General features: G+C 32.8%; 1 protein-coding gene across 1 annotated transcript; it reads right to left on the minus strand.

Moving 5' to 3' along the window:
• Positions 1–44435: 44435 nt before the first annotated feature.
• Positions 44436–46766, minus strand: LOC139525311 (uncharacterized). Its single transcript, XM_071320512.1, has one exon. It carries the CDS (start codon positions 46323–46325, stop codon positions 44436–44438), a length of 1890 nt encoding a protein of 629 aa, XP_071176613.1. The 5' UTR covers positions 46326–46766.
• Between the last annotated feature and the right edge of the window lie 25323 nt (positions 46767–72089).

Consider the following 72089-nt stretch of genomic DNA (forward strand, 5'->3'; position numbering starts at 1 on the left):
AAGGCATGAAGATGTTATTGTTACAGATCAGCTAAATTATCTATAGTAAAGGATCCTACAAATTAATGTAAGATACAGTCACAGAAAATAATTATATTCATAAGTACGTCTGAGTCAGTGACAACCCTACAACAGATGTATCCATCGGATCGCCATCAATGATGGTGATACATGGATGTGTACATAATGTATATACAACTCGTCTAAACATCAACCCAACAATGTTAGATCTGTAAATTTGCTTTCGCAAATTTTTGGTTCTTCCCTCGCCGGGATTCGAACCCATGCTACTGTGATATCGTGACACCAAATCGCCTGCACTGCAGCCGTCCCGCTAGACCACACGACCACCTGGGCTCTCAAAAAAAGAGCTTTCGGTGGGCATGTGTTACCTTTCCACGTCAGTTTTTATCTAGCGGCGTACTACAGTACATGATATATAAGGCATGAAGATGTTATTGTTACAGATCAGCTAAATTATCTATAGTAAAGGATCCTACAAATTAATGTAAGATACAGTCACAGAAAATAATTATATTCATAAGTACGTCTGAGTCAGTGACAACCCTACAACAGATGTATCCATCGGATCGCCATCAATGATGGTGATACATGGATGTGTACATAATGTATATACAACTCGTCTAAACATCAACCCAACAATGTTAGATCTGTAAAATTGCTTTCGCAAATTTTTGGTTCTTCCCTCGCCGGGATTCGAACCCATGCTACTGTGATATCGTGACACCAAATCGCCTGCACTGCAGCCGTCCCGCTAGACCACACGACCACCTGGGCTCTCAAAAAAAGAGCTTTCGGTGGGCATGTGTTACCTTTCCACGTCAGTTTTTATCTAGCGGCGTACTACAGTACATGATATATAAGGCATGAAGATGTTATTGTTACAGATCAGCTAAATTATCTATAGTAAAGGATCCTACAAATTAATGTAAGATACAGTCACAGAAAATAATTATATTCATAAGTACGTCTGAGTCAGTGACAACCCTACAACAGATGTATCCATCGGATCGCCATCAATGATGGTGATACATGGATGTGTACATAATGTATATACAACTCGTCTAAACATCAACCCAACAATGTTAGATCTGTAAATTTGCTTTCGCAAATTTTTGGTTCTTCCCTCGCCGGGATTCGAACCCATGCTACTGTGATATCGTGACACCAAATCGCCTGCACTGCAGCCGTCCCGCTAGACCACACGACCACCTGGGCTCTCAAAAAAGAGCTTTCGGTGGGCATGTGTTACCTTTCCACGTCAGTTTTTATCTAGCGGCGTACTACAGTACATGATATATAAGGCATGAAGATGTTATTGTTACAGATCAGCTAAATTATCTATAGTAAAGGATCCTACATATATATATTTATATATATATATAGAGAGAGAGAGAGAGAGAGAGAGAGAGAGACAGACAGATGACCAACTTCATTTATCTATTATAAGTGTATTTGTTTATAAGTGTATTTGTTTCCAATAACGTGTTTATTCTATTCCTGACCTGGTACAGGACAAATAAAAAAATAATGGGTTGAACCTTGTTTTTTTTGGGGCCTCCCTCTTATATGGCAATGTTAAAAATACCGCTAAAATGACAACACTACGTAACAGGAATACAGTACAAATTAACGCAAGAACACTCAGAACAGAGAAATACATATAGATACTCGTACACTACAACATGTAACCCACCGAATAACAAAGAGCATCTCCCATGAATTTAAGACATCAAGCCAGGACAAATATAAACTGCGCGCCACATGATTAGATCATCGTCACAAATTAATTTTTGTGACGTTTATATGGTCTTTTTTGCCATGACGTTGTCATCCCATTGTCTATATCTTTCGCCCCTCTTTTCTGTTGTCACAGGTAAATTTTCAAAATAAAATAGATTTGTTTAATCAAATTACACGTACAAATTTGATATAACTTCGTCATTCACATTTGGAATTATCAATGTTTTCTTAGGCAATTCCAGAGTAATAAGGAGAAATCTGACAAGTCCGTTGATACCTAATGGATGGTCATGGGGAGGTGTTGTCAGTGACCATTGTCTGGTTTGGACAGAGCTGTACACAGGGAAAGACTATGACTCAGCAGATCTAAGTGTTATTCCGGATACAAATTTTACTCTTTGATATGAACATTGAAGCATTAAGTGATATGACAGCAGATGAACAGGATCATACGAAAAAGAGTGGTCACTAGATTGCTACGCCCTCGATGTGGAATATGGTAGAAAAAGGATGATCATAAATGAATAATTATCTTATAATCAAATATATATTAAGCATTCTGTAATACATGTTTTATTATTATTAATAGTGTTTTTTACTGGATGACTGAGCAGTTGAAACAATGTCTGCTCTTTGAACGTCTTTCTTAAATTAGAAAGCAAAAGCAATGGTATATATATATATATGTTACAGGCATTTTCTAAATTTAGGCATTTTGTAAAATGACTGAAATTTTTAGGCATTTTCTAAAATGCCTGGATGATTTAGGCATTTTACAAATTGACTAATTTTTTCAGGCATTTTATAAAATGCCTGAAAAAATTGTAAGGCACTTTACAAAATGCCTAAAAGACTAAAACTGAATGGAATGTACTCAAAATTTAACGACTAGAAATATCAAATATATAATTTTGTTCTATCATTAAATATTGCATGAAATTTAAACAGTACAAGTTTTATAATTGTAATTAAATCATTTACATTAACACTGAAGATGGCAATTATTTGTTGCTACATGTAATGTTTGGATGACAGCGACTGTTACACATCTGTCCAGAAACAGACCAGGCATTTTGTGAAATTTTCATTAAAAATTTCAGGCATTTTACAAAATGACTAGGTTTTTTTAGGCATTTTACAAAATGCCTGTCAACTTTAGTCATTTTACAAAATGCCTAAAAATTCAGTCATTTTACAAAATGCCTAAATTTAAAAAATGCCTGTAACATATATATTGCTTAATCAACCATTTAGCATCCGCTAAATAACCATCGATCATTTTGTACAAAAGAAAGGAACTGACCAATTACAAGACACCTTTTAAGAGCAGGACATGATTTTGAAAACGTCACATTTCAAATTATTGAGAGAAATCAAAATTGGGATACACAAGGAAGACAAAAAAGAGAGAGATTTTGGATGCACCAGTTACGAACTCTTGAACCTGATGGACTCAATGAGAGAGACGAAAAAAGATTTAAAAGCAAATCAAAACCATAATTAGTTTAAACAATATTTATTCAGATAATTCATCATAATACGATATTGTATAATTATCTTGAAATCATACAAATTAATTTATAGAAATTCATACAATTAATCGAACAACTATTAATGTGTTAAACTTTTATTCCAACTTCATGTAGTTGTAGCTACAAACATATTTTATGCAACATCAATCAATATGTTAAACTTTTCCTCAACTCTTGTAGAGATGAAGCTACACAAATATTTTTTTCGTCATGCATCCAATTTCACCTTGAGAGATGCACACGCCTGATGAAGCTAATTTGTTTAGCGAAATATTGCGTATTTCTATTTAAAATCTATTAGAAAATTAGCGTGTTTAAGTTATATTCTTAGACATTTATATATTTCTAATTCAGTAACTGTATCAGTTTATTTTTACAAGCTGATCCACGCTTAAATAGATTGAATGTGGATTGTTGCTATTTTTAGACATCATATATATTGCTAAATCTATATATTTATATGACACAAAAGAAACAACATTCTACCTCCAATACAGTTTTAGTCAAAATGCAATTATGTTATATATTATTTAATGACTGTAATTTATCAAATAAATCATTGCAAATTCAGTTCCGACATATGCATTATCTTTAGCGCTCGAAGTGCTCTTTGTAATTCTTCATCATGAAAAACAATCCAAGCAAAGTATTAAGAATTACAAGGAAAGGAAATAAACCTCATCGAATATACAAGACTTATAGTTTGATATACCAAACTCACTTTTTGTCAACGTAAGACTCATTAGTGAAGCTCGAATAAAAAACGTCCTAATCAAATACGAAGATGAAAAGGATCACAATCCAAATTTTTTGAAAAATTGTGCATTAAAACGCTTAGGACAAAGACACATGGTTATTTATAGTAATCTTTGTCTAATATGTTGAAACCTTAGTTAAAATACACATTTAATTAAGAGCTGGAAAACCATTATAGTATAAGTACAAAAACAGCAAGATATAAACTCTAAATAAGTACCAAAACTTATCTGATATTAAAAGTCTGAATGGATACCTGTTTTTTCTAAATTGTAAACGGCAAATATATTACATAGTATATAAAAAGTTAAATAACAAAAATACCGAATCCAAAGACAATTGAAGTAAGAATTTCCCTTATCAAATGGCAAAATCAAAAGCATCATATAACGAAGGGAAACCAACTGTCATATTCCTGACTTGGTACAGACATTTTCATCAAATAAAATTGAGAATGGAAATGGGGAATGTGCCAAAGAGACAAAAACCCGACCATAGAAAAAAACCAGTAGAAGGTCACCAACAGGTCTTCAATATTGCGAGAAATTCACGCACCCGGAGACGTCCTTCAACTGGCCCCTTAACAAATATATACTAGTTCAGTGATAATGAACGCCATACTAATTTCCAAATTGTACACAAGAAACTAAAATTAAAATAATACAGGACTAACAAAGGGGCTCCTGACTCGGGACAGGCGAAAAAATGCGGCGGGGTTAAACATGTTTGAGATCTCAACCCTCCCCTTATACCTCTAGTCAATGTAGAAAAGTAAACGCATAACAATAGGCACATTAAAATTCAGTTCAAGAGAAATCCGAGTCTGATGTCAGAAGATGTAACCAACTGGTTACTGTAAAACTGGTTTTATCCAGTTGATGTCCATTAGTTCAATGGATATGTTTGAGCTTTTGACTTTTCCATTTGCTTTGGAACTTCTTTACGTTTAGAATGTTCTTCAGAGTTTGGTATTTTTGTTATTTTTCTTCAAGATTGACATCAGACTTCAGTAATTAACCAAATTCTGCAATTAAACGGACTCAACATACTCACAACCTATACATTTTTTGTGCCAATTTGTCAGCACCGTTTTTCTGACATAATTGTTCATGGAAACAAATTTCAATTTTGTAAATATGGACTATGCAATTTCTCATAGGAACTCCTTTTACGGCTAAAACTGTACCACTTTGAAAATGATGTTTCTTAAAAATGTATATCCTAGAATGGAAAGCTCATATGCACTTTTATTTTGTTCAAAGGTCAAAATATAGGGCTGTGTGGCATATTTTCAACATTTATATACCCCGAACGTCCTACAGTTTGAACTTATTCTAAATCTCAGTACTAAACCTCCTTTCTCTATGGGTCTTTCAAAAATATTGATTTGGCCGCTACTCATAGATATAGGAAGATGTGGTATGAGTGCCAATAAGACAACTCGCCATCCAAATAACACAAATAGCAAATTAAAAAAGTTACCCATTATAGGTCAATGTACGGCCTTTAACACCGAGCCTTGGCTCACACCGAACAACAAGCTATAAAGGGCCCCAAAATTACAAGTATAAAACGTTTCAAACGAGAAAACCAACGGTCTAATCTACATATAAAAAAAACGAGAAACGAGAAACACTTATAAATTACATAAACAAACGACAACTACTGTACATCAGAATCCTGACTTAGGACAGGTGCAAACATTTAATGTATATTTAAACTGATGATAAATCAAAGTAATGTCTTATATGAAACACAGCGATCATATCTGGGAACCAGTAGGTTATCAAAATCAAAGATCTATGACAATCACATAAATATCTCCCCCCAAAAAAAAGTGTTTTGTAAAAAAGCTGTATTTACACAGAGCAAACATAAACAATATGACATAGTATGGTATGGAATGGTCCTTGTGGACTTATAGCTGCTTGGTTGTCGTATTGGATGGTTCTCAAGTATGTTCTGAAATACAATGACATACTGTGATACTGATTATATAAATAAATAATAAGTCTATTTCGGTATAACTTGAGTATCTGGATACTAACTAGTATGAGAACAATATTATCCATAATTGAGACTTATATAGAACAATAAGTATATACATAATCAAGACTAGAAAATATTCGTCTGTCACCATCACTCTGATAACCTCTATTAGTAATGACCTCAATCAAAACTTATTTTCAAAGGATGCAACGTAACTATCCTTAAACAAAACACTGAAGAGAAGTTAATTGTCAACAAAAAAGAATCAAAGCAACTTGAAGTAGTCTGATGCCAAATGCATAAGGTAAAATAAATAAAAAAATCCATGTAAATTGACTTAAAAAAATCTGTCAGGTAGTCTACATTTGCGCTTAGCAATAACTTTGTTTTTTTTCGAATCGTGTTAAAAATCAATAAAAGAAATATGTTTGATGAACGGGAAATTTGATGTATTGAACAATTAATCCGTTCTCTTTATGCTAAGTGTTGATCTAGAAACTAGAATTATCTTTATTAAATAACTCAAAATAAGTTAAATGTTTATTGACCAATCAAAACACTCATAACAGATAGTTCAATATATATATAAAAAAATGACACGTTCTCGTATTAATCGTTTGAATTATCAACACCAAACTTATCATCATGGAAAAAAGATGTAAAATATTCATTTATATATGTAGTATAATATTGCTAGTGAGTATGAGTATAAAGTTTTAGATATATTACTGATATATATTTCAAAGTGATGAAATTTGATTACAATATAACTTTTGTTTCTGAATTAAGAAAATAAAGGTTTTATCAATTTCGTTAGCGTTTTTGCCAAGTAACATCAAAACTATAATTTAGGGGTAGGCCTAAGAAACCCACAACATACTTATTTCATTTCAAGGGTAGGAATCCATGTTTATCTGCCAAAGGTTTAAATTCAATGCTGCATTCTAGTTTAAGGGAATGTGGAATAAGACATTTTTTGGGGTGAAAAAAAACAATTGTAGGCATATATATATCCGCGCTGTTTTGCACATGTTTTCGTTATACATTTTAAAATGAATAGTAGAAACATGTTTTGAAGTAAATCTGAAATGCTATGGTCAAATATGTAGCCCTAATGTAAATCGATTGATTAAAATTATCAAATTAGTCTAAAATTCATAAAAAAAATCACCTTTTTCAATGCCTTGTAGAAATTGTGTTCAGTTTCATTCCTGCAAACAAAATTGCTGGAGTAATTATTGTTTATAAACTGTGAAAATCCTAATAGTTTATTTTAATTTGACCGTTTAAATTTACAAAATCTTCATACCCTATTCCTTGAAGACATGAAAAAATAATTAATCTACACTTGCACAAATATAATACTTAGATAGCACTAACTTTATTTTTTTTTTCGAATCGTGTAAAAAATCAATAAAAGAAATAGGTTTGATCAACGGGAAGGTTTATGCTAAATGTTGATCTAGAAGCTAGAACTATACATTTTTAAATCTACACAGCGATATAGAAAGTTATATCCATTTATGCCTGCAAGCATAATTTGAATAAATAAATGACGATAAACATTGTTTTCTTTAAAAAACGATTAAATCGTACCGTAAAAATCAGCTTATTGAAACCTCACACGTTGTAATAGAACCATTCTAGTTTTTGTTGGAACTTTTTAAAATTCACCGAAGATAAAAACCGTGTTAAAACTGATAATTTTTTTAAATATATGTTTTATATTTATTTACTTTTTGTGTTAGTTATCTTTTGTTTTATCCCTATGTTGTGTATCTAGCTTCGTCTTCCAAATATTAATATCATTTTCAAGAGATTCGTGTCATTTATTACCTCTCTTTGATCCATATGCTTTCCATTCAAATAAATAATAAACAGCACGATGGAGTTGATGAATTTAATATTATGCGCACAATATATCAGACATATTAAATATAAAGAGTATACATAGAGATTAAATTATTTTTAATATTGCAATAAGTACCTAAATGATGACAGAACCCTTTTTGATTCGTTTTTAGTTGATAGGAGTTGTAACGGTAATCGGTGGGATTTTTCTTATTGCTGGATTCGACCAAATGAATGAGACAATTAGGCCAACATTCAATAGAGCTAAAGACAACATTCGAAACATGATAAAAAGTTAGTGGTTACAATTATTCACGATGTCAAATGTTGGCAAGTAAGATTTTCCACGATTTCTACCATAAACATGGATCGGGACCAAACATGTCAAAAACAAGAGGCTACATTTAGTAGTGAAAGCATGTGGTTCAACACGATAAGTTCTAGGTAAACTTGTCGTACCATTGCTTAAACAAGGTATAGTTTGATTTCCGTGTAGTGTAATTCAAATATCAATTAGCCTGATGCAAAAATCAAGGCAGATTATATTCAGACTATATAGTTTACTTTCAAATGCTTATTTAATATCACAACTAGCTTTATTTTCCATTATATATGCTAGACCCAGATCGACGTCCAGCCTCTAATCGACGTCCGTACCTCAAATCGACGTCCAAATCTTACGTCACATTCACAAATCGACGTCCAATTTTATTTTTTTACGTTTAAGAAAAAAACGACGTTTGACTGGACTTGCACATGTTTTGTAGGGTTCAACATTATGGCAAGTAAATTTTTAAACACTTATAAATACTTTTCATATGATTTTGTTTTCAACCCGAAATAGGTAACATGTACATTAATCTTGATAAAAGTTAGTCAAATCAATCTACATTGTAGTATGTCATTCCTATTCATATCAATAAATGAAATGCTTGTAAGTGTAAGTCAATGAAAAAACAACCCAACGACATCAAGAGGGCATTGGCCAGTCTTCAACAATACACAAAATAAAGAAGTACAACCAATTGTTTTGCGAGTATCATATTTCGAACTCTGTTTACACCTGGAGTGAAACATATACGCAATAAATTGGCATTATGTTTCATGTTGTGCTGTTACACTGCAGTTCTAGATTAGTGGAGGGTAAAGTGCTCACACAAATGTTTAATCCAGCCACATTCTTTGTGTGCCTGTTTTCCAATGGTTTCCGGTGGTTTAGGTATGTCATATTTTTATTCGGAATTGTTTTGTTATCAAAATGGGACGAAAGATACCAGAGGAACATTAAGAAATTCAAAGATCGAAAATAAACTGGCAACGCCATTGCTAAACAAGAAAAAGACTGACGAACAACAGTACACAATACACAACATAAGAATAAGCAACAAGCACCTCACCAGAAACTGGGTGTGATCTCATGTGCTCTGGAAGGGTAAGCTAGGGTATAAGTCCTATACATAAGACCATTAGTTTTCTAATTTGAATTGTTTACATTATTCATGCCTTTTATAGCCGACTTAACGGTCTGGGTTTTCATCATTGTTGGAAGCCGTACGGTTGCCTATAATTAGGCTATAATTGCTCATATTCGCTGTATTTGAACTATAATGGATAGTTTTAGTTGTCTTATTTGTAAATATATTACATATCCTTATTTTTATGCAATTTCTAAAAGTTAAAAAATTGACATCACAACCTCTTTACAAAAAAATATAAATTTCATTTGTCAAGCACATGCTACATTTTGCATGTTAAAAGTCTTAAGATTTCATCTGATATCGGTGCAGTTTGTGTCCAAAACGGACGTCGATTAGAGAAGCTAAAGATTGGACGTCGATTAGAGAAGCCTAAAATTGGACGTCGATTAGATAAGCATAAAATTGTCCGTCGATTTGGGATGTTGTTTTATTGTGACGTCAGATTTGGACGTCGATTTGAGGAACAGACGTCGATTAGAGACCGGACGTCGATCTGAGTCTTACATATATGTTTATTAGTATATGTGAACTGCCTTAAGGAAACGGACCGACAGCACGGTGATTGTTGCATTCAATTCATGAATATATTATTCCTTTTTTCCTTTTTAAATCGAAGTGTCACCGACATAAAAAGAAGATTAAAAATATGTGACAATGTAATAAAGTTTTACATATTTACGAAATTAATTTTATTAAGAATACAATGTATTTTTTTTATTCTTTTGATGTTTGATTAAACTATAAAATGTTTTCAAAATTTCACGTACATGCTGTCAGATTATAAAACAACTACAAATATTTCCATCATTTACTGCACACATATTTTGACTGTAAGATACTTTGTCACGTATTTAATATACATTATTAATGAAAGAGAGAAGATTGTATTACCTTTATCTTAGATTTATTGATATGTATTTAATATTGTGTTTTCAATATGTGTTTTCATTTTAAATATTATAAATGAGAGCTTACTGTTCGTATAGATGTGATTGACGGCTGAGGACCTCTTGTGTCTATGCCATCATTTCCAACGGAAATGAAGATTATAGCATGTTTTCGTTTCAAATATGGTTAAATATCATTTCCCTAGTCTGTGTAAGATTGATGATGAGAACGATTCTCCTATTCACAATTAAAAACTGTCTGCAGTTATCCACAGTTTAGAAATGAGAATTTAAAAGAAAGCTTTTAAAACCAAAACTGTTTACTTTTTTTTATTGTTTTGTATGACGAAAAAGAATAATTTTGATACTGCAACAACGTAAAGCTAATAAGAAAATTCAATAGAAAATCCACACATAGATGGAACAATTATATTAATCTTATTTGTTATTTGTTTATTTTCTTTTTTTCTTCAATTCATTGTATTTCTTTATTTTCCAGCATTATGCAAATTCCAATTCAAAACAGCTAATAATAGTTATCAAAGGTACCAGGATTATAATTTAGTACGCCAGACGCGCGTTTCGTCTACATAAGACTCATCAGTGACGCTCAAATCAAAATATTTATAAAGCTAAACAAGTAAAAAGTTGAAGAGCATTGAGGATCCAAAGTTCCAAAACGTTGTGCCAAATACGGCTAAGGTAATCTATGCCTGGGATAAGAAAATCCTTAGTTTTTTGAAAAATATAAAGTTTTGTTTGTAAACAGGAAATTTATAAAAATGACTACATTATTGATATTCATGTCAACACCGAAGTGTTGACTACTGGGCTGGTGATACCCTCGGGGACGAAACGTCCACCAGCAGTGGCATCGACCCAGTGGTGTAAATAGTTATCAAAGGTACCAGGATTATAATTTAGTACGCCAGACGCGCGTTTCGTCTACATAAGACTCATCAGTGACGCTCAAATCAGAATATTTATAAAGCCAAACAAGTAAAAAGTTGAAGAGCATTGAGGATCCAAAATTCCAAAAAGTTGTGCCAAATACGGCTAAGGTAATCTATTCCTGGGATAAGAAAATCCTTAGAAAATCCTAATAACAGTTTCATTTATATTTCCTTTATGTATGATGCTTAGCGGAGCAATTACTGTAATGGATCATTAACTTAAAAAACGATTCTTTATTTGTTTTTAACAAATGAGTTCATTTATTATTATGTTATATTTAGTTATTTCAATCACATAGTACTCTGAACTTCAAGGGACACACATACAATTCAAACTTACAAACAGATGGAAATAAAACCAAACAAAAACCTGCATGTTCATCCTGACTTACATCTAGAAATTGACAATGATGATCGGTTGAAAACAAAACTTTACGACAGACGAGATGATTTCCGCTTCTCTTTTTGGTTCTTTCTATTTCTATTTAGCAACATTCTAGCAGAGCCTGCATACGGAGTATATTTCTCCTAATTGATGAGATATTCCAGTGCTTGTTTTTCCTATCATGATTTCTTTGATAAAGGGTTGCTGTTCACAAGGAAGCTATTAAATCAAGAGTCCCAAAAGGGGAAGTTGAAATCATCCGTTGGTAAATTTTACAGACGTATTCACAAGTTGGTTCACCATTATGGAATAACCGTTTCACAGATGATATCGGATATATTCCTTAAATTGAAAGTACAATCCCCTTCCTTTTTCACGATTGTGACCTACCAAATAAGACTAATTGCCGGGTTTGTAATAACATGAGCAACACGATGAGTGCCACATGTGGAGCAGGATCTGCTTACCCTTTCGGAGTATCTGTGATCACCCCAGTTTTTGGTGGGATTCGTGTTGCTTAGTCTTTAGTTCTCTATATTGTGTCTTGTGTAATATTGTAAGTCTGTTTCATTTTCGTTTATAACCATATCGTTGTCAGTTTATTTTGATCTATGAGGTTGACTGTCCCTCTGATATCTTTCGCCCCTCTTTTAAGTTCATTCCTTTTGTACGTTTAGCTGTGCAAGTTTTAAATTATATATGAATACTGATTGATAAAAACCATATTGAAAATAAAACATAAAACAAAAAAACGACCACATCGTATCTTATAAACCAACAGTTATATACCTCAATTGAGAGAAAACAAATCCGGGTGTCAAACTTAACCAAGGGAAACACATTAACTATAAGAAGACAATGGAACAACAGAAACACTCATTTACTTAATTCTTTGAGATAATATCAAATTGATAAGTATCTTTTAAAAAGTATAAATCCAACATTTTTGTTTGATTCAAAATTATTGACACAAAAATTAGACGTATCGTCATTATTTGACAAACCTACCACATATTACCAAATATCGATGATTGATTAAAGTTCCGGACAATTACAGCATTCAAGCTTTATATTCATTTCTATGTCTTAAATGGACTTTAAAAATGATAAAACCAAACACTTCTATTTTCTTTTAAATAATTATGAAAAATTAAAAAACGAAATTATCAAAATAATTTTTGGCCACTACCAGGAATTTTTTCAATTTTGTAAATATAAACTATAAAATTTGCTGATATATTATTGTCTTGCAAGACAATACTGTGTCCGTTTCTGTGTCCTTTTTAAAGAAAACTTAAATTTAATCCTTATTTTGAGATTGTTACGCAACACATTCCTTATTGGAAAAGAACGGTGTCAAATTGCAGAGAAAATGTTTTCCAAAAGTATCAAACAAGTGGAACCTTTTCTTTGACTGATTTTCCTAACATTTAACCTTTTTGTTACAGCTTAAACGAATGTTTTTTTTATTTTTTTAATTGATGTCAGTATGGGTAAGGTATTGTGCTAATATACGTCATTTTTTTTACTGTTATTTTGATTTTAGCCGACAATCGTACATGTTAACATTACCGTTTGGATATACAAATTGAATCATATTTCAGAACTTTATCACTTTCTATTTTAAAATAACTATTCTTTATTCTCATAAAGCTCTTCTAAATCTTTTATGACACAGCTTCCAATTGCCTTCTCATTTGATATTTAGTTTGTTTTCCTTTTTCAGTTATCAACATATACCCAGGTATAGCAATAAGTAACCCACCAAATGTTACAAACTCAGACCCTCTGAAAGATATGGATTTTACAGGATTAGTTAGAGCGTGCGGCGTTTTTCTTCTAATATTTGGTGCTGTATTTTGCATCATTTCAATACTTGTATTTGTAGCGACATATCGGAAATCGAGACGTTTAATAATGACGGTACTTATTTTTAGTAGTACGTTATCTGAATACAAAAAAGAAGATGTGATATGATTGCCAATGATACAACTGTCCACAAGAGACCAAAATGACACAGAAATTAACAACTATAGGTCACCGTACGGCCTTCAACAATGAGCAAAGCCCATACCGCATAGTAAGCTATAAAAGGTCCCGATATGACAATGTAAAACAATTCAAACGAAAAACCTAACGGCCTTATTTATAAGGCTGTTAAAATTATAATACTTTATATCTTCGAATTCAAGAGGCAAATGGTGAGGGGGGAAGGGTGGGGAGTGTAGGAGGGAGTTCTGATCTTAAAACATCGAAATCCCAGTGTCCGACAAAATAATAATACTGAAACGCTAAACATTGCCCATAACTTCACTTATACATACTTTTCTTTTTTCTTTTGAATATATCTTACTTAAATAGAGCAAGGCTTGGGTGACCTTTGTAGGATTTATGAAATGAAAGAAGTTTGGATTTTGTAACCGTAACCCGTAACCAATAGTTTAATAATGACATAAATTCCCGTAGTTTTTGTTTTGTGCTATACAGATTCTGATTTCTGGTCGTTTGTTTTTGTTATGTTTTTTTGCCCTCTCTTGGCATTAAAAATGAAATCCTTGTCAATTCATAACGGATTCAAACACGCTTTTAATGGCTATCACATTCTTACTCAAACCCTAGTGCTGACAGGCTAGTATAGTCAACGAGGAGTAAAGTAATCATTACGAGTTATGACCAAATACCGTTACCACTCGGCAACCGTGGTATTGTGGTGTTTTGAGCAAAAACAACAACTTTGTCCCCTCCATTGGTTTATCGTTTATAAAGCTATATATATATATATATATATATGAGCGGTTGACATCAGTTTCAAATTATTGTGAACGAGCATGTCTCAATAGATCTCAAAAGGATGACATAGCAACACAGATGGATCTGGTTTATTGCCACCCATTCAAATTGTACCTTTTTTAGGAGGATGTGCTATCCCGTATTAATTTGTTCTAAATCGTCAATAGAAATTGTTTGACTTGTAAGGTGCAATATCAACTTTCTTGTTAATTTCTAACCATTATTATTTGTTGAATCTGCATTATATTCAGAATCGATTTTTTTTCAATCACTGTAGGGGTTCTGTGATTTTTTTGGAAGAAATTAAAGATTTCCCGTATTTAATAATAAAAAAAAAAAGGCTGATCTCAAAGTCCCAAATTTTTTCGGTAAGTTATCTAACATTTCTAGTACATAATAATTCTCAAAATTAAGATTTACATGTTGTTAGAATCTGGAGCGAGTGGATTCTTTGAAAATTGCAATGATGAGTTACCTTATACAATGTGTTGAAGGCCAATAAAAGTGGTGTTTCTACTCCGTGTGATTGTCCAAATTCATATGAAGGACTTGTGCCATATAAGGAAAAAGAACAGTTTAATATTGATGCCATAAAAGCAAGATTTGTATTGAAAAGATGTACAATAACATAACGTTAACGATACAAAATCATTATAGAAATATGTAACAAGTCAAAATACGTTATTAGGTACGTAAGAGTAAGCATACAAAAACAAAAACCGAAAAAACGCAATAAAATAAAAAAGAAATGTATACTTCTACTTTATAATCATTTATCATATGTTTAGTAGTAAATACAGTAGTTTTGCATATGTGATAAATAGCCTGCTGTTTAATCCATATCGTGCAACTCTGATGCGCACCCTTTATCGCATACCCTTTATCACACCCCTACCCTTTATTGCATACCCTTTATCACACCCCTACTTTTTTTTTTTTTTTTTTTTTTTTTACATTAAGTCAGTTTTGGTTTTTTTTTTGCTTAAGAAATTTTTTTCTCAAAATAGGTAAGTTTTTTGAATGACGTCATTGTTTGGTATGTGACGTCACGAACGTCGAGTTTTCATATTGTATGTGACGTCACGAACGTCAAGTTTTCATATTTTGTGGCACACTAAATGCAACTATGAAAAATACAAAACACACAAATAAATACAATAATAAACAAAATATTTTTAAAACAACAGCACGCAAATTGTTAGGTAACCCAGGTGCTTCGGATAAGTAATTGAGCAGTTCTTTTAAGGCTTTTGAAACAAGACAAAAGTAGAACTGAAGGTAACCCAGTGCTATGGATCAGAAAAAAGTTCATATAATATAATACTCTTCTGTTGAAATATATGATAAAGTGTATAATACATGGCAAAATCCGTATCACATGCCGTATCACCCTCGACCAATATCATCCCTCGGGCCTAAAGGCCCTTGGGCTGATATTGATGTCTCGGGATGATACGACATATGATACGGATTTTGCCATGTATTATTCTCTATATAATATGTTTGCAGTATTTGTTTGCTCTGGGTATACTAATTATCATACAGATCACAACAGTTGTGTTATACACTGCAGATCGAACCACCGTACGTATCTTTATAAAGTTTTTAATAGTGGTTATTTGGTTGACATAAATCCTACAAAAATACGCCTTGAAAAGATAAAAAAATACATATTCATAGATTCAAGGAATAAAAATTTGTGCGTCTGAAACGCGTTCTACAAAAGACCCACTGGCGACGCTCTATTCGTAAATGACAATTGCCAATGGAGTCTATTTCTAAAGAAAAATACCTTAGTATTTCGAAAAAAAACTTTTTTAAGAATTTGTTTTATAATCAAGACCACATCATTAATATTAGAATTTTATGTCAACACAAGTGCAGACTTCTTGGCCGGTGATACCAATGAGGGGGAAAACCCACCACAAGTGGCATTGACCAAGGAGTTGTAAAAAAACTAATAAAAAAATACGAGATTTGAAATTTTGAACGCCTGATGCGTGTTTTGTACACAAACGATTCAAATGCTATGAAATGGATTATTAATGAAAATAAACCCCAGCTATCAAATAAACAAAACTACGGAGTCATATAATTACACAGATCTCTACAATAAAGATGACGTGATCACATGACAAAGTAGTAGATCTTGGAATTGTTATCTGACTTTTGTTATTTCGCTCTTTGATATTTGGAAATGAATAAAAACGTCACTCACTGTTGCCTCAATTTGCTCCAACTGTTGTCATGCACATCAATTTCAGTTGAAACAAGTACATAGCCCCCCTCTACATATTAACTGATATATTAGTATACCTTCTTATTTTCTATTAAGAACACCAACAAAAATTGGATATGCATTACAAGTTGAGAGAGTTATTTAAGTTATTTTTTCGAAAATGTTTATACAAAGAAGTAGTTCGATTATGATTTGTTTTCTTTGATCTATATGTATATGTTCTAGAACTTACCTCGCTTTACTTTCAGGCAAATAAACTTATTTATCCACACTTCTTTAAAAGTTTAGATGAATCCTATGGAGGATTAAAGTACCACGATTCGGTTAGCATTGGATGGAACCTTGTCATGCAGCAGGTACAGCTACGTCAGAATTTTTTCAGTTTCGATGTGATGTATAAATGTTAATTAAATATTTTTGCAATAAAAAAATTATGGTAACAATATCAGAATATATTAACACTTGTTTCTCAAATATATGCAATTAAAACTATAATGCAATATTGGACGCTTCTTCCGTTCCACTATGTTTATTTTAGTTTGCACTTTATAGTGTATCATATTTTTATGCTTTTAAATAGTTCGCATCAATGTTATAAAATGACATGACAATTAAATATAAAAAAAAACCGCTTATATTCATGAATGTTCCTGCCTTGGGAGTTGTAAATTGTGTGTCTGATCACTAGATTATCAAACTACGGCTGTGTCGCTCACCTGATATTTGTATTTACAATTGATGCATGATATAATGCAACCATTATACTTTTGCTTTAGTTACAGAGATATAAGTCAAAAGCTACATTTCCCCCTATGTACTATTCTTAGCAATATTTGCCATGTTGGTTGGCAGTCATGTCATCGGACACATTGTCTTAACTAGATATCTTAATGCTTATTGTGGCCAAATTTGGTTCAATTTGTCTCAGTTATTTCAGCAGAAGACTTTTGTAAAAGATTACAAAAATTTACGAAAAACTGTTAAAATTTGAATTTAAAGGGCAATAACTCATTATGGGGTCAATTGACCATTTTTGTCATGTTGACTTATTTGTAGATCTTACTTTGCTGAACATTATTGCTGTTTACAGTTAAATACATCTATAATAATATTCAAGATAATAACAAAAAACTGCAAAATATCCTTAAAATGACGATTCAGGAGCAGCAAGCAAACAACGGCTTGTCTGATTCTTCTGAAACTTCCAGGACAGAGAGATCTTAACCTAATACATTTTTACTTATTGTCAAATTTGCTCTTAATGCTTTAGTTTAAGAGATATGAGCCAAAAACCGCATTGTTTCCCTATGTTTTTAGCCATGTCGGCCATCTTGGTTGGCAGGCAGGGTCATCGGTCCCATTAAAAAAAATTAAATACCCTAATAATGATTGTGACCAAGTTTGGTCTAATTTGTCTCATTAGTTTCAGAGGAGATTTTTTGTAAAAGTTAACGACGACGGACGCCAAGTAATGAAAAAAACTCACTTGGCCCTTTTGGGCCGGTTGAGCTTAAAAAAAACCGACAGTGCATAGTCAATGCAATGCATTAAAAATATTTGTTATAAAAAAAGAGAAAAAAAAACCCAACAATTTATCCCTTCACAGAACGCATGTACCTGATATAACAGTGGTACAGCCAAATTGAAAGCAAAACATATTCGGATATACTTTAAACCAATAGTGATAAACAAAACATCACAAAGCCGATGAAGATAATCTTTTTTTGAGACATTTATCAATTTATTGTCATACTCGAACCAATCATGTATTGTTAGCCTATGTCACATAATTTAAATTTTTAACGACTTCTGCCATGAGCGCACTGATAATGGGTCATACAAAAAAAAAACCACACAGCTATCGTCAGTTAACTTTTCACATGTATGGAAGATCTTTTGCTAACAACTTTCGTTTTGTTCAGAACGATTTGAAAGAGGACTCAAGTGGCATTCTTTGAATATGATTTGCAATTTTTTGAAAAATATTTTTTTTTCTAAAACTTCGAGGCGAAATGTTTTGAAAGTTCAAATTTTCCACAAAACTCATTCAATGCCGATCGGTTTTCATTGATAGAATAAGCGCAAGTTGCTCCCAATTAAACATCTTTCCAGAAACTTCTTGGATTGGTATTGGGCTGAAAATGCTACAAAAAACGGCTTTTCGTTCTGACTGAATAGAAAACGTGGCTGTGAGAAGCTAACTTTTATTTTGGTTGGTCTTTTTATAAAATACGGATATATCTAAGCTAACAAAAAAAAAAAAGAAGCCATTGGAGAAAACATTATTTTCTAAGCGCAAGATGAGCAATGAATTCATTTTTACTAACACAGAAATTTAAAGTTAACTGGCTTACATAAGTCTCAAGACGTTCAAATAGATTTTGTAGAAATCAAAACTTTCTTGTTTAGCAATTTCATAATGAAGGAAGTTTGTTTTGCCACTTAACTATTCGTATTTGACGAGTACTTTTAAGAAGAGATTAAATTGGTTTTTCAAATGTTCACCTAGCATAAAGAACCAACTGATTGTAATAAGTATTGTTTAATATTTCAGTTCAACTGTTGTGGTATATATGGATACACAGATTTCATGTTATCCAATTCTTTTCATGAGACATGGGGAGAACCGCGCCAATCTGTTATCTCGGTGTCTGCGGTTAACTTTTCTGTAGCCTGCTGTAATACAATCGAAATTCATCGAAATTTTTAGGGACCGTGTAGATCAAAGGATTATATTCATAAGAGGGTCAGTATGTTAATAGTACATTCATGCTTACACAAAAAGGTTCAATATCAGGTTTTTGTTTAAAAGGTTACTTTGCTTTTAAAGAGGGACGAAAGATACCAGAGGGAGAGTCAAACTCGTAGATAGAAAATAAACTGACAGCGTCATGGCTAAAAATAAAAAGACAAACAGACACATAATAGTACAGAAGACACAACATAGAAAACTAAAGACTAAGCAACACGAACCCAACCAACAACTTGGGGTGATCTCAGGTGCTCCGGAAGGGTAAGCAGATCCTGCTCCACATTTGGCACCAGTCGTGTTGCTTATGTTATTACAAATCCGGTAAATAGTCTAATTCGGGAAGGTCACATTCATGAAAAGGGAAAGGGTATTGTAGTTACGACATAAGGAACATATCGGATATCATCTGTGAAACGGTTATTCCATAACGGTCAACCAACTTGAGATGGCGTCCGTAAAATTTACGAAGGGATGATTTCAACTTCCCCTTTCGAACTCTTGGTTTTATAGCTTCCTTGGGAGTAGCAGGTAATATGATTGAACCTTAGTTCCTTATTCTATCTTAATTCTATTAAGGTTGTGCAATACACAAAAGAAGCACAAACATTGTAATTCATTAAACCTTTTCTCAAAGATATTTAATAAACAGCCATTTAAACAATTATCAATACATCTGACTCGAGAGAAGCTACAACTAAAAAAAAGACGTCATTCATTTTTCCTAAGTTCAGAAAAGAGGGACGAAAGATACCAAAGGGACAGTCAAACTCATAAATCTAAAACAAACTGACAACTCCATGGCTAAAAATGAAAAAGACAAACAGAAAAACAATAGTACACACGACACAACATAGAAAACTAAAGAATAAACAACACGAACCCCACCAAAAACTAGGGGTGATCTCAGGTGCTCCGGAAGGGTAAGCAGATCCTGCTCCACATGTGGCACCCGTCGTGTTGCTTATGTGATTACAAATCCGGTAAATAGTCTAATTCGGTAGGTCATATTCATGAAAGGGAAGGGGATTGTAGTTACGACGTAAGGAACATATCCGATATCATTTGTGAAACGGTTATTCCATAACGGTCAACCAACTCGTGATGGCGTCCGTAAAATTTACGAAGGGATGATTTCAACTTCACTATTTGGAACTCTTGGTTTAATAGCTTCCTTGTGAGCAGCAAACCTCTATCAAGAAAATCATGATAGGAAATGCAAGCACGGGAATATCGTATCAATTGGGAGGTATATACCCCGTATGCAGGTGCTGCTGGATTGTTGCTACTTAGAAATGGAAAGTTCACAATTGGAAAGCTGAAATCATCTCTTTTGTCGTAAAGTTTTGTTTTCAACCGACCCTCATTGTCAATTTCTAGATGTAAGTCAAGATATGAAGCCGACTTAATTGTATCTATAGTATCCTTTATCTCTAGTTCGATTGGATAGATGCGTTCAACATACTCACCAAATTTTGAATTGTTTAGTGAAAGAACATCATCTATATAGCGGAAAGTAGAGTTAAAGGATATTGCTAACTTCTTGTCTTTCTTCCTAAGAAGTTCCTGCATGAAGTCAGCCTCATAATAATAAAGAAACAAGTCGGCGAGTAGAGGGGCACAGTTTGTTCCCATTGGAATGTCGACAGCCTGTTGAAAAACACGTCCTCCGAACGTAACAAATATGTTGTCAATCAAGAAATCAAGCATCTTGATAATATCAGTTTCAGAGAATTTTTTGTTTGAATCAGAGTGATTCTTTACAAAGTAGGATTTATCCCTCCCTAAGACAAGATACTAGTATCTACGTTGGCCATTCTTTTTTATGAAGCAAAGTAATACCAACTCTTTCAATTTGTCTTTTAGTTTGGAATGTGGAATACTTGTGTACAGAGTAGAAAAGTCAAATGTTTTAATACTGTTACAAGATGAAAGAGAGTTAGATTGTATGTACTCTAAAAGATCTTTTGAATTTTTAAGTATCCACATCTGATTCACGCCACCTCTAGAATAGGCAGTTTCACAATAACTTTGAAGCCCGTCTTTGATTGCTGATAAAATACATGTTAATAATTTAGAAAGAGGTTTCGTGGAGCACTTGGAAGACCCAGCAATATACCGTTGTTTGTAAGGACACTTATGTAGTTTAGGTATCCAATACAGTGATGGAAGATCCAGTTCTTCATCTTTGGTTGAAATACCAACTAACCCTCCTTTCTCTATGGGTCTTTCAAAAATATTGATTTGGCCGCTACTCATAGATATAGGAAGATGTGGTATGAATGCCAATGAGACAACTCGCCATCCAAATAACACAAATAACAAATTATAAAAGTAAACCATTATAGGTCAATGTACGGCCTTCAACACGGAGCCTTGGCTCACACCGAACAACAAGCTATAAAGGGGCCCAAAATTACAAGTATAAAACGTTTCAAACGGGAAAACCAACGGTCTAATCTATATATATAAAAAAAAAGCGAGAAACGAGAAACATGTACAAATTACATAAACAAACGACAACTACTGTACATCAGAATCCTGACTTAGGACATGTGCAAACATTTAATGTATATTTAAACTGATGATAAATCAAAGTAATGTCTTATATGAAACACAGAGATCATATCTAGGAACTAGTAGGTTATCAAAATCAAAGATCTATGACAATTACATATATATCTCCCAAAAAGAAGAGTGTTTTGTAAAAAAGCTGTATTTACACAGAGCAAACATAAATAATATGACATGGTATGGTATGGAATGGTCCTTGTGGACTTATAGCTGCTTGGTTGTCGTATTGGGTGGTTCTCAAGTATGTTCTGTAATACAATGACATTCTGTGATACTGATTATATAAATAGATAATAAGTCTATTTTGGTATAACTTGAGTATCTGGATACTAACTAGTATGAGAACATAATTATCCATAATTGAGACTTATATAGAACAATAAGTATATACATAATCAAGACTAGAAAATATTCGTCTGTCACCATCACTCTGATAACCTTTATTAGTAATGACCTCAATCAAAACTTATTTTCAAAGGATGCAACGTAACTATCCTTCAACAAAATACTAAAGAGAAATTAATTGTCAACAAAAAAGAATCAAAACAACTTGAAGTAGTCCGATCTCAAATGCATAAGGTAAAATAAATAAAAAAATCCATGTAAATTGACTTTAAAAAATCTGTCAGGTAGTCTACATTTGCGCTTAGCAATAACTTTGTTTTTTTTTCGAATCGTGTTAAAAATCAATAAAAGAAATATGTTTGATGAACGGGAAGTTTGATGTATTGAACAATTAATCCGTTCTCTTTATGCTAAGTGTTGATCTATAAACTAGAATTATCTTTATTAAATAACTCAAAATAAGTTAAATATTTATTGGCCAATCAAAACACTCCTAACAGATAGTTCAATATATATATTAAAAAAATGACACGTTCTCGTATTAATCGTTTGAATTATTAACACCAAACTTATCATCATGGAAAAAAGATGTAAAATATTCATTTATATATGTAGTATAATATTACTAGTAAGTATAAGTATAAAGTTTAGATATATTGTTGATTTATATTTCAAAGTGATGAAATTTAATTACAACATAATTTTTGTTTCTGAATTAAGAAAAAAAAGGTTTTATCAATTTCATTAGTGTTTTTACAAATGTTACATCAAAAACTAAAGAACTCACAACATACTTATTTCATTGCAAGGGTGGGAATCCATTTTTAATCTGCCAAAGTCTGATTTAAATTCGATGCTGCATTCTAATTTAAGGGTATGTGGAATTAGACAAGTTTTGGGGTATTCTTAAAAACAATTGTAGGCATATATATCCGTGTTTTTGCACATGTTCTCGTTATACATTTTAAAGTGGATTGATGTTAATCTGTAATGCTATGGTCATATGTTTAGCCATGATGTAAATCAATTGATTACAATTATTAAATTAGTAAAAAATTCTTCAAATAATACCTTTTTTCGAATTGCAGAACTTATATTCAGTTTCATTCCTGCAAAAAAAATTGCTGAAGCAATTATTGTTTATAAACTGTAAAAATCATAATAGTTTATTTTAATTTGACCGTTTGGAACTTACAAAATCGTCATACCCTATTCCTCGAAGACATGAACAAATAATTAATCTACACTTGCACAAATATAATACTTATATATGTGCTGCTGTAGGTTATCTTTTAGCATTTGCCTGAACTGAAATATTCAAATATTATCTTCTAGAATATTGTCGTTTGTGTTTGATTACAAAAGACATACATTTGAGTACATCCTATTAACCAATAACGAAAAACCACAACCTTTTAACTTTCAGTTTATTTAGAAGCAATGTTCTACCATTTCAGCTTTTGATTTTTGAATCTCAAAACAAAAATAATTAGTCATTAATTGATTGCTTGGAACAGTTAAACTTGTCCAATTTTCATATGTGCTCCTGAATTATTCTCATAACCTAATGGAAGCAACATAAGAACTTGCTAACTGTTTCAATTACTGTTAGAATAGAATACACAAAAGAATTCTAAAACATTTGTAAGAGTTGTTAGCCAAATCTCAGGTCGTTAACCCATAAATATAATGATGATTTTAACAAAAAAAATTATATACGTATACATTTGTTAATCAACACAGCGATTTAAAAAGTTATATCCTTTTATGCCTGCAAGCATAATTTGAATAAATAAATGACGATAAACATTGTTTTCTTAAAACACGATTAAATGGTTCCGTAAAAACTTGCTTATTGAAACCTCACAGGTTGTAATAGAACCATACTAGTTTTTGTTGGAACTTTTTAAAATTCACCAAAGATAAAAACCGTGTTAAAACTGATAATTTTTAAAAATATATGTTTTATATTTATTTACTTTTTGTGGTAGTTATCTTTTGTTTTATCCCTATGTTGTGTATCTAGCTTCGTCTTCCAAATATTAATATCATTTTCAAGAGATTCGTGTCATTTATTACCTCTCTTTGATCCATATGCTTTCCATTCAAATAAATAATAAACAGCACGATGGAGTTGATGAATTTCATATTATGCGCACAATATATCAGACATATTAAATATAAAGAGTATACATAGAGATGAAACTATTTTTAATATTGCAATAAGTACTTAAATGATGACAGAACCCTTTTTGATTCGTTTTTAGTTGATAGGAGTTGTAACGGTAATCGGTGGGATTTTTCTTATTGCTGGATTCGACCAAATGAATGAGACAATTAGGCCAACATTCAATAGAGCTAAAGACAACATTCGAAACATGATAAAAGGTTAGTGGTTACAATTATTCACGATGTCAAATGTTGGCAAGTAAGATTTTCCACGATTTCTACCATAAACATGGATCGGGACCAAACATGTCAAAAACAAGAGGCTACATTTAGTAGTGAAAGCATGTGGTTCAACACGATAAGTTCTAGGTAAACTTGTCGTACCCTTGCTTAAACAAGGTATAGCTTGATTTCCGTGAAGTGTAGTTCAAATATCAATTAGCCTGATCCAAAATTCAAGGCAGATTATATTCAGACTATATAGTTTGCTTTCAAATGCTAATTAAATATCACAACTAGCTTTATTTTCCATTATAGAATGAAATTCAAAACAGTGTGGCCGTGGCCATTGATTGACACATTAAATTCATCCATTGACTGGGACAATTTAGTGAACGTTTGTATGTAACAACTACTGCTCACTATGTACTTTTTAAAGACACCTAAACTATGGGGTCACCAAAGGTTCTCAACACCTTAATAAAGTAATTCGAAAAACTAATCAGAAATAACACGATGTTTTGATTTATATCAATTATATAAATCAAAACATAAAGGTTATTCCTGATTAAATTTTTGAATTATTTTATAATTAAAGGCGTTAAGAAACCTTTGATGACCCCACAGTTTAAATGTCTATCGTAGGTACGTCGTGAACAGTGGTCGTTACAGACAAACGTTCACGTAAATTGTCCCAGTCAATGGATGAATTTAATGTGTCAATCAATGGCCATAGCCACACTGTTTTGAATTTCATTCTATATGCTAGACCCAGATCGACGTCCGGCCTCTAATCGACGTCCGTACCTCAAATCGACGTCCAAATCTTACAGGGTTCAACATTATGGCAAGTAAATTTTTAAACATTTATAAATACTTTTTATATAATTTTTTTTCAACCCCAAATAGGTAACATGTATATTAATCTTAATAAAAGTTAGTCAAATCAATCTACATTGTAGTAGGTCATTCCTATTCATATCAATAAATGACATGTTTGTAAGTGTAAGTCAATGAAAAAACAACCCAACGACAAAGAAAACCCAACAACATCAAGAGGGCATTGGCCAGTCTTCAACAATACACAAAATAAAGAAGTACAGCCAATTGTTTTGCGAGTATCATATTCCGAACTATGTTTACACCTTGAGTGAAACATATACGCAATAAATTGGTATTATGTTTCATGTTGTGCTGTTACACTACTGTTCTAGGTTAGTGGAGGGTAAAGTGCTCACACAAATGTTTAATCCTGCCACATTCTTTGTGTGCCTGTTGTCCAATGGTTTCCGGTGGTTTAGGTATGTCATATATTTATTCGGAATTGTTTTGTTATCAAAATGGGGCGAAAGATACCAGAGGAACATTAATAAATTCATAGATCAAAAATAAACTGGCAACGCCATTGCTAAACAAGAAAAAGACTGACGAACAATAGTACACAATACACAACATAAGGATAATCAACAAGAACCTCACCAGAAACTGGGTGTGATCTCATGTGTTCCGGAAGGGTAAGCTTGGGTATAAGTCCTATAAATAAGACCGTTAGTTTTCTAATTTGAATTGTTTACATTATTCATGCCTTTTTTAGCCGACTTGACGGTATGGGTTTTCACCACTGTTGAAAGCCGTACGGTTGCCTATAATTAGGCTATAATTGCTCATATTCACTTTATTTGAACTATGATGGATAGTTTTAGTTGTCTTATTTGTAAAATATTACATATCCAAATGTTTATGCAATTTCTAAAAGTTAAACAATTGACATCACAACATCTTTACATACTTAAAAAAAAGAAGAATACCGGTAGAAGTTTATATATTTAAAAAAAATATATAATTTCATTTTGTCATGCACTTGCCACATTTTGTATGTTAAAAGTCTTAAGATTTCATCTGATATCGGTGTAGTTTGTGTCCAAAACGGACGTCGATTAGATAAGCATAAAATTGGCCCTCGATTTGGGATGTTGATTAATTGTGACGTCAGATATGGACGTCGATTTGAGGAACGCCAATTTCACAAAACATCGTAAGTTTAAGTCCTAAGTGAGCTCCTAAGACAATTTCACAAAGCATATCGCAAGTTTTAATCCTACACTTAGGACCACTCTTACGATTAAATCTTAAGTCTTATCTTACGACCTCTCTTAAGATATACATATCTTAGCAACGTACTTTCGTTTCATCGAAGCATGCGCAGCGGTATCTCCCTATGTAAACAAAACGGGACGGAATACTTTCCACGTAGATCTGATGGAAATAACAAAAAGAAAGTCACACTATTCAGAGAGTGAGCTTCTTGTACTCTCTGGCACAGTTACATCCAACATTCCACCATTTTCTACATTTGAAAATGCCTGTACCAAGTCAGGAATATGACAGTTCTTGTCCATTCGTTTTTGATGCGTTTTGTTATTTGATTTTGCCATGTGATTATGGACTTTCCCAATTGATCTTCCTCTAAGTTCAGTATTTTTGTGATTTTACTTTTTTCTGTGATTAGGGGAGAGTTCGGGCAAAATCCTGACTATCCAAGACAAAAACAAGTACCTGTTGGGCACTGGTTGTCGAAAGGTATAAAACTGTTTTTATTTTTAATTGTCCATGTAACGTAACAGTATGGCAAAATTAGGAGAAAAAAATGGTCTACCCTTCATTCTAGTGAAATACATCTTCGCTAGCCAAGGGTTACGATCCACTCCCTCTCTGAAGAGAGCGGGAATGGATCGTAACCCTTGGCTAGCGAAGATGAGTGAAATAGTGCAATTACTTATTTATGCATTTATACATGCAAAGAAATTGCTTCGGCCGTTGAATTAACTAATGTGAGTCATTTGGTACATTGCACAGGGGCGGGTCTACGTAAGGGCGTAATGGGCGTACGCCCCCCTCCTTTTTGCAAAAAAAAACCAAACCTATCGTCATTAGCTTATATTGTATTGAATATGGCAATTTATCATATTCATTAATTAAACACATACTCTGATTTCTTTTTATACTAATTCCCCTATCCGATGGGTGACTGGAACACCTTTTTAAACAACCAAAACGGTAAGTAAATCTATATACATGAAATGGTTGTTTTGTGTGACACTTCCTCAATGGCCATTCTAGATCTACCCGGGGGATACTCACTATATATATGATACCGGGGCGGGTATGTTCAGACACACGGGGTTGCATTTTCAGCTAAATTGTTTGAAATTCGGTTAATATGTTTTTTTCTCCTTGCATTTGAAATGGTCAGATTTGACTATCTAGAACGGGGTATTATAAATACAATGTTACCCTATTGTTTCATATAAAGGGTGAATGTTTGGTACGTTTAAACCCGCTGCAAATGTTTGCACAAGTCCTAAGTCAGGAATCTGATGTTCATTAGTTGTCATTTGTTGATGTGATTCATAAGTGTTTCTCGTTTTTTATATAGAACAAACGCTGGTTTTCCCGTTTGAGTGGTTTTACACTAGTTATATCTTGCTGTTCGGTGTGAGCCAAGACTCCGTGTTAAAGACCGTACTTCGACCTGTAATGGTTTACTTTTATAATTTGTGACTTAGATGGAGAGTTGTCTCATTGCATGCGGCACTCATACCACATCTTTTTATATCTTCTAAATTGAAAACAACGTTTTAAACCTATGATTGCGTTGGATAAAAACCGCAATTTTTATACGTGTGCATGCAAAACAAATTTTATGGTAAAGGGGTCTAAATACAGCACAAAAAACATTTTCCCAAAAAAAGACCAAAACTGTGAAAAGGTATATCTTAACAAAACGGGTACTAGTTCAGAAAAAGCTATCGTTAAAGATTTATTTTTCATTTGTCATGCACATTTCATATACCCTTTTAACTGAATTTAAAACTTCTACCAAAAATTTGATTTCCACATGTTAATCAATACATAATTTGAATGATCCGAAGGCAGACTATTTTCACAAATTTGGTTATGGAGGCTGTTATAATACTTCATGATTTGACGCTAAATTGTTGAAATCCAGGAGCTTCTGATCTTCCCCATGGACCCTATACAAGGGCAACCGGAATTATGCCTCCCGTTCTTAAAATCCTGGCCTATGACTATTGAAATGTAAAGTAACGCCTTATACCCTAGAATTTGGAATTTCTCGTTATTGATTTTCTGCTGGTTTGATCCACTCACTCATTTTAATGTACCGTAGACAATTAATCGAGAGAATTCGGCATCAACCCTGATACTTTAACTATTAAATATGTAACACTCAGAAACGTGTCCTTCCCCCCAAGCGTGTCCGATTCCCCCAAATGTGTCCACATAACGTAACTGAACGGTAAAACATGTATAGTTGCAAAAGGGCTCCAACGGGTGGCATTTATATAGACGCCCAAGTGTCAATTTTTCAACTAACCCACAAACGTGTCCGATCCCCAAAACGTGTCCATGTCAAGCGTTAATGGTTATTGCTATTTCATTAACGTATACTAATTTTACTGTTTCATTAAAAATATAGATAAGGTACGTAAGTACTTTTATAAACAAGCAGTATGAACTGTGTAAACATGAAACACTTGCATCTGGACAATACGCAATCAACAGTCTGAAGTTAATTCATATAGTACAAATGTAAAAACTTAAAAACTTGTATCCTATGTTCTCTCTAAATATGCATGAAATGCTGGCAACTGGACACTACGCAATCAACAGTCTAAAGTTGATTTAAACAGTAGAAATGTAAAAACATTTTAACTTGTATGTTCTCTTTAAATATGCATGAAATACTTGCAACTGGAAATACGCCATAAACAGTCTAAAGTTAATATATACAGCAAATGTAAAAACATTAAAACTTGAAAAACTATGTTCGCTCTAAATATTTTATCTTTAGTGATGGTGGAAACATAAAATTTATTAAAATTTATTAAAAACCTGACTATCCGTATATGATTTGATGAGCTTTGAAAATACATATAATTCAAATTGAGAACTGTTGACAAAAGTGAAAAAAATCCTGCTGAAAGCCTGCCGTGCAATATTTGGATAAATATAAAAAGCATCATCGGGGTTTATTAGTACAAAATAATTTACAAAGTTGACGATTAATTCAACTCTAGAATTATTTGTATGTTCGCTCTAAATGAGTAAGAAATAGTTGCAACTGGACAATAAGCAATTTCAGTCAAAAGTGGATTCACAATTACAGATTAAATTTGGAATTATGATAATCATTATAAACCGGCATTGCACTAACTAATGATAATAAATGACAACTTTATCACCTGTGTCCCCCACAATAGAATTGCCGTAAACGTTATCAGCGGTTTCATTTAGGAAATACATATATTAGCGCTAAAAGACGTGAGACGTTCTGGCTTGTAATAGTGGACATTATTGGACACGTTTGAGGTTATGAAATTGGAGAACATTGAATATTATAGACACGTTTGGAGAGAAAAGACACGTTTGGGGGAATCGGACACGTTTTGGGGGAAGGACAGGTTTGGGAGTGTTACAAATATACATGATCCAAGTCAGGAACCGTTACATTAGTGCACTTCACAATTATTTTATTTTTTAGCCAAAAAAAGGTCCAAATTTTTTTCAGATTGTATTTTACACCCCCTTTTTCAAATATCCTGGAAACGCCCCTGATTGCATAAGCGACACGTACATGAATGCAGGTCAAATCTTCATCTATTAATTGGTGCCGTAGAAGGTCCACCAGAGTTATGAGCGAGAATTTCTTGACAAAAATAGAAAGCTCAGGGTTAGGATTTATAAAACAGAAAAGGTAAAGTGGCAAATATTCATGTTTATTTCAAACGCAGAGAGGTACAACCGGTACCTTAGCCAAAAATAAATCTGTTTTGATGTGTTCCAAACGGAATATTTGTATTTTGTGAACTCTAAATTTAAAAAAAAAAAGTTAAGACTAAATGTGAATGGTCTTCTTTGTTTCTCCCATGCCATGATATTGCCTCCGTTGAAAGTTTGCAAATATCCCATAGAGCAAATTACACGGATGATAAATATTGACCATTTGGTACATTGTCGTGTTCTAAGCGACACGTGCATGCAGGTCATAAATTAATTTGTTGAATGAAACTAAATCTGTATCTACTAATGTGTGCCGTAGGAGGTCTTTCAGAGTTTTTAGAGAGGATTTCTTGGCATGGTGCACTTTGTTTGAATACCGAGTAGGTTATAGACATTAAAATACAAAACTATCAATGAAAATTAGTAGAATGGTTAGAGATAAGCAAAAACACTTATTTTAGGCAGCTCTTATGAGTCCTATGATAGTATCTCCTCAGGGTTAGCGCACAGGTACTTCGTCTTATGAATATAAGAAGGGAAATATGAAAAATAACGATTATGAGTAAAAACCTGACACATAGCTATGCATTTTTGCGCCTGTCCCAAGTCATGTGCCTCTGGCCTTTGTTAGTCTGGTAGGATTTTTTATTTTTGTTTCTTGTGTATAATTTGGAGCTTAGTATGACGTCCATTATCACATCTTCGCTAGCCAAGGGTTACGATCCACTCCCGCTCTCTTCTTCCCGTGAAGAGAGCGGGAGTGGATCGTAACCCTTGGCTAGCGAAGATGCCATTATCACTAGTTTATATATTTGTTTAGAGGCCAGCTGAAGGATACCCTCCGGTTGCGGGAGTTTCACGCTGCATTGAAGACCTATTGGTGACTTTCTGCTGTTGTCTGTTCTATGGTTGGGTTGTTGTCTCTTTGAAATATTCCCCATTTCCATTCTCAATTTTATAAAAGTATAACAACACTTCGATTGCTGTTCTTCATTCTAAACTAGCTATGAAGCCCTAAAAAATTAGCAAAACTCATACTTCACTAAACAAGGAGAACCCTTTTGGTTCAAATTGTTAGTGTTGAAAGTAGATTAAGCCATGATGCAAATGCCCAACATGAGCTGTGGTCTGTTGATGAAATGGTAGTATGTTGCATAGATCGAGTATATATGGATACGATTTTATTAATTTTCTTACCTATTCCAATTTTCCAAATCAAGTGAATTTTGTATTATTTCCTTATTTTGATTTTATACCATTAGGACGAATCAATGGTTATCTATTCTAAGATAAATTGGAACTCTAAATGCAAATCAAGCTTTAAGGAATTATATTACAATTACGCTTACTACTTCAATGTAGTACATAGCTTAAATGTGGACTACATGTATTTTCCTATTTTGAATCTATTTTCTTATTTTGAACATTTTTGTGTATTATATAAAAGGTCTAGAAGTATTGACAAACATTAACATCGCTTATTTCAAAAGCTGGAAATATAGTAAAATTTGTAAGAAGATCTGGTTAATCCAAATGAAGATCTAAGGTATATGATAAACTCTCAAGTAATAATGATACACTTTATTTCATCAATACTATAAACTGATGAATATATGCATTTTTCTATTTTCATTTAAATTATAGGTTTTATTTTATCAAACTATTTTACTAAAGTAATCGAAATGTAATCGAAAGTAATCGATGATTAAAATCATAATTTTTGCTGTAATCGATTAAATTACGATAACATGTAATCGAAAATATGGTCGATTACAGATTACAGTCAATTACTTGAAAAAATGTAATCAATTACAATCGATTATGATTACAGATTACGATTATCCCATCCCTGCTTCATACTATGCCATATGCTGGTGCTCGTTAAATAGCTTGTGAATCACCGCCTCTCCCTGGGTAATATTCATTGTCACCTTGTAATGTATCCATACATAGGCTCTCCTATGAAACCGTTATTTTATCGTATAATTACGTTAATCCTGAATTTCATGACATATTAGCCACTGGACATTGAGTGACCACTATGCGTCTCTCTTTCAAGCATGTTTACTGTTTAATCTTCCTTTTGAAATCCACAATATATATGATGCAAAATTGTAGATTTATTTTCTTGATATACATTAAGGTGCCAATATGTGTATGCGTTGGCCCTTGAATTGGAAAACGGTAGCGGTTTATTATCTCGGCATCTGTATTCATATCTAGTTGGGTCGTATGGTCTCTACATATGCTTCCTCTACGTAAGTGGCGTATAAAGAAAAAAAATGGCAACGCTGCATTCATTTTATAAATACTTAAGATAATCGTAAGAGTGGTCGTAAGTATTTCTTAGACACTTAAGTGTGGATAGAGGCACTCTTAAGTTTACGATCAAAGTTGGTCGTAAGTTTTGACGTAAGTTCTTTTGTGAAATTGGTTTTTGACTTAAAACTTGACGTAAGTGTAATCTTAGACTTACGATGTTTTGTGAAATTGGCCCCTGACGTCGATCTGAGTCATTCATATATGTTTATTAATATATGTGAACTGCCTTTTGGAAAAGGACCGACAGCACGGTGATTGTTGCATTCAATTCATGAATATATAATATTCCTTTTTTTCCTTTTTTAATCGAAGTGTCACCGATATAAAAAGAAGATTAAAAATATGTGACAATATAATAAAGTTTGAATTTACATATTTACGAAATTAATACTTTATTAAGAAGACAATGTATTTGTTATTCTTTTCATTTTTGATTAAACTGTAAATTGTTTTCAAAATTAAATAAAAACTGTCTAATAAAATAGGACTGGATAAACGGATATTGTTGAATCTAATTCATTAATGTATATATATTTTTTTACTTTTCTAATCGAATGATCACCCGTTAGAAGAAAACATTATATTTCTGAAGATTAAAAATATGTGACAATATAATAAAGTTTGATTTTTACATATTAACGAAATTAAATTGATTTAACCGGCAATATTGATGTTATTTGTCTGATGTATGATTAACATTAAAGAAAATAGTAAATTTCACGTACATGCTGTCAGATTTTAATACAACTACAAAGTAATTCATCTACTGGGTAAAACATACTATCTTAAAGTTAATTGTGTTTTTTTATAATAGTATCACGTATCTTATATACAATATTAATAAAAGACAGTATATTACCTCTATCTTAGATTTATTGATGTGCATTTAATATTTGTTTTTTCATTTGGTGTTTTAATTTGAAAGTCTTGTGAACAAAAGCTAAATTTTCTGATAGATGTGATTGACCGCGGGGGATATGCCATTATCCGACAAACCGACGCATATAACTCAATACTGATGTTTTATTTAAGTATCTGACAATCACAAAATTCAAGTTTATATTCATTTCTATATCTTAAAGAGACATGGGCGATGGCTAAGATAAAACGTTACATATTATTTTGAACAAAAGCGGAATTTCAATAGTTCGCGAAGAGCAGCCAGTTTGGTTCAATTTTTTGAATGTAATACAACAAAATCGCTGATTTATTATTGCCTCCCCAGACAATAATTCGACCCCTTTTGGTTCACTTTTATGCAACCTTTAATCTAACCACACGTTTGATATAAAGTGAGAAACATATTCCGCCATTTAAAAGAAAATAACCCATGTTCAATATTAAAAAAGTTCAAATATCTAACAAGAACCCATTTGGTTGACTAATTTGCCAAACTCAAAATGTTATGTAATTAGTATTTTCTTATATATGTAAATATAACTTTTGTGAGTGACCTAAAAAAAGACTGAAATGAACATATGGATATTGTTTAAAAAAAACACTAACAAACCGACTTTGCCGATTAAATTTATGAATTGAAAATATGATTTTTTTAGACGTGTGTGTTTTGTTATTCTAGTAAAGGATTGGACAATTCTGGAAAAAAAATAAAATCACAAAAATACTGAACTTAAAAATTCAAAACAGAAATCTAACGGCAATATCAAAAGCTCAAACACATCAAACTATATACACGGGTGTCATTCAGTTTAACGAGAGAAATGATCGTGAAAGAATATTTAACGGAGTCAAGTATTGCGAGACGACCGTGAAAGCTCTGGTAACGGATCGTGAAAGATATATAATATTTAATCGAGTGGACACATGAAAAGTCAGTAAATAACCTAATTTAATTAATTACACAGACACGAATTAACAATGTATTGTCGAAATGCGCATCTGGTGCAGTAAAATTGGTACCGTTTATGTTATTACAACACAATAAAACTGTCTGTCAAAAGGGTTCAACATTATGATCAGTATGTGAGAAAATCCAGTTCTAAAAGTTCATAGTTTTTACAAAACAACAAAAGACAGATTGCTTCTCGACATTTCGATGACATAAAAAATGTAAACAAACATGATTTTTTTCACAAATTCGAATAAAATAAACTACTATCCGAATAAGGGCATTCTATTTGAATGAATCAAATGGTTCTCATAGTTATTTGTATAAACATAATCTGAAACTTGGTAAACAAAGAAATATTTACACAAAATTGATTTTTCGGATCGTGAAAGATCACGTACCGTTTTTTGAAGATCGTGAAAAGGAATCATGAAAGATCTGATGCTACTAAGACGTTCAAATTATTCTTCAATTATATGATAATTAATATTTGTTATTGGTATTGAAAAAAAACAAGATTGGCCAAGATCCTCAATAAGTTAAAACATTTCAAAGTATTAATACTTTCAAAAAAGTAAATTTTATATTATCCACCAATGTATGTATATTGTTATAATCCTACAAGTTACACCCGTCACTTGAAACTTTTGTTTAAACATGGACCTCTACGTATAAAGACAATCCATATTATCGCTTGCCCAAGACATATAAGCGGAGTAACAGGAGATTTTATTTGTACAAGTACAAATAATACAAACAAATTATTATTTGTGCATTTGTGAACATGTTGTTTTATAATAGTTGGCTGATTGTAGGTAAAGGTTTTTATTGTCATGTGAAGTACTCACTTATCACGAGTTATAGGATAACTAAATTTTGTATATTGGATCCTATAATATACATGTCCGTCAGACAGGATTAATCTGACCTTGACTTTGCCTAATTTCATGGATGCAGATTAAGTTTTTTATGGTCAAGTCCGTATCGTGGATTCGTTAAGCTTTAGGCTAACTGTCTGTTGAAATGATTGTTATGTGTACATTTTCGACTTCTGCAAGGTTTCAAATAACATTGACCTCATTATCATGCATCATTTGGCAATGTTCGTTTTATGTTGTTTGACCTTTTGTTTATAAACCTGTATGCTATAGCGCCACGGTATTTGGTGTATGGTGTCTGTCTGACTGTCTGACTGTCTGCATGTTTCATATATGACGTCAATAGTATTTGAAATATTGATATTAAGATATCTATGTTTGGCTGTCGGTCAGAGTTCATATACTTTCGACCTCATGTTCCGAATTAATTGGCCAAATATAAATTTTACATTTTTCACTTTCTAAGGTACTGCAAGGATCGGAACACCTATATCTGGTTTACGGGATGTTTGTAGAGATTTGTATGGCATGGTTCATCTGATCTTGACCTTTTTTTATGATCCATTGACAATCTTAAGCGTATTTGACACTTCTAGTAAAAACCCTTAATATTACAGACGTTCAACATATATACTTTCATAAGTAAAGCAGACGAGACATTTCAGCAATTGCGCTCTGGTATTCTTTAATCGTTAGTATATAGTTATCTCATTGGAAATCAATCCACATCTCCTACCTTGTTTATAAAGATACATAGAACTTAAGAAAGTACTGTTACACAAAATGTTGGTTATCGTTCAACAGTCAATCTCAAATTGTTCATGAAAGATGCTGTTTTTGTTATAAGTTTTTGGTTGATAGTTAACATTTTGGTTTAAACGTTGAATACCCATATTATTGGCCAAATAGTGGCTGTTTGCCTGAATTGTACTCGACCGAATTTTCAGAGCTGAATTTTTCACACTGATTTAGACACGTTTTGTGTTTTTTTGGTGATTTTTTTAACTTTCGAGGGAAAGTGTTGAATAAAAAAAAAAATAATAGCTTTAATGTTCATTCTTATCAAAATAGTTACAGGCTTCAACCAGTTGCAGGTATATCAAATGGTTAAAGAAATATTAATTTCTGATTACTAGTATTTAGTCTGGTCACGCATTATCTTTCACGATCAAAATAATGCGTTGCCTTATCTTTCACGATCAAATTTAATGAAATTTCAACAAAATTCAAGCTTTTCATAAACAAATTAACCTTTTTAAGGGAAGAGCATACTTTTATTTCACTGTATTATAAGAAACACCAAAGATTAAATTTCAAATATATCATGATATATTGAAATTTAACCATTATAGGTACAAATAGCGTGTTTTTTTCATTAATTCGATAGACACGCATTTCTTCTTTCGTGTTTTTTATAAAGTGCTGCATAGTTTCTTTGTCTTATTGCACAGTAATGTTGAAGAAGTTGAACCATTTTGACAGATATATTTTTTTGTTCGGATTTGTTCCGCGTTTTGAAAATTTGCCGATTTTTTTCACAGATGCTGAATTAGAATTTACATTAAATGTGTTTCACGATCCGGTACCAGAGCTTTCAAGATCGTCTCGCAATACTTGACCACCGATCATTTCTCTCGTTAAACCGAATGACACCCGTGATATAATGGACACCAGTTGTCATATACCTGATTTGGTACAGACATTGTCTTAATTAGCAAATGGTAGAAAAGTATTTTCAAACAAATAAGAAATACTACTTGAAGAAGCTAGAAATGTAACGTGTTTATCTATTTTTCACAAATGCTAAAATTGTCCATCAGAATTAGTTTCGAATTCTTTGAGAAACGAAAAAGATAAAAATGGCAAATGATTTTTTTCTACTTCAAATTAGTAACGCTCCTAAACATTATTGTAGTCTTGTAAATCCTACTTTAAATTAAAACACAACATCCCTTTCAAAATGGACAACATACATGTATTATTTTGTATTTCTGTATGTTTCCACTCACTTTGTTTGTGTCATCTACAATAAACAATGAAATACATCGGACATTTCAAATCAATTTCAATAGACTCATCATCAGTATTCAAGTCAGAATTGAAAACAAATTCGGATCTACTCTTGCATCATGTAGATGTCAAACAAAATAAAATATTACACCAACTAAACATATAACTTTTTCTGCACCTTTCTGGAAGTAATAACTTATTACTGGCTATTATTAGACCTGATCCAAAATGTCGGAATGGTTCAACTATTGCTGATATACGGCATTTTCTTTTTGATTGTCACGTTGAAATCCTACCATGTTCGAAAGTCTCGTTTAGCCCTTTATAAAATTATCAAATATTAATCGTGATATACAATATGATGAATATAGGTAAGAACATACCGTAATAATCATCTCTATTACACTTGTGTCTGATCTTTTTTGCTTTTACCAATTCAAATATGATTAAACTAAGATTTCAGAGATATTCAAAACAACAGATGTAAGTCAAGATATGAGGCAGACTAAAATTCCAAAGTAAATCACAATACAGCCCGGTTGATGAGTTGCTAGCCTACATTATGCTATTTAGATTCTGTGAATTTCAATGATTCTGTTCTGCATTAGGTATCCAGAAAACTCGGGAGAAGGAAATGACAAACATTAGGACAAATAAATAGGGGTCGGGGTATCAAATCAATTTATTTCACATTTCATCTTAAAAATTATTACTTTTTATTCCAGTAAAGCTATTAAATACTTTTTAAGAATAGAACTTCCAATTGCATTATCATGAACTATTAATATCTTTTTTGTTACTAGTAATGAACGTTTTCCCAGGTGTAGAAATAATGCACCCACCAAATGTTACACATGCAGACCCACTAATGGACATTAATTTTAAAGAATTCGTTAGCGCATGTGGAGTTTTTCTTCTTATGTTTGGTGCTGTAATTCTCGCCATTTCAATACTTGGATTTGTAGCCACATATCGGATGTCGAGACGTTTAACAATGACGGTACGTATACTTGATGCAAAGAATGATGCATAAGCATTTTAAATTGAGAACGTAAACAGGGATTGTGTTTATTAGATAACAACCCAACCACAAAAAAAAAAAAAACAAACAGCTCAAGGCCACCAAAAAGTCATTTCCAATAACATATACTTATTCAGCAAAATGAATGCCTTTTTAAACACATGTAAATAAACCAAAATTAATAAACGCACTGTTACAAAGACTAGCGGATCCTGACTAGTGACAGTCGCAAAAAAGGACGCATTTTAATTTTGAACTATTATTTCATCTATCAGATGTTCATAAAGCTGGGAGATTTATAATACTTGATATCTTCAAACTAAAAGGACTTGCCCGTAGTCTTATCATACCTCCCCTCTTAAATTTATCTACTGATTTATCACAATCAATGTATTAAAATGAAACTTGTCTTTAGTGTTCTATGTTGTGTCTTCTGTACTATTATTTTTCTGTTTGTCTTTTATTTTGAGCCGTGGCGTTGTCAGTTTATTTTCAATCTATGAGTTTGACTGTCCCTCTGGTATCTTTCGTCCTTCTCTTAACTTTGCGTTATCAGTCTCAGCGTACATCAAACACTGTTTTTTATCGATCAAAACTGATTACTCCATACAAACATTACTTTTCTTTAGCTATCTAATTCATGTCTATTCGTGCTCCTGGTTGTCTAAAAAAACCGTTTTATTGATTATCTGAAACAACGATATTCACCGTCTTCTTAGAACTTTGTAAGACCTCGTTAACCGGTGTAGGGTTCATTGTGTTGATATTATTATAATAAAATGATGCAGAATATCAGAGGTTTTAAGCAATGGTTGTAGTTCAATGTACAGCTAAAAGCTGCCTTGAAATTGCAATCAGAATCGAGCTTTTGCAAAGTATTGATGGCCACATTGTGACCTAGAAATGATGGATTTAAAGAGATATTTCTAAATCCACGAAGTATTTTATGTCGGGTAGATATATGTTACAGTAAATTTGAACGCCATGATTTTGTTATATATTTACAGTATATGGTTGCACTTGGTATACTTATTCTGATACAGATCACAGCAGTTGTTTTATACACAGTTGATCGAACCTTCGTATGTATCTTTGATGATTTTTTTTTTTATAGAAGATATTTTATCAAAAAAGAATTTAACATAAATACACAACAATCAAAAATTGCAAAACACAATTGACAAGATAACGAAGTCATCTAGTTACCTCCAAAATAAAAATATTATGTCATCATAGTATGCAAAAAAGTAAGATAACATTTTTTTTGCAATATTTGATTGTTAAAGCAACAAATCATGAAGTTTATATATTATTCATGATGTAGATTTTATCCATGGTTTTTTTAATTAATTTTCAATGGTTTAGAACTATTTTTACTTTACTTTCAGGCTAATAAACTTATATATTTGCACTTCTTTAAAAGTTTAGATGAATCTTATCGGGGATTTCAGTACAACGATTCTGTAAGCATTGGGTGGAACATTGTCATGCAACAGGTAAACATTAGTCAAAACCTAATATGGTATTAATATACTAGCTCAAATGTCACACCAAAATATACGATTACAATCTTTGAAGCTGTAGTTAAGGCTTTTTCCGTTCCACTCTGTTATTCTTTAGTTTCATTATCTTTCATCCGTTCAAATATGTTGAATCAATGTAATAAATTGTCATGCTATAGAATATTTCAATACCCACCGTAAGTTTTTATTATCCTTGAAGTGAATTTCTAATAACCAGAGCATTTAAAACAAATGTCCGTAGGAAACGCAATGTAATTTATCTTTGTTGAAATAAAAGTAGAAAAATGGCAACAATACATTCTTTGAGTGAGAGCGAGTAACCGAAACTATCTTCATCGATAATCCAAGTTCGAATCAAAATACATGTACTTACAATATACCGAGTCCAAAGTCAAATTCAAAAAGTGGAAATCCATACAAATTGACAAAATCAAACACTATCAAGCAACGGAACAATTAAAAACAACTGCCATATTACCGACTTAGTTTAAACAGTATTTATTAATGAAAAATGTCAAGATAAATATTACAATGTTACATAAAGTTCAAATATGGGATTCGGAAACAAGTTTGGAAAAACTTATATAAATCCGTCTTCCTAAAAAAACCCATCTATTTAACAAACAATATTAAGTGCCAACAGTATATTCAATGTATGGTAGCATATGAGAAATTGAATAAATACACACACACACGCAAAAAAAAAAAATACAACAAATGAAATAAATGAAAAAAAATGAAAGTGTGGAAAAAAATGAAATAAAATAAATAAAAAAAAACCACGAAACAGTCAACTTTTATTTACTTTTCTAGACAGTCACTGGAACCAACACACACGTCCGACCATAGTCAATTACGCCGGCAATCCACTCGATGTTACATCATATTAAAAAAAAAGTCTATATATATATATAATATATATACATATACTAGGTTAACTTTCAAAACGTTTTGTTTTATTTATGTATTTAGAAACTTTATGAAACATTTGCATATTGTCCTCGTCAGCTTTTAGACTGTCCCCAGATAAGATAATCTTAAGATTAGAACAGGAGATCGTCCCGATAGTATCCCTTCGAATTTCATTATATTTTGGACATTTGAAGAAATAATGAGAGGTAGTTTCTACTCAACCACAGGAATAATAATAATAATAATAATAATAATAATAATATCTTTATTTAGAGAGAGTAACTCATTTGGATTACACCAATTTTCAATAAGGCTCTCTTAATACAATAATAATTACATTACAAATAAACAATGCATCAATAATAATAAATTAAATAAAGATTATGTACAATTTAAAATACAATAAACAATTATGATATGGCATTACAGTAAAAATATGATGGTAATGTTAAAAGTACATAGATTTGTATTTATGTTTAAATTCGGATACTGTATTTGATTTTTTTATTGAATTAGGAAGAGCATTCCACACTTTTGGTCCATTGTACGAGAAACTAGACTTATACAACTCTGTATTTGGTTTTGGAATAATAAAATTATCTGAGGATGAAAATCTCGTATTATATTTTTGGTTTGCAGAAGCTGATACAATAAGACTGGACATATATTCTGGAGCTAAGCCATGTTTTGCCTTATACATTAGTAATGATTTGTGATAAAGTATTCTTTGTGTGATTGGCACAATGTTACATTCGTGAAATAATTCTCTTGAAGGTTTGGTGTAATCATGTTCGTCTAAAATTATTCTTGCTGCCCTTTTTTGCAGTTTTAGTAAACTATCTAATAGAAAGTTATTACAGTTTCCCCATATTGAACAACAATAATCTAAGTGAGGTAAAACGTAAGCGTTATAGTACATTTGTCTAGCTTTATGATTTAGATATTTCTTTATCCTTTTTAGTAAAGCTAAAGAAGAGTTAACTTTTTTGATTATATAATCGATATGAGAAGACCAAGATAGAGATGCATCAATAAAAACACCTAGAACTTTTTCACATGTACTTTCTATAATTTGTTGTCCATTTAAAGCAAGATTAATGTTTTCATTTGATGTAACGGAAAGCTTTTGTTTAGATCCAATGCATATAGCTTTCGTTTTAGATACATTTACAGCCATCTTATTGTCATCACACCAGCGAAAAATATCTTGTAAAACCGTATTAAGTTTTTGACTGATGCAACTTTTGTTTTGTCCAATGACTGATATGGTGCTATCATCAGCAAATAAATCGGTGTTATGATTAGGATTAGACAAAGGAAGATCATTAATAAAAATTAAAAACAACACCGGTCCTAATACGGATCCTTGAGGTACACCCGTTTTTTGTTTTTGTACGTCTGAAAATGTATTTGAAATAGATACTTTCTGATATCTGTCAGCCAAATATGATGTAAACCAACGTAATGAAGTATAAGCTAATTTGTATTTGTTTAATTTTTGAATAAGCAGTTCATGATTGAGAAGATCAAAGGCTTTTGCTAGATCTAGAAATACTGCTCCAACAAGATCGCCATCATCAATGGCTTTAAGCCATTTATCTATTAAAGCTGTTAAAGCAGTTTGACAAGAATGGTTTGCACGAAAGCCTGACTGCATTCTATACAATAACTTGTATTTATTAAGATATTTTACTAAGTGTGTTTTCACATGTTTTTCAAGGATTTTAGAAATGAGTGGTAAAATTGCAATTGGTCTATAATTAAAAACATCCTGTTTTGAGCCTTTGTTCTTATAAACTGGTATGACTTTTGCCAGTTTAAATGAGGATGGAAAAATACATGTTTTGATACTCAAATTAAAATATGACAAAGTGGTAGTGAAATAGCATGAGAAGACATCTTTAAAAATTTTGCACTTATGGTATCAAGGCCTGTTGCTTTTGATTCATCTAGTGCTTTTAGTTGTAAACACACAAAATCATTACTCATAAGTGGTATAGAAAAATACACGTCATCTGGTACATGACCCGATATAAAATCACCAAGTTGGTTAAAACAACTACTAGAATTGTCGATGTTTTGATCTATATTAAGATTATCTGTGATATTTGTGAAATAAGCATTAAAAACATCAGCAATGCCTTTTGGTTCTAAAATTTCCTTTTTGTTACAATCACTTATGATTTTTTATACTGGTATGATTGTCGGTACCGCTGACAGTATGTAGGTGCTTCCATAATTTACTGCTGTTGTTCTTTTTTTGTTCTATGATATTGGTATAATAATTTTGTTTAGAGTTTTCGATGAGATATTTGACTTTATTTCTCCAAAGTCTATAACTATACATATCTTTTTTCTTATGATAAAAATCACGTTTTTTCATGCTATCTAGAATTTCATCATTCATCCACTCATTTTGATACAAACGTTTTACTCTCTTTTTAATGAGTGGAGCATGATGATTTAATACTTTAGTAAAAATATTCAAAAAAGACAACAGTGCTTCTTCGGGGTCATCAATTTCTAATACACAATTAAATGAACGCTGTGATATGTCATTGACAAAATCATTTTCATTAAAATGTTTAGTAGATCTGAACGTAATATATTCATGAATTTTCTTTTTCGATTTTAACCCTCTTTTGTGAGAAATGCATACTGGATAATGGTCACTGATAGAATACTTCGGAACAGATATAAAATGAATATTATGTGGTTCATTGCTATAAATATGGTCTACCAAAGAGGAAGATGTTTGTGTGACTCGAGTAGGAACTGAGACTATTTGAGACAAGTTAAAAATGTTTTTTAAATGTGACCATTTAGCTGGAATCTTTCTCGACGACAAATTAATATTAAAGTCACCCAAAATAATCATTTCCTTATCTTCAATATCGACATTTGTTAACATTAATTCAAATTTTGTAACCCACTCTGCATTACTTTTTGGTGGTCTATAAATGTTACCAATTAATATAGGTTTTTGATGAACAAAAATAATTTCGATCCACATTGATTCTATATCATCATTTTCCAAATCATGTCGTCTTATTGTGGTTAACATGTTAGAAATATAAATTAAAAACCCACCGCCAGATTTTCCAATTCTGTCTTTTCTGTTTGTATCATAACCCTTAATATCTATTTCTTTGTTTTGGACAGAATCTGACAAAAATGTTTCACTTAAACACAGCACATCTGTGTTAGATTTTGATAGCAAATATTTAATTTCAGAAAACTTTGGCAATACATGATTGATGTTTAAGTGGCATATATTAAGTGACTTGTGTGGAAATATAAAAGGGTTTGTAAATGGAGATGATTTGGAATTAGATGATAGAATATGTGTTGCAGTACATAAATACAAAATAACAATACTGACAATATTTCCTAAAATAGAATTACATGTTCTGGTAGTGGAAAAGTTATTGGTTAAATTTACCTCCAGTACGTTTGACTGGACACACTTTGTTCTTGAGTTGTTGTGTTGTTGAATGGTATAAATCTCCTCCCTGTTGACCTCACCGATTGAAAATTTGATTCAGTTTCTGATGTGCAATTTGAAAATTGAAATAGATTGTTGACGCAGGAGATAATGTTGTGGCTTAAAACTTTGGCACCAGCAACATTTGTGTGAACATGGTCTGCAAATAAAGAAAGATTGGGCTGGTCTCCATATAGAAAGTCTAAAGTATTGTCCAAAATTTCCACATGTTGTTCCTCTAGAGAGAACAGATGATTATTGACATTGTAAATTGTACGATTAGCTTGAGAATTGGTTGGCCTTGGTAGAATTGAGGAAATTACCAGCTTAGTTCTTGGTAAGCTTTGCCTGACTGTACAAATCAAATTTTTGAAGTCGTCCATAATAGCATGAACAGAGTCTCCATCTGATACATTGTTAGTGCCCACATGAATAACAATAACATCAACACAATCAAGTCTGCCTTCTGATATGTACTGAATTAGGCAATCTTCAATGTCTCTGATCCGTCCTCCCCGGATAGTCTTTACTTTGGTATTGATTTGTTGAGTTGACATTTTCCTAGGAGACATCTTTTTAAGAGTTGAACTCCCAATAAGAAATAAATTTTTCTTGTCAAAAGACCGATGAAAATGGGGATAAGTAGATTTGACTTCACGGTCCGTGTATTTTGTATTTATTGGTGACCTTTGTTTTTCCACATAAGTAGGACTTTGAGCATTATGCTTGTTACCTAGATTTGTTCTATTTAAAGAAACTGGCTTATTAGAGCTGCTTGGTAAACCACTTCTTACAGCGTTGCTGTATGTTCCAGGTGTTGGTTTATTTGAAGCTGAAATTCTTTCCTCTCTTTTGCGATTTGGTGTTTCTGTCACAGTTTTTGTTAAATCGTTGACGTGAGATGATTTTAAATTTACAGATTTAATCTCATTTGAAACGGCATTTAATTTGTCCCACAAACTGTTGGATTTATTTATAAATGCCTTATTGTTTACATCGATATCCGATTTAATGAGCTGTGTTTGTGTAAAAACTTCTTGGACGGAGGTTAAAGCTGAATTGGTTTGAACTTTAACCGTATTTGTTAGTGATGCAAACTTGTCTTTCATCTCTTGAAATTGATTGTTTGACGAGTCAATATGACAGTTAAGGGCATCATTTAAATTTAAAACTTCCTCAGAAGTTGACAATAAAAGACTTTCAATTCTCCTGAGTGTTGACATGGTACAGAAAGTCGGAGAGTTTGCCTTATTATTATTTTTGCGAAATTTATTGGTGGAGATACTTCGACGCGGGGTTGTAACCTTCATCGGTATAGTTTCCTCTTCATCGTCGGTCCATTCAGTGTTGTTACACACATTCACGATACTATTATTATTTGCTTGAACGGTGTTTCCAGACGTTTTTATATTTAAAGCAAGTTTTGCGAGTTTATCGGCTTCAATCTGACCGATTTCAGAATCACGAGCAACGTGCGCCCACGTTACTTTTATATTTGATAACAAATTATCTATCTCTGACCAGAGTTCTTTGTTTTTCACATCATTTCCGGAAGATTTAAGTTTCCAGTTGTTGCTTTTCCAATAAACAATGTCATTTGTTATACCTCTAACTAAATATTCACTGTCGGTTTTAATGATAATGTTTGATAATTGATTTTCGTGTATTTGTTGAAGGCATTTTACGACAGCATACAGTTCCCCCGTATTGTTTGTTTGCTTGTAAGATTCAGGAACTGGACCATTTATATTTTTGATGTTATTTGGTTCCCAAAATATACCATAACTGGCCTTTGCCAATGGCTTGCCGTTATTCTTGCATGCTCCATCAATGTATACTTCCATTATTTAAAAATGTCCTAACAGTTCAGGAAAACGTTAACGTTGTTTTCGCGGGCTTTCTGATATGACGTGATGAACATGGTTTTGATTTATAAATTTTGCTTCATTTGTCTTTTGTTACAATAAAAATGTTAATATTGATAACAAATAGTAAAATTTACCATACCGTTATACATTTTGAAGTCTATCAAACAGTAAAATCCATCGTAATTCACGAATCGAGTTTTCCTAAAAAAACAACATCCACAACGGACCACTGCAACTCGTCTCAAATGTAGAATACACTATAGGAGTGTCCAGTAATAACAAATAACTTCGAACAATGTTAAACGATGCTTTAGAAAATAATTTCAACACTTTAAAAGTCCTGTGATCAACGGAAATAGATAATATTCCTGCATTGAATGATCGTGAATTTTTTAGGCAGCCATTAGACCTTCGTGACGTCACAACATATCGTCACAACACAGTGCGTTCTCGATTAGATTTTTTTTAAATAGATGGTCCCTTAGAACACTACTCTGGCGTCTTAGTCTTGCTAAACATATCTGTTATCTTCTACAGCCTAAGTGAAAATACAATGGTATCTATCTATACTATTAAACGAGAAGACCGCATTTTGTGTGTCGCTTCTCTTCTTTCCACAATACATTAATCAACACGCCTCTGTGTCCTATAGGTACAGTGCATAGTCGTATTTGTCATCCCTTCATATGATTATTCAGGTTGAGTTATTTTGGGAGAAAAACGAGAAAAAATGCATCCGGATATTGTCCCGTCATTGGACTAAATTTTAAGTCAGATTAGACTTCCGGTTTACGTTTTTTTGTATATATACTTTGAACATACATATTCTACGAATAAAGTGCATTTTCAGAATTCTATCTGCTATCATTTTCAAGTTTACTATCCACGGCGGTCACAGAGTTTATTAAACAGAGAGGGTCTGTATACTATATCAATGACCACCATGGATCGATTAGTAAACTCAGAAATGAAAGTAAATACACTTTATTTATATAGTAATGAATGTTCATAATATACTGTTTTAACTAATGATCATTTATTGTATAAAGTTTTATACTGTTAGTGTCTCATAAGTCCGTATTTATGGCTGGATATTGATTGTTTTATGTGTAAATATTATAATTGTTGTATATTTTTTATGGCAATCAATATGTGACACTTTAATAAACAAATTTATTATTTATACAGATAAGCGCTAAAATTATTCATGTGAACTTTTTATACCTTTTCTGAAATTTTCCAATCATTTAATCTTTTACAAAATTCATTGATTACAAAAGAAAAAGAAGATGTGGTATGATTGCCATGTTGAGACAACTCTCCTGGTCCACAAGAGACCAAAATGACACAAAAATTATCAACTATAGGTCACCGTACGGCCTTCAACAACGAGCAAAGCCCATACCGCATACTCAGCTTTAAAAGGCCCCGAATGACAATGTTAAAAAATTCAAACGAGAAAACAAGAGGCCTTATTTGTGTACAAAAAATGAACGAAAAACAAGTATGTAACAAGTATGTAACACATAAACAAGTAAACGACAACCACTGAATTACAGGCTCCTTACTTAAATTGTCATAATATATACTAAATGTATGTTATTGAAATTGATAAAAAACCAAAAATTCGGAATTTTGAAAATAAAGGAGGAGGGATAAAAAAAAAATATTTTCCTGTCCCCAATAACCTATGACTTATGATACTTCTGAATTACAGGCTCCTTAATTGTCATAATATATACTAAATGTATGTTCATATTGAAATTGATAGAAAACCAAAATTCGGAATTTTGGAAATAAAGGAGGAGGGATAAAAAAAATATTTTCCTGTCCCCAATAAATACTTTTGCTGAAATTCTCCATTCATTCAATATTTTACAAAATCCTTCCAACAACACTTTACATACTTTAAACTACGCTTTGATTGCCCGCAATTTCGCAGGTGTGTTCTAGTTTTATTATTATTTTGAGAGATATAAGTCGTAAAACCAGATTTTGATTGATTTAGACGAATGTCGTCTGGAATATTATTCCAAAGGTTTACTACGGCTGGTAGAAATGACTTTTGATAATAGCTTGTTCTGCATAATACAGTTTGTAAATTTGAAGACCCCATAGTCCTGTGGTCGTGTAGATCTAGTCTCTGATTTGGAACTAACACAGAAAGATAATCAGGACAATCTCCATGAAACATTTGATGAAATTTTAATAACTTATGTTTATCACGTCGAGACTGGCGAGTTTCTCAACCGGTTTCATCGTACAGCAACTGTCTCGATGATATCTTAGTACCACCTGTAACGATTCTTGCTGCTTCTAGTTATAAGTTTTCCAGAGATGTTTTTAAATAATTAGGTATGTTATCCCAGACAATGTCCCCATATTCTAAGACTGGGCGTATGAAAGATAAATAAATAGTTTCTAAATTTTTCCTTTTCAGTTTAAACTTTAACTTTCGGAATAATGCTAATCTAGGAATGGCCTTATCAATAATCATTTTTACATGATTATTCCAGCTTCCATCTTCATTTATAAAAACCCCTAAATGTTTGTGCGACTCAACTTCTTTTATGATATTATTATTCATATACACTGACGGTTGGTGGGGTTTATGGTGCCTTTTTGAAATGGTCATTATTTCTGTTTTGTTTAGGTTGAAATTAACAAGCCATTGTTTAGACCAATTATGTATTTTCTCAATATCTTTATTTAGCTTTTCTGCCGCTTCATATTCGTTATCAACCACTATATAAATTGAGGTGTCATCAGCAAAAAGTTTTATATCACATTCGATGTCATTAACTATGTCATTAATATAAATGAGAAATAAAATAGGACCCAAGATAGACCCTTGGGGTACCCCAGCTGAGACATGTTCGTTGTTGGACGTTTCTCCACCAATGACAACCTGTTGCCTTCTTGAGTTTAAATAGCTTTCAAACCAAAGTAACAAGTTACCATTAATTCCTATTTTTCTAAGCTTATAAAGTAAGCCTTTATGCCAAACTCGGTCGAAAGCTCGACTAATGTCGCAGAAGATTACCCTGACCTCTTTCCCTTCATCTAATGCTAAAACCAAAATCGTTAATAATACATAGCAGTTGATTTACTGTCGAATCACCAGGGATGAAACCAGACTGGAATTTTGTTAATAAAGAATTTGTAATAATAAAGTTAAAAAGGTATCTAAAAATGCATCTCTCCATTGTCATACCAATGTTAGACAGCAAAGATATAGGTCTATAATTAAGTAAAAATTCTGGGCCACCTTTGTTCTTATATACAGGTATAACATTTGCTAGTTTCCACACATCTGGAAACCACCCTGTTAGGAGGGATCGATTAAAAAGTTTTGTAAATGGATACTTTAAGACAGTTGCTGCCGCCCTCAGGAGTCTTTGACTGATTAAATCAGGCCCTGTAGCTTTTGAAATATCAAGATTCAAAAGCACATCTTAAACATCCTGCTCACTTATAACCAGATCCTCTAGGTTATTAATTTCATCATTTTTTAATATTGGTAATACAGTTTATGAATCATCAACAGAAGACTGTGCGCAGAAACAATCGTTAAAATATTTAGCTTTGTCGTAATCACTTTCTATATATTGGTTGTTGAAAATTAAAGTAGGATATGTTGATTTTTTGTTTGGTAGTCCGATCAAATTTTTTAATGTTTTTCCAACATTGTGTAACTTTTGTGCTTATTGTGTGGATACTATCAACTTTATTTATTTCCTTTTCTAGGAATTATTTTTTACTTGTTCGAACATAGTTTATGCATTTATTTCTTATACGTCGAAAATTAGACCAATCAATTTCATCGTTTGTTATTTTTGCTTTTTTATTTAATCTCTTACGCTTCCGAATCATTTTTCTTATATTCGAATTCATCCAAGGTGGATCATGTTTCCTGAACTGAACCAGTTTATTCGGGATTGATTTTGCTGCCGCTAAGAGAATTTTTTCCGTAACATTTACTGCCGCGGTATTTATGTTGTGATTATCAATTAGAGTATCCCAGTTAATTTTAAGGAGTTCGTTTTTAAACAATTCATAATCGCCTAAGTGATATTGCCAAATTTGTCTTTTAAAGGATTTTGTTAATTGTTTTTCGATATTTATTACTGCACTTATAGGGCAATGATATCGTACCGAATTTTCGCGGATGTTTTCACCAACTTCTGAGTACAGTATTACATCCGGATCATTTACCATAATTAGATCAAGTAGCGACACTGACTTTTCGCAAACATATGTAGGATTAGTAATTATTTGATATAAGCTATTTTGGTTGCAAATTTCTCTAAGATTTTGTTTGTAATGATTAAGTTGGTCATCATTAAAATCAGCGCAAATTAAAATTTTATCTGCATTCGAATTTATGGCAAGATCTATCGAATAGTTTATTTTTTCCCAGGTTTTGTTATCTGAATCTGGCGGTCTATAAAAATTCCCAAACAATGTATTTGTTCCTTTAACATGTATTTTGACCTAAACATATTCCAATCCGTTAATTTTAAATTCAGGTTTTTCGTCACTAAAAATATTTTCTTTAACATAAATAGCCACACTCCCTCCTGCTTTATGGTATTACCGACTTGGAACAAATTTTCCGAAAACAAATTGTGGTTCTAAAATTGTATGTTTATGATAAATAAATTTTCGATGATTGAAATTAACATTGATATACAATGATGATGATGACTGTGTAGTAAGGCTGAACATTATTTTGTACGTTTGCTGTTTCAGTTCAACTGTTGTGGTTTATATGGATACACAGATTTTGAGTTGTCGCATTCTTTTGATGAGAGATGGGGAGAACCAATCCACACGATGATTTTGCCGCTTCCAATTAATTTTCCGATTGCTTGCTGTAATGCAATAGAAATTCACCCACGAGGTTTTCAAGGACCTTGTAGAGCAAAAGAATATGTCTATAAGAGGGTCAGTATGTTAGTAGTATACTCATGCTAAGGTCATTGCATTAAAGTTTACAATGCTAAATAAATTAAACTGCATATGATCCTCCTTTTTTTCACCAAGGTTGTGAAATACACATTTTTTTAATGATTTAAAGCTTATGTTTGAATAATTTCTAAAGAATTAATGATAATATGTAGTGACACTTTGATGGAGAAGAAAAAACCCACAATATAAATGCATACACTGACGTCTCACTAAACACAACCATTTAATACTTGTCATAAAGATCATAAACAACTGTACAATATACATAGTAAAACTAATTTCACTCAATCACTTGGGGGTATTTGATACTTGATACGTTAATTCACAAAAGCGGACATAATTAGCATCAACCGTTCATCGTGCATCATAGACATTAAAATACAAAATCTGTGTATGGTAATACATTTTCAAATCTTGATTTATTTCTTTGTATATCACAATAATTTAAAATCTACTTTCAAAATGCGCATCAATTTAAATTTACAAGTGCGAGGTTTAGCTAGCTTTAAAATCATGTTTACCCACCATTTTCTTCTTCAGAAAATTTCTGTACCAAGTCAGGTGTTTCATAGTTGTTATCCATGTGTTTGATATGTTTGCGCTTTTGATTTTGCCATTTGATCAGGGACGTGCTGTTTTGAATTTTCCTCTAAGATCAGTATTTCTATGATTTTACTTTTTACATCAACGACATATATATATATTTTGTCTGTTGATGAATTTTAACCCTCTAGGAAAGTTAAGATGTGTTTGTTATGAAGTTCCTAGTGTAGCGGTGAGTTTACGTCTTTACACATTATTAAAGTTCAAATAGGAAAAAGAAATGAAATGCAACATGTATAGCTGACTATGGGGTATGGGGTATGGGCTTTGCTCATTGCTGAAGAGCGTACTGTGACCTATAGTTGTTAATTTCTGTGTCATTTTGGTCTCTTGTTGAGAGTTGTCTCATTTCCACATCTTTTTTTTAAATATGTAAGTTATGTAAGCTTTAAAGAATTTGAACCAGCATAAATTGAAAAAATTCCTTTATCACTGCAACCTTAAACTTACAGTTACAATAGCAAAATCTCATTACAATTTCTTAAATATACAAATCGTATTTGCGTTGTCAGTTTATTGTCGATTTATGAGTTTGACTGTCCCTCTGGTATCTTTTGTCCCTCTTTTATTCTCAATCATTAAATACAATTCGACCGTAAATTGGTATGCTGCTGAATATACATTGCATATAAGTTCAGTATTTTTAAAACAGATGGAGAAGTTTGTATTGCTATAAAAAAACTAATCAAGTTATTTTCATCGCACACACATTAGAGTGTTCTATTTCTTGATACAGTCCTATTTAGAAGAGTAAATTAACAGAAATACCTTATAATTCAAAAAGGAAAAATCCCTTAACATGTGGTAAAAGCTCAAACACATCACACGAATGGGAAACAACTGTCATATTCCTTAGAAAATAGTGGATCAAACCCGGTTTAATAGCTAGATAAACCTCTCACTTTATGACAATAGGTAAAGTACAAAGTAAAAGACAAATGATTAACAATATATATTTATGACGTAGTGAAATTTGAAACTGATTGTTTGATATAGATAACTATTTAAATTACAGGGTTGCATTGAAGCGTTCTGGGAAAAGGCAGACGCATACACATCGGTTGTCCTAGCTTTTGTTACAATCACAGGTTTGATTAAGGTAATGTGGTATATGTAAACGGTAGCAGAATGTATTGTTATATTTATATGAGTTGTTTATATATTCCTATTTTTTTTTCTCGAAAAATATATCAAATCATATGTGTTGTTCACATAAGAAATTAGAACTATATTCCTGGCAAGGAAGAAGTTTTTAAGAAGAGTATCCGACAAAATATTGATTTCAAATATTTCTTTAATTGTTACAGTTTAATCAATGTAAAATGTCTCAAATAAATCGAATGTAATACAGTTTAAGAATATGTCAAATAAGATTTACCAACATGACCAAAAACAAAACTGGGAGATATAAGGTAAACAGGAAAGGTAATTAAGTCGATCCTGATCTACATGTTGAATCAGTAGTGTTGCTACTGATGTTGCTCCTGACAAGAACAAACACACTCATATATTTAAAGGACAAAATTGAGATTACGATAATTGGAACATATTCCTGGTAGTTTGTGCTACACATATTCCTTAAAGTACAACCAAAATCTTGATAGTGTCCGTACTGTTTTTCTAAGACATGACTTTAGCTTATCTACTTAGATATGAAGAAGAAAATGAGTGGTATAAATGATAATGAGGCAACTCTATGCTAAAGACAAAATGACACAGAAATTAACAACTGTATGTCACTTTACGGCCTTCAACAATGAACATTTTTGGGTAATTCATCAGATCAAGACCATAGGAAAATGTGTAGTGTTCATAATGCTAGTAAAAATTCTGTAACATGTTTATGTATCTGTTGTTAATCAGGGTTTCGTAATTTGTTATCTGTCGCTATCCGTCCATAGATATTTTTGTTTCCAATTTGTTTTGCGACAAATTGATTGATATAGTGTATAGCCATATGTCTGTTATTGAGCTGCAAGATGGCTTTTATTCTTTCAGGTTTTTCAAATTCTAGTAATTTGTTACAGCAGAAAGTTCGAATCAAACAAAGTAAACAAGATAAAGACAGAAACAAGTGCAGAAAATAGATAACCATGTAGATGCGGAGAATAAATAAAGTATTACCGAGTTCGATTGGACATGGAATACTTAGAAAATAGATATGATAATTTTTAAGAAATATTTAGCAAACTATACTAGATGCAAACTATAGCTTATAGAACCAATGGATTCTTCAACATTCAAATGTAATTATAGAATGAGATAAACTGAAATAAATTAATAGCAGCAACTGTGAATTATCTTTTGGTAACATGCATGATGATCAGTCCCTAATATAAAATGATAACTACTTTCAATGTGTTCGAATGCAATTTGATCAGAATAAAATCTACCTTGGGATCTGTGTCGGCAACACAGCTTCATTATCTTCAATGTTTACGTAATGTCCCACCAAAAGGAGGTCATTTTGATTTTAACGATTTACAGTTTTATGATTCAAGATAAACAAATAATTGGCAAAAAAAAACCGACCAAGAGATAAAACAGTACACAAAACTCAAAACATATAAAACAAAAAATTGAGGAACACAAACCCCAAAAAGCAGGGATTAGTCTATTTGAGTAGGCCACACTCGTAACAGTCAACAAATTCGTGTTTGCATTAATAAAAGTTTCGGAGATATGATTTCAAGGTAACGTTTTTGAAAATCTTTGGTCAAAAGCTTCCTCATTAGCAATGACTCTATATCAAGGAAATTATGAATGGAAATGCAAGCTCTGGAATATCGTGTCTTATAGGTTATATATACCCCTTTAATCAGGCACTGTTGAAATGCCAAATGTCGTGAGGGTATATACCCCTTTAATCAGGCACTGTTGAAATGCTAAATGTCGTGAGGGTATATACCCCTTTAATCAGGCACTGTTGAAATGCTAAATGTCGTGAGGGTATATACCCCTTTAATCAGGCACTGTTGAAATGCTAAATGTCGTGAGGGTATATACCCCTTTAATCAGGCACTGTTGAAATGCTAAATGTCGTGAGGGTATATACCCCTTTAATCAGGCACTGTTGAAATGCTAAATGTCGTGAGGGTATATACCCCTTTAATCAGGCACTGTTGAAATGCTAAATGTCGTGAGGGTATATACCCCTTTAATCAGGCACTGTTGAAATGCTAAATGTCGTGAGGGTATATACCCCTTTAATCAGGCACTGTTGAAATGCTAAATGTCGTGAGGGTATATACCCCTTTAATCAGGCACTGTTGAAATGCCAAATGTCGTGAGGGTATATACCCCTTTAATCAGGCACTGTTGAAATGCCAAATGTCGTGAGGGTATATACCCCTTTAATCAGGCACTGTTGAAATGCCAAATGTCGTGAGGGTATATACCCCTTTAATCAGGCACTGTTAAAATGCCAAATGTCGTGAGGGTATATACCCCTTTAATCAGGCACTGTTGAAATGCTAAATGTCGTGAGGGTATATACCCCTTTAATCAGGCACTGTTGAAATGCTAAATGTCGTGAGGGTATATACCCCTTTAATCAGGCACTGTTGAAATGCTAAATGTCGTGAGGGTATATACCCCTTTAATCAGGCACTGCTGAAATGCTAAATGTCGTGAGGGTATATACCCCTTTAATCAGGCACTGCTGAAATGCTAAATGTCGTGAGGGTATATACCCCTTTAATCAGGCACTGCTGAAATGCTAAATGTCGTGAGGGTATATACCTCTTTAATCAGGCACTGCTGAAATGCTAAATGTCGTGAGGGTATATGTCAAGTTTTTCAAATGAATTTTTCATACTTTATTCTTGATCAAGCAGTTTGTCTTCATTTCTGTGTATTGCCCATTACCGCGACTGAATTCATCAACATTTGGAAGTTGCGTTATGACCTATTACTGTTTAAGCTCATGATGTTTCCGTCCTTTGGTTAAGATATTTCGCAGATAAGTATTAAAAACAATCATAAGTCATCAGTGTTAATGTGGGAAGCTGGATTTTTTCATGAACGGGGAACTAGCTCAGGTAGAACTAGGAGGTTTAGACTTGAAGAAGTTATATTGAGAAATATTCCATGCATGTTCAAAAGTCATATATCGATTGAGAAAAAAAAAATCAAAAATCTAAATACTAGTCCAAACAATTACCATTATTATGACAGTTTGCGAAGGCTATAATTAATGCTATGATGACGTTATTATTATTGGACTAACACAATACTTTATTCAAGGAAATTGGAAATTAACTCGCCTATACTGACATATATTTTGTTATGGTTTTATAATAATGATAGCATGTTAAATCGAAGCCATACTCTTGTTCAAAGTTCTAAACAAACAGTGATTGAACAATCCTTTTTTTTTAGTTAAGTATATTTTAACATAAATTGGGAGTATTCTATAGTGACCTAAATATTAAGTAGCTTGCATTGCTATACTGCGTGTCTCGGTATTTAGACAAACTAGTACATAAGATTCAGAAAAGAAATGAGGAATGTGCCAAAGAGACAACAACCCGACCAATATTCATTTATTTAGTTCTGATGTTTCTTTTGATGGTTCAGTTGGATATTGGGTTATTAGTGTTTCCTCTATCACACAAAAAGGGCATGGTAACGTAATTCAAAAGGGCATCTAGAGCCCGCAAAAATCTATAAAAAGGGCACCTAGAGTGTATGGAAAATTAACAAAAGGGCACCTATAGCATGTATAGTATGCTGTAATTATAAAAAAAAATGGAAAAGCTATTAAATTTTAAAACAGCGTACATTCAAATAAAATAAAATAACTTAGAAATACACATCCAAATTTGGAATAAATTGTAAAACTGTTTTAACTTTGATAATATGTCATTAATTGATGGTTTCAAAAAAAGAGTCTACAGAGATCATATGGGAAATTCTGAACAAAGAAGGATAATCTAACGTATTTTCGAACGCATGAAATTTAAAAATTTTGTTTTCATTTTTACAGCTCTGAGTCGATATCTCTGTTGTTAAACTATCAATCCCCGAGAGTATCATACGATCAGAAGTCAGTACTTCGGTACTAACACATGATTTTTAACAAACCTTTTTAAGATTGCCGATTGATACATTTTGAAATAAAAGAAACTAAGGTTTCAACTTTATCACACAGGTTGATCTTAGATATTTTGGCTATTTTGGTCCTTTGTGGTCATATACCTCCTCATCAGTTTATGTGATTGTTCATCCTTGGCTTTCAAGAGTTCACCAGTTCGTTTGAATTGATTTACATTGTCATATGGGAGCCTTTTATAGCTGACTATGCGGTATGGGGTTTGCTCAATGTTGAAGGCCGTGCGGTGACCTATATCTGTTAATGTCTGTGTCATTTTGGTCTCTTGTGGACAGTTGTCTGATTGGCAATCATACCACATCTTCTTTTTTTATATGATGAAGGTAAATCTAGAAAGTGCTTACAACGAATTAATTTGATAACGTGTTTTTTTTTTGGTCGTTGATGCTCCAGTCTCATGCTGAGAATTCCGACGGTCAGAGACCTGCTGTGTTTACAGTTGGGATCAGTTTTAATCTATCTTAAAATCAAGCAGAAACTTGAAGGTGTATTGTTAAAGTATTGTCGGTAGAACAGTTATTCAGTCACCTCTTGAAAAAAAGAGAAGATACCTATGGGCCATTCAAACATCCTTAATTCAATTAAAAACAGAAAATACCTTGCCAAAACACGAAACAACGAAAAAAAAAATGTAAAAAAAAACTAACAAAATATCAGGCAGATAAAACTTAAATAAAGGCAACAGTAGTATACCGCTGTTCAAAAATCATAAATCCATGGACAAAAAACCAAATCGGGGTAACAAACTAAAACCGAGGGACAACGACTCAGCACAACAAACCCAACAACAAAATCGGTTAATTCGTGTGCTTCGAAAGGGTATGTAATTCTGTTACAAATTTGACATCCATCGTGTTATATAAGCGAGTAGAAATCGAGTAGAAATCATGCTATAGGTCGCTTTTCAATCTAATTAAAATATTGATCTCTGTTTACGTTCTACTACAAATGAGCTCATATGTTGTAGAACGTAATTAGAGATCAATATTTTAATTAGATTGGTCACTTTTTGGAATATGGTAATCGAAAAGATGCAGATGGGGTTGTATTTATGAATAGTTATCGACGGAGTCCAATAGTATTTTTAAATGATTTCATTTCACTAAAAAGTGCAAAATTTGAAGACTTTGTTTGTTTTAACCCCCAAAAGAAATTGCAAAAAAGGGATACAACAGATACAGTAATTTTGTCTAATATCTTGACTTACATCAAGAGTTTGACAGTTAGGATCGGTTGAGAACTAAACGATGTCATTTGTGTCACTCAAAATTCAGATTCAGATTCTCCAAAAGACGCAAACAAGGGCCGACTGCGCAAAACCCTAATGAGTAGCCAAGTTCGTTAAAAACTCAAATCGTCGTCGAGAACAATACTTTAAAAGTAAAGAGGTGATTACTGAATTTTCCAATATACACATTTTATTTCTATGAACCAGCATCCAAATAGTGCATCCGTACAGATATAAGTAGATGTGGTATGAGTGCCAATGATGGAAGCAGCATCTAAATATTGCTTACGTACAGATGTAAGAAGATATGGTATAAGTGCCAATGATGGAAGCAGCATCGAAATAGTGCTTACGTACAGATGTAAGAAGATGTGGTATGAGTGCCAATGATGGAAGCAGCATCCAAATAGTGCTTACGTACATATGTAAGAAGACGTGGTATGAGTGCCAATGAGACAGTCTCCATCCAAGCAACAAATGTCAAACGTAAACAATTATAGGTCAGTACAGCTGTCAACATGGATCCCTGGCTCACACCGAAGATAAAAGATAAAAAAGGGCTAAAAATGACTAGATTAAAACCATTCAAACAGGTAAACCAACGGTCTAATCTATATAACAATCGAAAAACAAGAAACACGTATGAACCACATCAATAAACTCCAACCACTGGACAACAGGTTCCCGATCAGGTTCCTGAGGATAGGTGCAACCAAATGCAGCGAGTTTAAACGTTTTAACAAACCCAATATTTTCACCCGTACCTGAAATAATAGTGTAACATCACACAATGTAAAATTGAATTGGTTTAACTCAATCAAAAGACATAGTTACAAAATAAGTAAACATACACTGAACGAATAAATTTAACCTCTGACACAATGTAAATACAAAATTAAACAAAACACTTTTGTATTCCCTTGTCTAAACAATATTCCAGGGCTTTTGTCCCCTAATGTGATTTCATTGAAAGAGGGTAATGGCTTACATGGAATATATTGCACCAAAAGTTCCAAATGATAGAGTTATGAATATATAGATTTCACCATTGCAGCAAGTGTGTTATGATATGATACTAGAAGGACTGCTTAATACCTTGATCTTTTCCTCAATATTGACACAGATGGACGACTCCACACGAAAATCTATGATAAACGGGACGATTTCAACTTCCCTATTATCAATTTCCAATTTCTCAGCAGTAGCATACCCTCTGTCCCTTCGTAGGGTATTTACATATCTCAATTGATACGTTATTCTCGTGCATGTTCACACTATACAGACTTCATATATAGGAGTGTGCTCCTAGCGGAGAAACTGCTCCAACAAAGTTAGGAGAAAGACAGATTAAAAATGACACTCTGTAAATTTTACGGACACCATCACGATTTGGTTGATCCATACAATGTATCTGTTGAACTTACTTTAAATAAAGCTAATACTAACAATGACCACTGCCCTTTTCTTGATCTTGATATCTATATCACTAATGGAAAGCTGAATACTAAAATGTATGATAAAAGGGATGATTTTTCATTTCCTATCGTTAATTATCCGTTTTTAGATGGTGACGTTCCCTTGTCACCATCTTACGGTGTTTATATATCTCAACTTGTACGATTCGCTCGTGTATGTAACAATGTTTTCGATTTTAACGAGAGAAATTTATGTATTACTGAAAAATTATTACACCAGGGTTTTCGATATCACAAACTAGTCAAAACATTTACTAAATTTTATCATCGGTATAAAGACATCATTCGTAAATATAGCTCAACATGCAGACTTCTAATACGTTCAGGTATTTCACATCCAATTTTTTATGGTAATATTCTTTATAAAGCACAAAGGTGTCAGTATTCACCTCAGAAACTTCCAAAACCTTTGCATAGACTTATTAAGAAGGGATATAATTACGATACTGTTGTCAAGTCATTAAAGATTGCATATTTTGGCGTTAATATTGAGTCACTGATAAGGTCTTTGCATCGGAACTAAACACATTTATTCTAAAATACAGTTGTTGGCATGACACGGGTTATGTTCTTCTCATATATGTTATGATGGTATGATACTAAACCCCTAACGGGAAGGATTGTGCCTGATGTTCATATGATGAAATCATAATCTTTCAGTCAGTTTAATTGAAGTCTGGAGCTGGCATGTCAGTTAACTGCTAGTAGTCTGTTTTTATTTATGTATTATTGTCATTTTGTTTATTTTCTTTGGTTACATCTTCTGACATCAGACTCGGATTTCTCTTGAACTGAATTTTAATGTGCGTATTGTTATGCGTTTACTTTACTACATTGGTTAGAGGTATAGGGGGAGGGTTGAGATCTCACAAACATGTTTAACCCCGCCACATTTTTGCGCCTGTCCCAAGTCAGGAGCCTCTGACCTGTGTTAGTCTTGTATTATTTTAATTTTAGTTTCTTGTGTACAATTTGGAAATTAGTATGGCGTTCATTATCACTGGACTAGTATATATTTGTTTAGGGGCCAGCTGAAGGACGCCTCCGGGTGCGGGAATTTCTCGCTACATTGAAGACCTGTTGGTGACCCTCTGCTGTAGTTGTTTTTTATTTGGTCGGGTTGTTGTCTCTTTGACACATTCCCCATTTCCATTCTCAATTTTATTATCTTTGTTCAAACTAACTATGGACATTTGTACCACGTGTTAGATTGAGGTTTGTCATTTCGTCGTCTGATCTTTTTATAACTGAACGTGACTTATTACCGATTGTGACTTTTTTGCTGATTGTGAATTTGCTTGGCTATAAGACGTGTCACGGTACTTTTCCATCCCAAATTCATTTATTTAGTTTTGATGTTATATTTGTTATTGTCATCGGATTTGTCAAATGTCTTAACGTTTGTAGTGACACATCTTATTTTTTCTGTTGTATTCGTGTGTTATGGTAAAGACAATTGCTCATCCAGTTCATTTATTAGATTTTAGTTTGGATCAACGAAATTTACACAATATATTTGGTTTACAGTTTGAATCAGAAGAACACCGACATAGGTGAATAATACAATAAATTATCTATTTACTACTACAATTTGATATTTATTAGTATTGTGATTTTCACTGTTTATAATAAAAGTTAGAGATTTCATACAAATCTAATCTTGAAATCCATCTAATACCCCAGTCCCACTAGGCCACGATCGCACTACGATCTGTGAAAAAAATGCAAATTTTGATGATCGTGGTGCGATCGTGTAGGTCGCAGTAAGGTCGTACCACGGTCGTGGTGAGGTCTTCAAGATCGTGAAGAGCGTGGCCAACTTCGAACATGTTCAAAACAATCGTGGTGCGGTCGTGGCGAAATTAGGTCGTAGTAGAAGCGTAGTGAGAGCACACTAAGATGGTAGTAAGATCGCAAAGGTCGCTGTACAATCGTAGCGAGAGCGTAGCGAAAGCGTGATTCTATTCGGAGAGATTGCGCTACGATCTCACAGCGACGTTATCACGACCTTACTACGACCATCACGTTCTCACCGCGACCCAACTACGCTTCCACTACTACTTTACCACGCTGTTCACGACCATAGTACGATTCTAGCACGCTCTTGCCGTCCTCCTCACGCTATTCTCACGACCTTACTACGTTCACACTACGACCATCATTTTTATTGTCATTTTCACATAAAATATATAAAAAAAACTCCCTAGATTTTGTTTGTCTGAATGTATTTATCCATTAGCTCTAACGGCTCAACCATGCTTCTCGTTTGTATATATATAGATTAAACCGTTGGTTTTTCCCGTTTAAATGGTTTAACATTAGGTTTTTTTTGGCACTTGATCGCTTGCTGTTCGGTGTGAGCCAAGGCTCCGTATTGAAGGCTGTACCTTGGCCTATAATAGTTAACTTTTATAGATTTTTACGTTGATGGAGAGTTGTCTCATTAGCACTCATACCACATCTTCCTATATATATTGACACATCTGTGTCATCTCTGCTATCTGCTATTGCCGGTATTGCTGAGAACGTAGTAAGATCGCGGTATGAACGTAGTATAATCGTGGTAAGAACGTGCTATAATCGCAGTTAGATCGTGTTGCAATCGGATAACTCGTGGTATGGTCGTAGTGAGAACGTGAAGAGCGTAGAAAGATCTTTATAAGCGTAGTGAGGTCGCAGAATAATCTCTTTGAGAACGTGGTTTAAACGTAGCGGGATCGTTGTAGAAGCGTAATTAGGACGTAGTAGCATCGTGAAAGCAACGAAAATTAACATTTTCATGCCGCTCATACCGCGACCTCACCACGATCTAAATTTATTTTAGATCGCGGTGTGCGTGGTGGGATCGAAGTCTAGTGGGACTAGGGCTTAAATTCTTTCTTAATTTTGGGAACTGGTTTTAGAAATTCAAATGTGACGTCATTTTGAGCGTAACATTGGTTATGGCTAACAAAGCTTTGAATTTTTGTAATTTATCCGTCTTTGTTCTGTAGCTAGTCACCACTTCAGTTTAATAATGTATATATATTATATAGTCATTTTATAAAATTTACTGTTTGCAAAAGTATGTTTTATTCTAAAGCCTCGGTCACCCCTTACCGGATAGCATAAACGGACACCTAAACGGATGAAAATAAAAGTTGTCCGTTGACAAAATTGTTATCCATTGGGAGTTCGTTGATGTACTGACCGAATAAAACGGGCGTGTAACGGATACATAACGGACACACACCGGATATGCAACGTACGAGAAACGGACACGTACCGGACAGAACGGATGTCGAACGTACATCCAACAGACGAGTACCGCATAAAACGGACACCTAACGGAAGCGAACCGGATAAAACGGATGAACAAGATATACGGAAAAATCAAAGGCGACAATACTAAACATGTAAATCGCATAAATATCCAAAATGTTTCTGTGTTACTGGTTTTGGTTTGTTCTTCAAAATTCCGCCAAAGGGCAGTGTCTGCCCTGAATAAGAACTGCTTGGTTGTGAAGACGTGCCTATACTCTAAGATCGATTATGAATAATAAGAATTCATGAACCTTAAGAAATCTGACATACCAATAATTGGCATTTCTGACGCAAAATTTTCAATTGGCATTTATCCGTTTCAGATCCGTTCATCATCCGTTTTATCCGTTATACATCCGGTAGAAGTCCGTTTCTCATCCGTTCAACATCCGTTTTATCCGTTAAACGTCCGGTAGAAGTCCGTTGGTGAATTCCAGACCTCCAACGGATGTATAACGGACACGTTACGGATACAAAACGGAAACGAAACGGACGAGTACCATACAAAATGGACGCCTAACGGACGTTCAACGGACAATTTATCCGTTGGACGTCCGTTCAAAGTTTTGAACATGCTCAAAATTTTCCACCGGACAGAACGGACGTCGACGGATAAAACGTACGCTTAACGGACATGCAACGGATATTGACGGACGTCTAACGGATAAGAACGGATGTCTAACGGATAAGAACGGACGTCTAACGGATAAGAACGGACGTCTAACGGACATGAACGGATTGAAAAAAAGTTATCCGTAAGGCGTCCGTTCGAGCTATCCGGTAAGGTGTGACCGTGGCTTAAATAATAAGGATGTTCTTGTCACTGGCCGTATTGGTCACAACTTTTTGGAACTTTTGGTCCTCAGTACTTTTCAGCATTGTACTTGTTTTGGCTTCAAACTTTGTTCATCTGGGCGTCGCTGTTTAGTCTTGTGTGGACGTGGCGCGCGTCTGGCGTATTTAATATTTAACCAAGTACCTGTTTTTGGCTATTAATCGTTGTTTTCTCTGTCCTATAGTTTCTCCAATTTATTTATATTGAAGTCCTGTCATGTAATATTGTCATTTTAATGTTATAATTAACATTGCCATTAAAGCGGTAGGTTTTTCATGCCAAAACAACAGATTCAACCCACCGTTTTTATCTTAAAATGCTCTGTACCAAGTCAGGGAAATCGCCATTGTTATATTATAGTTCGTTGCTGCGTGTGTTACATTTTAATGTTGTGTTTCTGTTGTGTCGTAGTTTTCTTATATTTGATGCGTTTTCCTCAGTTTTAGTTTGTAACTCGGATTTGTTTTTCCTCTATAGATTTATGAACTTCGAACAGCGGTATACTACTGTTGACTTTATTCTCCACCCGAGACAGTTAAATTTTAAATTATTTAAAATGTTTTTTTTAAACTGATGAGAGTTTAGAAATATCTTAATACACGAGTTACAGTGGTGAAATCTATTTCTCTATTTTTTGTGCCATTTTCACATTTCTTGAGTGGTGTGAGAAAGATATACCCCTCACTAATGAAAAATCTGTTCTCGGCAAATGATTGGTAAAAAATTTAATTGTGACGTTAAATTTTCTTGGTTTATTTAAATTTTCATATTGTGACGTCATGATGAAAAAGGCGACCATGCCCGATGACCTAACATCGGAAGAACTTTCCTCAAATAGAAAAAGAAACACGACATTTCTCCAGTTAAATTTTTATTATTTAAAAAGCTCGGCAAGCTTCGCGCTTTAAATATTAAAATTTAACGGTCTCGAGTGGAGAAATATCGTAACACACTTGTTGCAGTTGTGGAATCTAAATTTCTGTAATAATTTTCGTCCTTCATTTTCAAAGATTTGAAGAAAATCGGTACTTTTTATGTGAAAAATAAAAAAAATGACGTCACAATTAAATGTAGACCAATTATTTGCCGAGAACAGACATTTCACTATTGAGGAGAAATATTTTTTTCACACGGAAAAAGAAATGTAAAAAGCAAAATAATTAGGGTTTTATTGGTATATGGAATATCGAATCTGTATTGACTGCGTCATAAAAAGTCAAAATAAACAGACAACGGAGACACCAAATCAATCAATCAAACCCTAGAAACAAAAATTGAGCAAAATAAACCAACCATTTTCTAAGTGAATTCACGTTTTCCGGGATGGTCAGCAGTTCCTGCTTAATGACACATAAGTTATGACAACAACGGACGAGGTTCGTGATCAGGGCTTTGAACTATTAAGGATCATTTAGGACTTTCTCTTAAAATATATGGAGAATACAGGGGCGGATCCAGGATTTCAGATTAGGGGGACGCAATTTTTAAGGTGAAATTATTGAAATATTCTTCTAAAGGTGTGCCATGTAGGTATTTCTAACTTTTGTGAGGTAAAATAAGCGAGGAATCAAAGTTTCAAGCAGAAACCGCCTAAATCCACCCTGACAAAAATCTACAATCATTAGTAACTGACTGACGGATGGACATATAAAATGAAAAAAAAAAGCTTCTTCATTAGCAATGACTCTATATCAAGGAAATTATGAATGGAAATGCAAGCTCTGGGATATCGTGTCTTATAGGTTATATACACCCCTTTAATCAGGCACTGCTGAAATGCTAAATGTCGTGAGGGTATGTGTCAAGTTTTTCAAATGAATTTTTCATACTTTATTCTTGATCAAGCAGTTTATGTAGTATCTACGTCATCATTTCTGTGTATTGATCATTACCGCGACTGAATTCATCAACATTTGGAAGTTGCGTTATGACCTATAACTGTTTAAGCTCATGATGTTTCCTTCCTTTGGTTAAGATATTTCGCAGATAAGTATTAATAACATTCATTAGTCATCAGTGTTAATGTGGGGAGCTGGATTTTTTTTATGAACGTGGAACTAGCTCAGGTATTAGAATATACATTCATTTGACAGATCTTCAAATTTATTATACTAAGTTTATTTAAAAGTAATTTTAGCAGTTAAAAATAGAATTAACTCAAATTTTTTTCATGTTTTTGTGGTATAACAAAATATTAAAAAGATTCAAAAAAGTGATCTTTAAACTAAAAAAGGGGAAAGATTCTATAGAATAATTATAATATTTATTTGAAAATTTGTATACTTCGCTAGTCGAGCTGGTTTGAACTGGTCAAAATAGACAAAATTAGGATATTATTTTTTGCTTACACCATTTCCCAATTTTTTTGTATTGGATAAGTACATTTTCTTTGTTAAAGTTCCACATCTATCCCATCGAATTGGAGATAAAGGATACTACAGATACAGTTAAGTCGGCTTCATATCTTGACTTACATCTAGAAATTGACAATGAGGGTCGATTGAAAACTAAACTTTACGACAAAAGAGATGATTTCAGCTTTCCAATTGTGAACTTTCCATTTCTAAGTAGTAACATTCCAGCAGCACCTGCATATATATCTCCCAATTGATACGATATTCCCGTGCTTGCATTTCCTATCATGATTTTCTTGATAGAGGGTTACTGCTCACAAGGAAGCTATTAAACCAAGAGTTCCAAATGGTGAAGTTGAAATCATCCCTTCGTAAATTTTACGGACGCCATCACGAGTTGGTTGACCGTTATGGAATAACCGTTTCACAAATGATATCGGATATGTTCCTTACGTCGTAACTACAATCCCTTTCCTTTTCATGAATGTGACCTACCGAATTAGACTATTTACCGGATTTGTAATCACATAAGCAACACGACGGGTGCCACATGTGGAGCAGGATCTGCTTACCCTTCCGGAGCACCTGAGATCACCCCTAGTTTTTGGTGGGGTTCGTGTTGTTTATTATTTAGTTTTCTATGTTGTGTCATGTGTACTATTGTTTTTCTGTTTGTCTTTTTCATTTTTAGCCATGGCGTCGTCAGTTTGTTTTAGATTTATGAGTTTGACTGTCCCTTTGGTATCTTTCGTCCCTCTTTTCTTTTCCACAACTTGTGATAACAAAATGATTTTAACACAAATTTCCATCAATTTTTCATATTTTAAAATTATAATTTGATGCGTTTTAATATAAATAACATATTTTATTATAATTTATTTTATTTCTGGTCTCTTTGGGAGAGTTATCTCATTGGCAATCATACCACACCTTCTTTTTTATATTAAGGATGAAACTGGGCCCTGTAGTTTTGCATTGGTAAAACTCAATTTTTTTCTTTTGCTCATGCATGTAATCAAACGTATGTTAATTGCAGTTATAAAATTCAAATTAAGCTCCCTCAAAGCATGTAATGATTTTACCGATTATATATCTAATTTGAACTATTTACAATAATTTAATTTGTTCAATTCTAATATAAAACGTAGTTATTTTTTTCACTTATGTTTTGTTTCAGAGAGTTTAAATGTACAATTAAAATATCAAAATTATTTTATTACCTTTAATTCAAAACTAATAGTTATTTTCTAATAATTAATCGTTTTTTTAATTAAAGTTGTTGGTTAAATTTGATACAATATTCCAAATATTTCATTTGTTATTTATTTTTACGCCAATACTTGGGACAGCGGTTAGGACATCCTAGCTAAAATCATCCTCAAATAGCTTCGATGTGCATGCTTTGACATGTCGTAACTCGGTTCTAATTTTATCATAATTTCTGTCCTAAGAATATCTTATAGAATCGATCTTAATAGGACAGTTTCGATAAACATGCCCCAGTTCTCATAATGTTATTATGTTACAAATATATTTTATTTAAATGAATAAATTTCCTTTATTTACTTGCATTTATATTTTAGGCATTAAGCTTAATGCCTGCACACATTTGTCAGGATTTAAGCTTAAATCCTAAGATTTAAGACTAATGCCTAACATCATTTAGGCAATAGACTTACTGTCTAGGCGTTAGCTTATTGCCTAGGATTTAAGCTTAATGCCTAATTTCACTTATTGCCGCTAACATATATATAAATACAAGAAGTAAAACAGGAAGTGTCTATGTTCAAATACAAATTTCTTTAAAATTCATACTGGTCATTTTATGGTTATGTAACAAAACCCTTTTTTACCAATTTATTCAAAACTATGCATACCTTTAAAATTGTTTCAGCATTCTTTTAAATTTCATGCCTACTTAACTATAAAAGTTTTCAGGTGTAAATGCTGTACATAAACAAATGGATAATATGTGGACATTTTCATTCTGTATTGATGATGTATGGGTGTTTAGAGTCCGACTATCCTGTCTGGATATCGCGGACTGTAGCAACCTACTCTATAAACTGGAGTCTGTCGGTCTTTTTTGCCTTCATTTTACTCCGACTGCGATGGTCTTGCTGGTACGGAGTATCAGGACGGGCTGCTTGTATGACTGATTGTATTGCCTCTTTGGATTGTTCATTGTAGACGGACGATGTTTGCGGTGGTGTTCATTCTGTAATAAATATCTAGTGTTTGTTTAATTATCTTAAATCCCCTAATTAGCAGCAGTAAACAATCATTAGCAGAGGTGATAAAACTGCCAATGTACTTAACTTTGTTCAATTATCAGTTAATTAGACTATTACACCATCCTGTAACAATTTTAACGGAAATGCCAATGGGCATGAAATTTTGAAATTTTATTTTTGTAAAGGCTTCTACTTAGGGCGTTTCGAGGGCATGGCGTCATTTATTATGAAAAAAGGACATGGCGTCATTTAAATATGGCATGGCGTCTATCAAAGCTAAACATAATTGGGGAAACACAAACGTATGTCTTATCTATTGTGGTTTAAATTCCTTTATTTTCGATACATTTCACATATGTCTTATTTGTCAGTAAATTCGACAAGAACTCAAAACGTGGCCTCTTAAGGTGTTTATTAATTACACGCAGTTTTATTTTAAGGATGTACTTAGGTGAGGTTACGTAAAAATGAATAAATCAAGAATTTAAAATTGATACTATAAGAACTCAAAACGTGGCCTCTTAAGGTGTTTATTAATTACACGCAGTTTTATTTTAAGGATGTACTTAGGTGAGGTTACGTAAAAATGAATAAATCAAGAATTTAAAATTGATACTATAAGAACTCAAAACGTGGCCTCTTAAGGTGTTTATTAATTACACGCAGTTTTATTTTAAGGATGTACTTAGGTGAGGTTACGTAAAAATGAATAAATCAAGAATTTAAAATTGATACTATAAGAACTCAAAACGTGGCCTCTTAAGGTGTTTATTAATTACACGCAGTTTTATTTTAAGGATGTACTTAGGTGAGGTTACGTAAAAATGAATAAATCAAGAATTTAGAATTGATACTATAAGAACTCAAAACGTGGCCTCTTAAGGTGTTTATTAATTACACGCAGTTTTATTTTAAGGATGTACTTAGGTGAGGTTACGTAAAAATGAATAAATCAAGAATTTAAAATTGATACTATAAGCCGGTAGAGCATCCATTAAGAAAAAAAAATAAGCTAAAAATATTGATAGGTCATGGACCTCCTTTTCGAGATATTTGAGATTTTAAATAAGGCGGGAAAAGGCTGACTCGGACTTTTACCTTATATTTGAATTGGTATTATTTGGGTCTCAAAACAAAAGAAAGAAAATCAAAAATCTCCTAAAATTTTGGTTAAAGCCCTTTCATGAGCTATAAAGTTTTGTTTGAAAATATAAATGGGTGTTATGGGGCAAAATATTTTACATTGTATTGTATGGAAATACACCAAGGATTCCGAACATTTTACAAAAATTCCAAAACCTCACCTAAGTACATCCTTAAGTTCAATGTGTGTATGTGATAATTTTCAAATCAGTAAAAACTATTGATGTCAATATAATGACTAGAAATTTTACGCAACTGTCATACAAGTGAAAGCTTTAGCCAGCTATAAAACCAGACTTAATCCACCATTTTCTGTATTGTACCAAGTCAGAAATTTTACCCTTGTGATCTGTTCGTTCGATGTGTTTGACCCTTTGATTGTCTTTAAAGCTTTTTACCCAAAAGATACATTTTGATAAGATATTTTGCAAACCTATTACTATATTGTAGGTTAACAGTATGCAAAAATTTGCTTCAACTTGGAATCGAATGAATCGTGATGCTGCCATTAATTAACCACATCTATTGTTCAGTATATTTGTTTAAGAATATGGTATCGGGTAAAGTGATCAGACTTTTTTTGAAACCAACAATTAATGACATATTATCGAAGTTAAAACAGTTTTACAATTAATTTCAAATGTGGATGTGTATTTCTAAGTTATTTTTTTATGTGTACGTACGCTTATTCGGTCACCTCTTGAAAAAAAAAGAGATGACACCTGTGGGCCATTCAAACATCCTTAATTCAATTAAAAACAGAAAATACCATAGCCAAAACACGAAACAACTAAAAAAAAAAAGAAAAAAAAAACCTAACAAAATATCAGGCAGATAAAACTTAAGACTCGGCACAACGAACCCAACAATAAAATCGGGTTATTCGTATGCTGCGAAAGGGTATGTAATTCTGTTACAAACTTGGCATCCATCGTGTTATATAAGCGAGTAGAAATCATGTTACAGGTCGCTTTTTGGAATATGGCAATCGAAAAGATGCGGATGGAGTTATGGTTATGTTTAGTTCTCGACTGAATTCGTTAGTATTTATAAATGATTTCTTTACACTAAAAAGTGCAAAATTTGAAGAATTTGTTGGCTTTAACTACTCAAAAGAACTTGCAAAAAAGGGATACAACAGATACAGTAATTTTGTCTAATATCTATATGAGTATGACAAATAGGGTCGGTTGAGAACTAAACGATATCATTTTTGTCACTCAAAATTATATTAATTACCGTAAGGTAAAAACAATTTTTCAGATTCTCCAAAAGACACAAACAAAACTCTAATGGGTAGCCAAGTTCGTTAAAAACGCCAATCGTCGTCGAAAACAAAAACATAAAAGTAAAGAGGTGATTACTGAATTTTTTAATATAAACATTTAATTTCTATGAACCAGAATCCAAATAGTGTCTACGTACAGATATAAGATGTGGTTTGAGTGCCAATTATGGTAGCAGCATCGAAATAGTGCTTACGTACAGATGTAAGAAGATGTGGTATGAGTGCCAATGATAAAAGCTGTAACCAAATAGTGTCTACGTACAGATATATGAAGATGTGGTATGAGTGCCAATGATGGAAGCAGCATCCACATATTGCTGACGTACAGATGTAAGAAGATATGGCATGAGTGCCAATGATGAAAGCAGTATCCAAATAGTGCTTACATATGAGTGTCAATGATGGAAGCAGCATCCACATAGTGCTTACGTACATCTGTAAGAAGACGTGGTATGAGTGCCAATGAGACAGTCTCCATCCAAGCCACACATGTCAAACGTAAACAATTATAGGTCAAAGAACGGCTGTCAACGCGGATCCCTAGCTCACACCGAACAGCATGATAAAAAGGGCTACAAATGACTAGTGTAAAACCATTCAAACAGATAAACTAACGGTCTAATCTATATAACAATCGAAAAATAAGAAACACTTATGAACAACATCGACAAACTCCAACCACTGGACAACTGGTTCCCGAGCAGGTTCCTGAGGATATGTGCAACCAAATGCAGCGAGTTTAAATATTTTAACAAGCGCAAACCTTCACTCCAACCTGAAATAATAGTGTAACATCACACAATGTAAAATATCATTTAAATTGGCTTAACTCATCAAAAGACATATTAACAAAACAAATAAACATAAACTGAACGAATAAAATTTAATCTCTAACACAATGTAAATACAAAATGATTAGGACAAAACCATTGTTTAAACAATATTCCAGGGCTTTTGTCCCCTATCGTGATTTCATTGAAAGAGGGTAATGGCTTACATGGAATATATTGCACCAAGAGTTCCAAGTGGTAAAGTTATGAATATATAGATTTCACCACTGCAGCAAGTGTGTTATAATAAGATACTAGAAGGACTGCTTCTTTTCCTCAAAATTTACACAGATGGACGACTTCACATGAAAATCTATGATAAACGGGACGATTTCAACTTCCCAATTATCAATTTCCCATTTC

Source organism: Mytilus edulis, chromosome 5, assembly GCF_963676685.1.
Source record: "Mytilus edulis chromosome 5, xbMytEdul2.2, whole genome shotgun sequence".
Lineage (NCBI taxonomy): Eukaryota > Metazoa > Mollusca > Bivalvia > Mytilida > Mytilidae > Mytilus > Mytilus edulis.

Coding starts and splice junctions, on each gene's coding strand:
- LOC139525311 (XM_071320512.1), bottom strand. CDS start 46,325: ATGGAAGTATACATTGATGGAGCATGCAAGAATAACGGCAAGCCATTG.